Below are 72,089 nucleotides of genomic sequence, written 5' to 3'. Positions count from 1 at the left end.
CCTGCTCTGTTGTCTGAAAATTCTTTCCAGTCAGTTAACTGGGGCAATTATAGAAAATACTTCAGTTGTTTTCCTTTTCTCAGGAATCACTCACATGTTCTACATATGGACCAGTGGTTGAATATCATTGCTTCATACATATTATCCAGTCATCTAGTTGTTTAAAGGTAATTACGGTCCCTGTGATCCATTATTGCTGGAAGTAGAAGTACTTGCAAGAGTTTTGAAGTCTATTTTTATCTCTAGTGTTTGTATGTTTAAAGTTCAGTGACCATGGCAAGCTCCTTAGTCTATTTCAGTTTTCACTGGTTTGGAAGAGGATCATCAAAATTTTTCTAAAAGTATAATTTTTTTAAATATTTATTTATTGATGAGAGACACACAGAGAATGAGAGAGAGAGAGGCAGAGAACATAGGCAGAGGAAGAAGCCGACTCCATGCAGAAAGCCCAATGTGGGACTCGATCCCGGGTCTCCAGGATCACACCCTGGGCCAAAGGTAGGCACTAAACCACTGAGCCATCTGGGCGTTCCTAAAAGTACTATTTTAAATATGTATTAACATTTTGCTGATGGCCTGGTGACCAATTATTTTGCTGTTTTCAAGCCTAAAAATATTTGGTAACTACTTGTAAGATTGCTATGTCAAGTACACTGAACTGAAGTTATATATAATGTGCAAGTGTGTGTCACATGACTGTAACAATTCATAATGAAAGATACCAGAAATTGCTGGATTTTGAAATTGTTTCCATTGCACTGATTTGTAGAAGTATATTCTGTCCGCATGAGAGATGCTGGAGATATAGAAAACTTTTAAGAGATTTAGTTTAGTTTTCTCTTTTGCTATATAAACTTTAAAAGATGTTTTATCTTGGGGCACCTGGGTGGCTCAGTCTGTTAAGTGTCCAATTCTTGGTTTCAACTCAGGTCATGATCTCATGGTGGTGAGATGAGCCCCAAATGGGGCTCTGCACTCAGCATGGTGTCGGCTTCAGATTCTTTCTCCCTCTCCTCTTGCCCCTCCCTGCTCCGCACTCTTTCTTTCAAAAAAAAGGGGGAGGGGTGTGTTTTATCTTCATTTCCCAGTTCAGGGATAAGGTATAAGTTCCAGAAGCCTGGACTCATCTCAGGGGTGGAAGGTCAGTGGCCCTCAAGCTGTAGATCACTAGGGTAGGATTAGAAGAGGGGGTGGGAATGATGAAGAGGAAGAAGGAAGGTTCACATTCATGGGTATGGGATGGAGACCAGAGAAGCCAGCCACAGTTAGAAGGTCTAGAGTAGAGAGTAGGAGGCCAGAGGTGGCAGCTGTGTATATCCTCAGACCTGAGAATGGATGGAACACCTCAGTGACTCTCCAAGAGGAGGCACTTAGATACTTTGTCCAGAGGGACAGACCATTTTCATTCTGTTGTGATCAGCAGCGTGCATTTGCTAGGAGAGCATGGTAATCATATAACAGAAAATAATCCGTATTCATAAACTATCTCCCTAGAGGTATAAGACATTATTTAGATTAGTTTAGAATAAGAAAATTATCCTCTTCCTTCCCCTTACTGACCAAACGTAGAACAAGTTTTAGCATCTTCTAGTATTACTGCATCATGTGTTTATTGCAACAAAAATGTGAAAGTGCCACGAGGCAAGGTATAAGAGGCTCATTCATTCTTAAAATGATTCCATGTTCTCTTCTCCCTGCTGAGGCTGCCAGCCATCTGCCAGTTGTGATGTACTTTATGATATGGACAGAGGAAGCTAGACAAAGATCACCAATTAATTTCCTTCCCAACAAATGACAAAATCTATCATGACGCAGAATTGCTTAAACCAGTGACCACTGGGTCTTGGCTTGTACCACAAGGGCTAGTCTCTCCTCTCTGACAACTGCCTAAAACTTGGAATGAACTCAGCACTTCTAACCCTTTGGCCACAGCTGTCTATGTGAGATCTATAAAGAGCGGGTTCCACGGTGGAATGTGAGGTTGGGAATAGACTGAAGAGCTTCTAATACAAGTCTCCCAACTTACAGATGAGCTAGCCAAGACTCATAGAGGCTATATGACTTGCACTGAACCAGCATAAGTCAAAGATATATTACTGACATATTTATCCAGTTATACTCAGTGATACCTTTCTTACTTGCCTTATCCCGACTATACGGTTTAAGGATTAGTGTGTTTTTACCCAAATGATGAAACCCATTTGCAAATACATGTTTTGGTTTCTTTATAACCAGATTAAATTAAAATTTTAATTTAATGAAAAATCAAATATGAAAAAATTCAAGGAAAAGAGCAGATAATAATTACATTGACAAACACTTGAGTATTGCTAATGTACAAGGCTCTGAGCTAAGTTCTAGGGCTGCCAGCTATGGACTACTCTTAGCTCCTGACTTCTTAGGAGAACATTCTCCATTCCTTGCATGTGGGGCCCTATGTCTCAAAGCCAGTAACAGTGCCTCAAATCCTCCTCACACTTAAGAATCTCTTTACCCTTTCCTTCTATCACATCTCTCTGACTGCAGCCATCTCTGCTCTTAAGGGATCTCTTGTGGTGAGGTTGAGACCATCTACAAAACCTCTATATTTTAAGTTCTGTGACTTTATTTACACCTGCTGAGTCCCTATTGCCCTGTAAGGTAACACATCACAGAGTCCTGGGATTGGAGGTTTTTCTGCCTACCGCAGATATGAAGTATCACTGGATTCAGAGGAAAATGAGACCACAAGGGCTGGAAGGGTAGGAGGCATTCAGAAATGTAAAATATGAGTTGGGTTTTAAGAGATGTATAAGAGGTGATCTTTGTGTTGGGGAGAAAGAAATAAAGCCCATGGGGGGGAGGGGGGCTATTCCAGTAAGTAACTAGAATTGCAGGAGTAAGGACACATGGGAAAGCACAAGACATTTATTTGTGGTAAGTGATAATGACTAGAATGATGGATTCGTGGAAGCGACGGGGAGATATGTAAGTGTACAGGCTAAGGTCAGCTGGTGGAGAACCATAAATGTCATACAGAGGAATTTGGGTTCCATGCTACAAGCAACAGGAAGTCATCGTGTTTTGTTTTGTTTCGTCCTTGTGTTTTTATTTTTTATTTATTTTTAAAGATTTTATTTATTTATTCATGAGAGACACAGAAAGAGAGGCAGAGACATAGGCAGAGGGAAAAGCAGGCTCCATGCAGGGAGCCTGATGTGGGACTCGATCCCGGGACTCCAGGATCACGCCCTGGGCCAAAGACAGACGCTAAACCGCTGAGCCACCCAGGCGTCCTTGTGTTTTTAGTAAAGGAATGAAAAAAAAAAGTGATCTTCTGGGAAAATGATCTTCCGAGTGTACAGGAAAGATAAAAGTGAGCAGAGCAAGAAGGTGGCCAGGTAAATTAGGGAACTGTAGTAATCATCCAGCCGTGCAATTATAAGGGCAAATAGAAAGGAGGGGAAATCGGCAAAAGATCCCAGAAAGGGAGAGACAAATCCTGTGGGATTGGCTAAATGTTACATCTGAAGGAGGGAACTGTGACCTTGGACAAGGGTGTGGGATGGATCTATTAGAAAGAGGAAACCTGAGTCAGCTTAAGCATTAAATGTGATTCCAGCCTGGGGAGAAAAGTTCTGTCCTAATAGGGAATGGTTGGGATCTGCATCCTGCTCAGCCTTCTTGTCCCACCATCTTTCTACTCAGGGTAAGAAATGGACTCCCCCCAAAGCAGATACCCTGCTGGAGTCTCCCTGACTTCAAAAGCCACATCTCCAAGCACACAAGAACAGACACACTTTTTCTCTCCTGAAAATTTCCTTTTAATATTTGGAGTTATTTTCCAAACAGTGGTTTAATTAGTGTTTTTAATTTTTGCACTTAATGAAAAATTTACAGCTCCATGGTTGCTTCTGAGGATTCTGTGTGCTGGTGATGGTGTTTTCTCTTTTTATCTCTCCCTGTTTTTTTTTTGTTTTTTTTTTAATGCAAGATTTTTATAGTCTCAAAATTTTCTGAACTTTAATCTTTGGGGGCATCTCTGCATCTCAGAATTGAGGTATATAATAATAATAATTCTCCAACTGTACAAGGCGATGGATTAAGAGATCACTCTTGAAGGCACTTCTTAATAAACATTCTTTGGCAGGCCTGAGATTTACAGGGGGCCATCATCAAAGCTGCCATGTAAATGGGGACATATTGACAACTTTTCCCCTTAAAGGCAGAGCAAAAAGGATTTATATGCTCCAACCACAGCTCCCTTGGGACCTCAACAAGGGACTTATTTTGTTTCTCTTTTAATAGCTCCTCTTGGGTACTTTATGGACCAGTTCTCTCATCTCAAGTGTCTGATCCCAAGACATAAATTAATTTTAGATGCACCTTTTATCCATCTTGTCTGCTAAGGCAATATTCACTATTTGTTTTGGTTGCCATGGAGATAATTGACTTCCTGCCGTGGCAGGAGTCTTGTTTGCGGGTATTAAAGGGGTTTGGGTCCAGGGATTCTTTAATTTTCACACAGTAAGGAAAGCCATTTCATCAATGGAGCATTTGTATACATCTCCCACTTATAATTGGAATGATTTTTTTTTATCACCTTGCTAAATTTCTCTTTTTATTTTCCATCACTTCCTTTTTTAAGGTTTAACCTCACTCTCCAAGGTGCTGACTAAAACCACAGCAAAGGGCAAACAGTCCATTTATTACTGTTTCGTAGGATGGCTGGACACAGCCTCCCAGTAGAATATTATCTGAAAAAACAGCTGAAGAATCTGAGAAAATGGTGGATTATAGAACCCTATTCAGGTGGAGGAAGAGGCTACATTTTATCAGGGCAAGAAACACTTTGAATACCAATTCATAAAATCAATCTCCCAGTGACCAACTCCGGCTGCTAAAGATTGGGTCCCTCTGGAGTTTATGCACCAGTTCCGATATTTACAAAGGCAATTGTTGGATTTTGCTATAAACTGTTAGAACAGACAAACTGAAAGCCCTTTTCAAGTATAATGAGAAAAATTAGGAACAAAATAGCAGTTTAAAAAACACTCTCTTTAAGGTATATAAGTAATAAAATGATAAAATACAATACTTTATATACATTCCCTCATACCTTCTACATTTTGATTACTGTGACAGATTATAAAAATTTCCATAACAAATTATATAAAGATCTTTCAAGACATTTTAAAACATAACCAGCAGAAACATGTTGTATTTATTATACTCAACAAATTTGATTTTTGAGAATCGTATGAATTATAATATATCTACACATATATTTGCAACACCAAAAAATCCCATAGCAACTATCCATAGGGCTAATACTTTTGCTAAAATAATTTTTTGTGTAGTTCAAAAGAAAAAAAATTAAATCAATGATCAGAATGAGAATGCTTAAGAGCAATAATAGTGAACAAAACTCTAAGAATCTACTTCAGTTCTTTTAAGTGCACAGCACAAAATCAATTTGCAATGACCCTGAGAATCAGGCTTCCTCACCACATGACAACAAAAGAAATGGGGGATGAAAACAAATTAAAGTAGGTTCTTAAAAGTCTTTTTTGCCTTCCAAAGATTTCAGGGTATCTTTGAGCTATGAAACTTTTAAAGGCAGCTCTTTGAATGTTTATCAATATCGTTATATATTCCTACAGTGATGGCTTTTAGGCTGACCCTGAAGTTCATGATTCACTTTCTGATTTCTCTTTCATTCTCTTTATTTGTTTTTTCCACAAACGTTTTCTGACGGTCTATCATGAACATAGCACGGGACAAAGCAATGGAGGGAAGGAAAGAAAAATAATTGATCTAATCAGACATGCACCAGGCAAGTATAACACACAGTGGATATTGTATGTATGTGTCCAGAAAAGAAAAAGAAATGCCAAGGGAATCCAAAATGAAGGAGATAATTCCACTAAACACTTCCCATACATTAGCTCATTTAACATGGCCAATACCAAAAAATAGTATTAGTATTGGCCAGTGTTGGGCCAGTACTAGGGCCTAGTAATACTTGTGGTTCAGGAATGAGGAAGTTGTACTGTAAAGAGGAGTTGTTGAAGGAAGCCTGGGTGGCTCAGTGGCTGAGTGCCTTTGGCTCAGGGTGTAATCCCAGAGTCCTGAGGTCGAGTCCCACATTGGGCCCCAAGCATGGAGCCTACTTCTCCTCCCTCTGCCTATGTCTCTGCCTCTCTCGCTCTGCGTCTCTCATGAATAAATAAATAAAATCTTTAAAAAATAAAATAAAAAGGAGTTGGTGATGTAGAATAGAGAATGGATTTGATCCCAGATCTCTTTGATCCCTACTCAAGCACTAAACTACTGACTTCTAGTACTTCCTTGTTCAACTATCATAGTTGGCTTCGATGATGATATTTAAGCTGGAGCAGGAAGGATTTTTAACATGCGTATGAAGGGAAAAGGCACTCCAAAGAAATGTGGAGTCCAGTGTGTGTGATATAAATAATAGCTAAGTCTTTTCACAGCACTCACTTGGCATCTGGCACTATTCTAAGTGCTTCCTGCATATTAACTTTTTTATCTTCACAAAGACATCCTCATTCTCCAGTGAGAAGAGGTACTATCATCATTCCCACTGTAAAAGGGAAAAAACACAGAGATCAAGTAACTTGCCCAAAGTCAAAGCAGCTTGTCAATGGCAAGAATTGCCCAAAGTTTCAGGCAATCTAACGCCTGTACTTGCCTGTCTCCCTTGACACTGCATATGAAATGCAGAGGGCTAGGGCAGGACCAGGTAACTGGCACCTGACACTGCAGGCTGGAAAAGTAGCTTGCAGCTTGTGGCCAGGCTGAGAAGGGCCCTCAATTTCCTTCTCTAGGCTTTAGGGAACGACTTCTCTTTGCTTTGCTTTTCCTTCTCTCTCTCTTTTTTTATTTTATTTTATTTTATTTATTTTATTTTATTTTATTTTTTGAGCTGGGATGAGCTAAGCTCAGCTTTGGTGTTTTAGAAAGATAACTCTGGAGCAAAGCAGAGCGTGGATTGGAGGGGATAAAAATTGGAGGTATTTTTCTTTCAGTAAAAACATATTTACAAGTAACCCTCCACACACTTACATATAACACACAAAACTTACACATACACACTACAAATAAGCATCCAAACACCACATACTCTAAAAAAAAAAAAAAAAAAAAAAAAAAAGGGATCCCTGGATGGCGCAGCGGTTTGGTGCCTGCCTTTGGCCCAGGGCGCGATCCTGGAGACCCGGGATCGAATCCCACGTCGGGCTCCCTGCATGGAGCCTGCTTCTCCCTCTGCCTGTTCTCTGCCTCTCTCTCTCTCTCTCTGTATGACTATCATAAATAAATAAAAATTAAAAAAAAACAAACACCACATACTCTAAACACACATGAAAACATAAACCACACACATACACATAACACCTACACACATATACACATCCTTAAAAATCTTTAAAAAAATAAAACACATATGCCACACATACACATTCACACATATATCATGCACCTCATTCTCCACACACATGTATACTACATACACATACACTCAAACTTGCCACACGTGTATATGTATCCCTGCATATACACCACATATAGGTACCACACACACATTCACAACACATACATTGACACACACTCCCATAAATCCTCACATTTATCCCCTGGCCTCAATCCTAAGGTAATTGAGCTCCATAAGACAAGGCTCACTAAGATTTCTTTACATTCTTTATTTTCTATCTCTTTGAACAGACGGGACATTGTCGGGAATCCTGAGCCTGCAGCAAAGGAATAGTGCAAATCTCCCTTACATTCCATTTCTAATGACCTGACATTAGAAACATTTCTCATTCTCCAGATTAATTTGGATCTTTTTGAAGCTCAGTAAGTGTGCCAGGAGGGCTATCTCAGAAGGCCTAAAAAGGGGCCTTGGGCAGCATTGTCTTTGGCGACTACAGATGATGTCCTGATCACTTATGTCTTAAATTAAGAAAAACCAATAAATTTTGGTTTCCAGCTTCATCTGGTTTCCTATTTAGAAATTGCCTATGTTAAGCCTGGACAACATCAGTGTACACATCAGGACAGTGACTGCAGCCTGCCAGGGAATCCCACAGAGCTATGTGTGGACTTAATTATACAATTGCCTTTTTGCCTAATTTTCTACAATTTTTTTTTGTATTAGAAACACACAAGTATAACAGACATCATTTATACGAATAATATATCCATATTTAAAGAAAATAAAAGCATTTATTCTTCAGTCAGGATATCGGCCACCTAGATGGTAAATTACATTCGCACTGAGGTTCATACTTGTAAATATTTTTTAAGCCTTCAGGATATTCTGGAAAGGAAAACAACATTTATGAACACATATGATTTGAGTTTCACTTAGGGACCATGAAAAATACATCCTTTAGAATGCACGTAGGGCGTTTACAGGAAATGTGGTCCATGAGATACGGACCTTCTGTTTGGTCCGAGTGGAGGATCACATTTTTATATTTTAAGGTCAAATTACATCAGTTTCTTTCCAGTGGAAAAGGAAAGAAAGAAGGAAAGAAGAAAGAAAAGAAAGAAAGAAAGAAAGAAAGAAAGAAAGAAAGAAAGAAAGAAAGAAAGAAAGAAGAAAAGAAAGAAGGAAGAAAGAAAGAAAAGAAAGAAGAAAGAAAGAAAGAAAGAAAGAAAGAAAGAAAGAAAGAAAAGAAAAGAGAAAAGAAAAAAAAGAAGAAAAGAAAAGAAAAAAGAAAAGAAAAGAAAAGAAAAGAAAAGAAAAGAAAAGAAAAGAAAAGAAAAGAAAAGAAAAGAAAAGAAAAGAAGGGGGGGGAGTATCATACCAGAATGTTAATATCTTTAAAACCTCTGAGACTCAATATTGTGATCTCTCAGGATAATTTACTGGGGTGAGACTGATGAGCTGTAGCAGCTGTAAATACTCAGTGTTGTGCTTAGGAAAGAAAAAATTTCCAAGATAAACCATTAGCAGGGAAAATTTAATCTAGCATCCTCTATTTTGAGAACGTATGTTTAGGGTGGAAGAAAAAAAAAACTCTCCTATGTAAAAACATAGAGTTTTCATCCTTTAAGTGTGGATAATTCAAATAGTTGTGAAAATTTAGGATCTTGACCAACATGGGACGATTTAAAATCATTTCATTGAAAGGAACAACCAAAGCGATTTCCTTTAGTTTCTTCCCTCTCCTTCCTCCCCTGTTATTGTGCAGTATTGTTATGTCTACAGAACTATCTGCAAAATATATTCTATGCATTGACTGAGCCCCCACTCTGCTGGTGCAGAATGAGACATAAAACTGCAGGAAATCCCATATTTGCCCTCAGTGTGCCTGAAGTCCAGCAGGAGCAAGAAGATACTATGGGACTACCTAAAAACAAAAGCAGTTATGAGGAGGAGTGGGGTGGTGCAAACTGCTATAGGAACACAGAACTGGAGTTGAGAATCATCAGGCTGCAAGCTCCAGAAGACATATGCATAATTCCAACGATGGGAGATGAAATTCCCATTTCAGGGACATAAAGTTGAAGTCCGTTGAGGGACATTTTGGCTGCAGTGGCAGATGTTTGAAACCCTGTGCTAGAAATAGGGAGAGTTAATGACTACAGGTGGTTATTGTACCAAAATGACAAACAACAATAACAAAAAATCCATAAAAACCTGAGTGGCTCCTGCTAGATGTGCTGGCATATTTTCAAATACTAAAAAAGGTTGCTCATAAATTATCTTTCAAGTTGATTTCCTTTTTCTCTGTATGCTAGTGAAATGCTTTAATGAACATATACCCACCTCAGTGGAATTGGGAGTTAGTACTGTTTGAGAAAAACAGGGGAGCTTGTAGCTCAAGGACATACTAACTGTTCCTGCCCAAGCAATACAGCCAAGGATTCACAAATCCACTGTGGGTTTGGGACAACCTTAGCGATCATCAAAGGTTTTGGGGTGGTTTTGGTTTCATTTGTTTGTTTGTGTTTTGGTCACTGGGATGTTGTCCAAGTGGGATTTTATGGAAGACTCTGTATCAGAGTTCTCAAGCCTCTTTCTGAGCATTTGCACATATACTTTCTTCTCTTTGGCACCTGCAACCCAAATTTCCTGCACAGAATCACATCCATATCTGTAATATGGAAGAGTCAAATTGGATCAGAGGCATAACCTCACTGCCTGAACCTATGAGGAAGGGCTCCACTGTTAATATTTCTGCTGAAATCTGAGCAACCTAGAGCCTGTAGGCTAAGTAAATACATCATTGAATTTGCCAGCCTACAGGGAAAATAGCAATCTCTGTCATTTGCTGACCACCTACCATGTTCCAGAACTTTATATACATTTTTTTCTCTAAATAATAATCCTGTAGGGTTAACAATTTTTATTCTTTTTCATAGGCTTCAAAAGACTAGATAATTTGCCCAAGGCCATATGTACAAGTGATAAGACTTTCTGCTCCCAGACCACTGCTCTTCTCTGTTCAAGGGTTAGAAATAAAACTCACAAGTGAATTACAAGTTATATTTTAAGCAACATAAAAATATGGTGATCAGTTAGGTATAACTATATGGAACCAGCTCTGGGAGAAACTAAACAAAACCCTTGGGCAGCCCCGACCATGCTCTTCTAGGTGAGGAGAGATTGAAGAAGGGGTTCAGCCTGGGACACCATAACCTTATCAAAATAATAGAAGAGCCTGCCCCCAGGGACCAGTATCATGGAGCATTGCTCACTCTCCCATGAGACTGTAGGGTCACAGGCATGAAAAACAATCACTCATCTACTCACACATAGTGCCTAAGTGTACTGGATGAAAATCTGAACATAAGCAGATTACAAACCCATGACTTTTCCCTATGCACAGTTCATCAAAAACCAAAGATTTCAGATAAAACAAGAACATTTACAATTGCTGTGCTATCCTTTAGGAAATGTTACTTATTCAAAAATTACTGAAATCTCAAAGACTTGAAATGCACCAACACCAAGGTATGGGGATGAATGGAAAAGAAAGATGAAAAGATCTGTCTTACTCTCCTACTACTTGTAACTTCAAATGACCCACATCTTAGATTAGGCAGATTTCCCAGCAACTCCTATGCAATACCTTTTCTTTCTTTCTTTTTTTCTAATCTTGCAAAAATAATCTCATTTATTGAACCTGATGCTTTGCTGACAAAATACATACAAATCAAACCCAAAAATCATCCATGAAGACAGGCAACACTCTTTCATTCCTTCTTTTTTGTTTTTCCCTTGCAGTGGTCTTTGTAGAGTGGTTGTGTTCAGAGTAAGATAGGTGTTGAAGTTTACTTGGAATGGAGTGAGGTGAGGAGGCAATTATTTGTTTCAATTACTCATTTCATAACTATCTGAGTGTCAGCTTTGTACACTCTGGGCAAACTGTGAAGCAAAATCATCAGCACTCACTCCCCTTGTAGAACTCATATTCTAGTAAGAGGAAAGATGACAAAAAAGGGTAAATTGATAATATATATTGAGTATTTAACAGTAAATGCTGAGGAGAAAAATTAGAGAAAAGAAATGTCTGGTGGTGCCATTTTAAATGAAGTGATTATTTAATGTGGGAGCACGTGGGATCCATGTAAAGACTTCAAATGTGTGGAAATATCCTCACCCTGGTAGAGTAGACTTAGTTGATTGGTGTTTTAATTTCTTGGGGCTGCTATAATAAAGCGCCACAAACCAGGTGCCTTTAAAAACATAAATGCATTGGCTCACACCTCCGGAGGCTAGGAAATCTGAAATCAAGGTGTCTACAGGGTTGATTCCCTCTAACGGCTATGAGAAAGAGCCTGTTCTGTGCCTCTCACCTTGCTTCTGGTAGCCTCAGGATTTCTTTGGCTTGTTGGTAGCATTCTCCCTGTGTCTTCATGCCATCTTACCTCTGTGCATGTCTGTCTCTATGTCCAAATTTCCCCCTTTCTAGAATGGCACCAGTCATATTGGATTAGGACCCACTTAAGCAGCCTCATCTTAAATTGATCATTATAAAACTCCTATTTCCCAATAAGATCACATTTATAGGTACTGGGGTTTAGAACTTCAAAACCTTTTTCAGTGGGGGATATGATTCGTAACCTATAACCCATAAGAAATGCTCTTAAAAAATTAAAATTAAAAGTCCTGACAACACCACTTGGAGAGAGGAATCTTTAAAGGGGTTGATCAATTTCATCAGGGAATGCTGATGATGCCTACTTCTATATTTAATAAAGGCTAATTTCAGCTCTTCAAACATTTCTAATGAATTATTTAATGTAAGCTGGCAAAAATATACCTATCGAACATAGATGTTGTCTTCGTTGTTATTGGATTTGGCTATAGCATAAGAAAGGAATTAGTGATCTCTCAGGGACCAGAGCAGCAGGAAATTGGACAGGCAAAGGTCTCCTCAGCACCCCCACAGCAACTCTGCACACATTGGGCTTAATCCCTGTGCTGGTAGCAGCCCGACGTTGCCTCCAGGGTTCCTTAATAAGCATATTCTCTTTTCACAAAGGGTAGAAAATATTATCAAGCTAAATTTTTCCCTCTGCCAACAAGTTAGGGATAATGTGCACCATGTGGATCAAGCTGATCACATAAATTAAGGCTTTAAAGCACAATATCTGAGCGTTTCCCAACTGAACATTGCTTTTCCGTATAAATTAAAAATGTCTAAGGGGGGGGTTATTAGAAGGAGACTATCAAAGCTTTTTATGAACATGCTTTCTCTTTTGATCTATATAATTTTCAAAAAGTGTTAGACATATCATGATTTCTAGCACAACTGGAATTTTAAATCTAAGAATCAGAAGGAAAAAATGCAAATAGAAAAGACATGATTTTGAAGCCATGTCTATTTTGCCGCAATTAGTCATTAAGCAGAGGAAATGAATTTCAGTGAAAAGCTTGGGTTATCTAACACTTTATCAACCAGAAAGCACCAGAAAAAAAGCCTTTTTACACCCCCTCCCCCAACACAAATCTTCAATCTATTAACCACAGGACTACGAGAAGGTTGTTATTTGCTTTCTTACTGGTTTGGGGAGAAGAGAGAAAATTACATCTTTGCATCAGTGAGCTTTTTCAAACAATGGTGATTTACATGTCAATCTCTCGATTATTAAATATTATCTATGTGATTTTCAACCGCATCCAATAGAAAAAATAATTTTAATGGCAGATGATATTTTAAAAATACTAACTACTTTGAATTTATATAAGGGCTTGGAGAAGATCAAAGTCCTTTCAAGGTATATATACTTGTGGATCACTGAGCCAGAACAGATCTGAAGTGGTCATTTATTTCTGAGCCCTCTCTTCAAGCATGTCAATATTAAAATATCAAATATTGGGAGACTTTGCAGGTTCTACTCTTAAAGAACTCAATCCATGTGAGACAAAGTTAATAGTGCCCCCTGGGTTTGGGAGATTGCCAAATAGTAAATATAGCGTTCATGATGTGTCCAGTTTAGTGACCATGAGAGATATTAGAATAATTTAAGCACCTCTCCTTGTCTGAATGGGAACTAAGGAGAGGTATGGTTCTTTTCTTTTGAAGGGTTAGTCCATCAGGTTACTGAACCACAGAATATTCAAGAGATATGAAGGGAAGTATATTGGCTTGCTAGAACTGCCATACCAAAATACCGCAGGCTGAGTGGCTTAAATAAGAAAAATTTATTTTCTTATGGTTCTGGAGGCTGGAAGTCCAAGATCAAGGTGCCAGCAGGGTTGGTTTCCTCTGAGGGCTGTAAGAGAACAATCTGTTCCAAGCATCTCCCCTTGGCTTTCAGATGGCCACCTTCCCACCGTGTCCTCACATGGTCTTTGTGCACTCACCCCCCACTGTCTCTCTCTCTGTGTGTGTCCTAATCTCTTTGTTTTACAAGGACACCAGCTGGATTGAACAGGGCGCACTCTAACACCCTCATTTTATCTTAACTACCTCTTTAAAGGCTCTTTCTCCAAATATAGTCACAATCTGAGGTACTGGGAGTTAAGATTTCGCCATATGAATTATGATGGCGCAGGGAGTAATTCTGCTGTAACAGCAAGCAAGGTGGGAATCATTCGTTAGTCCCAGGGATCATGACTCCCCTGTTTATTAAGTTTTCAGATTCTTCCTGCTTGAAGGATGACTATAAATGGCATCTTATTCAACTGTCCAAGCTACAACACTATGATCTGCCTGAATGAAGGAGGAATTAGCAAAACACAGACTACAAAGGCCATGTTACCTTCTTCAGTACCTGAAAGTTGCCAGCATCCCTCTTCTGCTCTTGAAATAAAGATGGGATGACTATATATATCAACAGTGGGGGTTATGGGAGTCAAAACTTTAGAAATCTCAAACTAGAATATGGGATCTACCGTTGGATTTCAAAGCCCTGACTAGCACAGTGTTTGGTACAGTTAGGAGCAACCTGAGTAGCGTATCTTTAAGCAGACTGGCCACCATCACACTCCTCCTTGTTTATATCTCTCACCAGACAGTGACTGCCTATAAGAACAGAGATTTAGCAAATGCATTAGATTTTCCCAGCTCCTGGCATGGTCATAGATACATAGCAATCACCTAGTTAGAACCTAGGTAGAACCTGCCGAATGAGTGAACATTCCCCCTCCTTTAGGGCTGCTCTAGAGCTAGCACAGGTGTAGGTGAGGCAAGTTGTGTGCTTCCCAAATTACTGCCTTTGGCTTTTCTGGAGTAATTTGATTCAGACTTTCTGCCCATTCTAGCTGGAAGAAAGGCAGTTTGATTTTGTGAGAAATCACAGATATTTCACTTTTTCTCCCATTGCTCCTCACAGTCTAGTTGCCACACTCTTAGCTAGATAAAGAAGACAACTCTAAACACGATTGACTCTCTATTGAGTTAATTTGCTTGTTTTGAGTAATCTGAATCCCAGTCACAGGAAGGCCCTCACTAGAGGGCAGCTGGCGGTAAGGGTACGTGTGTTTTTTATATTTTACATGGTACAGGTAATTTTTATTTCTTCTAATTAAACATCTGACATTATCCATTCTGATAAATTTCTCAGGAAAAGTGACCCAAAGTACCCTCCTAATTGGTGGGTGATCCATGTGCTCACTTACACTGTGAGACCTTGATGAAATTGTGTCCATGTGCGTTTTTACTGTGGTCTATGCAAATGTAAAGTCTGTGCACATGCAAGGACCCATTTCCTAGTGGAAGGATGCCTCTACTTTCCTTGTTTGCCTAGATTCCCAGGAAAGAAGCATGGAACAGGTGTTAGAGACATCTCCCAACTACAAGAAGGATCCCAGTATCAGCACTGATCCTTGACTTTCTCTCTTCTCCAGCTTCCCGGAAATGAAGGTCATTGCCCTTTGCTAGGAGCCCAAGGGCCCCTGACCTGCAGGGTAGCAGGGAAGAGAAGGCGGAGCAAGCAGCAAAATGAAAAGATTGGATGCTGTTTCCAAAAGTTTCACTCTCGTTCCCAGATTATAGATTGTCTAAAAGAAAAATTTAGCTCAATCAAAACATTCGTTCAGCTCTATGAAGCTGCAGATGTTATAAACTGTCTCTTTCCTAAAGAGCACCAAACCTTGAATTTTTCCTGCTAGAGAGGAGCTGATCTTCACGGGTACCTGTGCATCACTAGACATTAAGAAGGAAGGTAAATGCTGTCCTCTCCTCATAAAACACATTTTTTGCCTTTCCCTCTCCTCTTCCATTGAACTCACTATGTTTACAAGTATAAGCTATGACTCTGGAGATGGAAAATCTGATACCGTCAGCACAAAGCACAAGTTAAACAAAATGAAAAGGGAAAAAAAACCTACACCCATCTGGACTTCCATATGCTCTGTAGCCAAGAGGCTAATATAATTCCTTGAATGTTGGTTATAAAGCAATGTGATATGGGTAACTGCTATGCACTGAGCTTATTTAGACAAGTGTTCTTTCTACTCAATAAACCTTTGAAAGGATTAAAGTACAATCACTCCCAATTATCTGCCCATAAGTTCTCCCCTTCCTACGAGTTCTGACCATACCCTACAACTCGTCCCTGTTTTTATCCCAGTCTGATTCCCTGACCACTGGGCCAAGTGGCAGAGTATAACAAGGACACATGACATTCAGGGAGTGTTGAGAGGTTTGATGTGATAGGGGTGCTGGGTGCGTGGCTAGGTAGGGCCCTGCTGAGAGAGAGCTGCCTAGAGATAGGGGCCAGGCTGTGAAAGGCCTTCCATGCTACAGTCAGGATTTTCTCTCTGAGCATCAGGAAACAGTTGAGTAACTTGCTGATTTTTGTTTAAAGAAATAATTCTGGTGACAGTGTGGACAACGTAAGTGAGAAAAGAAAAAAAGATGAGGGGATGGCTAATACGGTGAGATCATCACTGTCCAGCAGAAAAATGCTAACGGCCAAACGAAGGCCACCTCAAGGAGGGGTGAAGAGGAAGGACCGGGTTCACTTTTGCACTTTTGTGGTCAGATTTAAACACCAGGAAAGCTTCCTCCCTGCACTTCAAAAAATCAATTCAAAAGGAAACTCTCTGAGGAATCCTCAGGATTTTTGCCGTGCTTTTTTTAAAAAAATATTTTATTTATTTATTCATGAAAGACACAGAGAGAGAGGCAGAGACATAGGCAGAGGGAGAAGCAGGCTCCATGCAGGGAGCCCGATGTGGGACTTGATTCCAGGACCCCAGGATCACAACTTGACCCTAGAGCAAACACTCAACCGTTGAGCCACCCAGGTGTCCCTTTGCTGTCCTAATATATAAAAAGCTATATTAAGGAGACTTTTAGTGTGTTTGTTGCAGATTATTGTAAGAAGGGAGGAGGGGTCTTAAAATTATACACATTACTTCTTTCTTTTTCTAATGGGAGCAACCCTCATGATACTCTAATTTCTCAGTTTCACATCTAAGTTGCCTCCATATTATTTTGAGTGGTCATAGTTTTCCATATCCGAGTGTTTTCTTTTGCACTGAATATAAAAATGTCCTTGATTTTTGTTCCTTTTAATTTTTTTCCTAATGATGCTTCAGATTTCCACCTCTGAAAGCTCCAGTAACAGCCTTGACCACTGGCCCTTTAGTACACTTCATAAAGAAATTAAAACTGAATGGATTTCAACAATCTAGTTTAAATGTTTCTAAGTCCTCTTTTATAGACATTTTTTAAAGCTGGGGACCACACAATGGTCTTCGTGCCAATTACTTTTAAAAAAAGAAAAGGAAGGGGAGATTTTGCAAGATATTTTTTCTCAAAACTTAGCCTCTGTGCTCCAGTGGAGTCAAAACTATTGTTACATGAAAGAACCAAAAAGACCCATGATGCAGCATGTGGTATTAGTAAATGAATACTATCATAATATAATTTGCAAAGATTGCGCTATGCTACCGAAAACTCTCCATTGTTCTACGTTAGGAATAATTGTGTGTTCCAAAGATTTTCACATGTTAGAAGGGATGGGCCAGCTCAGGTGAACATGGTTTTGTGGGTCAGCAGGTTCAAGGTCGCGCTTCTCAAGCCATTTCAGAAGAGCCCCAGGGTGTGATGTGAATTAGATAACCACTGCCCTCAGCAGAGCCAGGCCCGCTGATGCTTAGGGACCCACAGCCCAGGACACCAGAGAGTCTGAATCTCAGACGTTAGAGGTAAGTGGATAGAGTGGATTGTGAAGCATGTTTTAAAAGAATTAACAGTTCCAAATAGCTGGAGGGAAGTCACCTAACATTCTCCCTGAGGCTTCTTGGGAAGGCTGGACACGAATTCGCTTCATCAGAGAGGCAGATGTTTTTGATTTCGAGTTGTTTCTTCTTTGTTATGAAAATGAACACGGGTTAAAAGAGAACTGCATTTTGGGGGGCCACGTTTTGGAGCACGCATCCTACTTGTGTGGGAGAGACAGCATCAGGAGCCCTCACCTGTTCTCACGATGGGTATGCAGAGAGACAAGCTCTCAGGAAGTAAACAAGCTTGTCAGTTCACTAAGAAAGCAGCAGACCAGCTGTCACTCTATTACACAACACTTAGTTTTTAATTTTATCCCGAAGACATGAAAACAGGCATCCATACCACCTCTCATTTTTCTTAAGTAACACAATGGAACTGAGATTCTCCAAGTCACAGAGAAAAAAAATGTAATCAGAGTAACTGAAATAGGGAGCAAAAAATAATAATAATAATAATAAGGGAAAAGTATGCCACAGCCGGCTCACTCAGAGCCAGGTTTTCAATGGGCCTTCTTAATTGTGTCTGCAGTCTTTAACGGCAGCCTCCATTCTCACCAGTATAAGCCCACATTTCAAAAGCAAATTGGATACCTGCATGAACAAGCAGGCAGTTAGGCAGCTAATTACTGTTTGCAATTCAATTACCTAATTACTGTGGGCAAGTGTAGGGTGTTTGTGCAAGCAAACAGTCCCACCCACAAATATTGCAGATTTGATTAAGAAGGCTTAGGTGCAAAGATCCATGTTCACGGCTAGTGTATAATAGGCTCAATAATTTTCCCCCTGGGCCCAGGAAGGTCCTGGTTAAACACTCTTCTAGAAATGGAGTGGGGAAAGGCCTGCCTAAGCAGACCTCAGAGGCGTCTCCCCAAGTCAGGCCGAGGCTAAGCCGGAACCTTGCTACTCAAAATATGGTCTGCAAATCAGCAGCTTTGGCATCTTCTGGGGAGCTTGTCTTAAAGGCAGAATCTTGAGCCCCATCTCAGACATACTGAATTAGAATCTACGTCATAACAAGATGCCCAGGTGGTTCATATGACCCTTCATATTTAAGAAGACCTCTCTAGATGGCTGCTCAAGACACAAGACCATCCTTGGCTCCAAGTTCCACAGAGCTAGGTCTGTATGAGGGTTGTCCTTGAAAGTTAAAATGATAGTAAGGCAGGTAGAAAGGAGACGACCAATGATTATTCAGCCACAATGAGCAAGCTTGATGCTTCAAGAGAAATTCTAAAAAGGCAATCCTTCAGAAATAAATTCTAAAAATGCCAATGCCAAAGGTACTCAGCATCTGCCCTAGGAGAGAGCAAAGATGATGTGGCTGGTCACCTCCCCAAAGACTCCACAGGTAAAGGCTTCCACACACCATCCCACGGATGTTCTCTACTCATCTGGGATCCATTTGACTGGTGATATTTGTCTTCATCTACATGAAGGAACTAAATTTGGCAGCAAAATCATTCTGTGAATGTCCTCAACCAGGACTTGGGAGTCCAATTAATCAGCAAGATCTGTTTCCACTGAAGAATAATATAAGAGTGTGGATATTGTGTGTTCTCTGCCAATCTCTACAGAGACAGACCACACTGATGCATTTACCCAAACATTACTGACAGAATGGCTGTGCAGCCTCAGGGAGAGGTATTTTCTACTCCCAAATAGACTGCTTCAACCACCTCATCAATCTCGCTCACTTTGCATGGTGCTGGAACCTGAGAGCAGTGCCATTTTAAGCAAAATTGTGTAGTTTGTCTTCATGATATAGAGGAAAGGCACTGTGCGGGAATCAGGGACCTGACCCCACCGCTAACCAGCTGTATGACCTTGGGCAAGACACTTATGGCTCAGTCTCCTCATCCGTAAAATGAGGGGATTGAATTGGCTGCTTTCCTAATTCCCTTCCAGTCCCTACAATAATTTGTCAACATCCCGTCCACACTGAGGCTCACAGCTTCTAAGTCCATCTCTAGCTGGTGAGATACCCCCATATAGCATACTACACCTTCTGATTCCAGGTAATTCCCCAGTGTGGGACTCCTCTGCTATCTCCTACCTATACTTTCCTACTATGACTCTCATCCAGTTCAAAGCTTCTTCAGCTATTTAATTGGCAACCTTCCAAAAAGCTGTACTCTAAAGCATTAGCCACTGATCTAGATGTACTAACTCTCTCATGGAGTATTTGGTTTTGAATGGAGAACTCTTGCTTAGCATAGAGAATACAATTCTTAATGGTGAGATTTTAAACATGTTTCCCTAATAAGAAAACTATGGAATTTCTATAAACAGCCAAAGCACTGACAAGAGATTATCTCACTTGTCCAAGGAGATGCTCCCAGGGTTAGAACTAATATTTCTTGAATCTCAACACTATAATAATTAGTATTGTAATTATTATAAAGGCAACTACATTTTGAGGTAAGTGGTGGTGACCAATCAGCATGATTATTAACTTTGTCTCCCAAAGGTCAAGAGCAGACTAGATCTTAGGGAATGGATGTCATTTCAAGACTTCTTCTATAAAGGAAAAGAGAAAGCATCTTTCATAATAATACTCTATCGTTGTTGTCCAACTAAAGTTAGTGGGCTTTTAAAATCAATCATTCAACAACCCAAAGGGAAAAGGCATATTGCTGAGAGCACAGAGATTGTTACAGGAAATGAAGGACCATGAAATGGAAGAGGATGCATATAAAATGTCAGGAGCTCTGACATTGTCACTTCTTGGGGTCAACAATTTTACATCTTCAGCTGGGATTACACTAGGTTTCTCATTGTCTTGAAATATTTCTTTTTAAATATGATAGGTGAGAATAACGAATCAAACCTAAAATTAATCTTATTAGAAATAAGTGAAAGATCTGATGTGTGGATCCATATGAACAACTATATGAGAACAGGATGGAATGAAGACATTGCTTAGCAGCTATATGATTTAAAAAAAAATAAAATCACTGATCAGTGAAGTCTCATATGACCTTAAAAGGGTTCCTTTGAGTTCAAACAGCATTAATATGTGTTCTTTTAAAATAGATTAAGGAAAATTATAGTCCTGTTCTGCTTTGTTAGATCACGTCCAGGGTGCTGCATTCCTGTTTTGATACCACATTTAAGAAGCATGTGGACTGCGGGGTGAAAAGACTCTGAACTTTGTCATAAGAGGAATGATAGAAGGACACTAAATGTTTAGTCTGAGTAGGAGAAAAACGCTCCACATCACCTGATGGATATACTCGAAGGGCTGTTGTCTTCATGAGGGTTTGGCACTATCCTTTGAAGTGCCAGTGAGTGGAGCCAGGGCCAGTGGAAGGAGATTCAGTAAAGAGAGACCCCAGGTATTCAGGGGCATTCCAAGGCAGAATGAGTGACCTCAAAAGGTCACTTGTCAGAGTAGTTCAAGCCCTTCTGTTTGTTCTTCTTTGGAAAGGATCCAAGCATCCAATGAATGGATGAACAAGGTGACTCTTTTACTATTCCTTTGCAACCAAGAACCTATGAAATGGAGAGAGAAACTGGACCAAAAGAAAAAGCAGAGATGAGCAAATGCCAGGTGTTTATTACTACTTTAAATGAAACCATCCCTTAGAGAATAACAATAAATCATTCATTTTCACATGAAGATATTTTTAGTCTATTTTGCTAACATACATAGAAAGCACTTCTTCAGAATTAAGACACTCTTGATGTCACTGATATAACAAGGCTATCACCTATTGGTAAGCTTAGTTTTGCTGATGAGATACAAATATCTTGTGTTTATAACTTGAAGATTCTTTTTTTTTTCTGTACCTAATATATGAATTCTCTCCATGTGCCTTATTTCAGGCTGTCATATCTCATTACCAAATTTTATTTTTTCCTGACCAGTTGAAAGCGCATCATGTTAATGGCAACTCCTATTACTAAACTTCATGAGAAAGCATGATGCCTTCTCTTTGTTTTCATTTTCAGTTTCTTCATGACTACCAGGGTAACTATAATTTATTAAGATGTGATTGTCTTCAGTAGTATGACCATCTGGGTTATTAATACAAAAGAAAAACAAAATCTGTTCCTTTTATCTTATGTCTACCACTGCCTCCCCTCAATCCAGTAATCATCTTATTCTGACTTGCCCAAGAGGCATGAACTGTTTCCTGATTTTAAGAATCTCCATTTTGAGAGTGTTTGAAGTTTACCTTTTCTCTATAGACACAAGAGAAATCACCAAAACTCTGACAATACACATCATAATCTAATGTGCAGATGTCCACAAATATTAATAAGCAAAGGTATTGAAATTATCAGAGAAAAACATTCTGTGGTTTATATCACTGTAGTCTGCTTTGAAATTATTGCTATATTACCCTAATAAAAGCCTAGAGACCCAGAAAATAAAGGCACCTTAATCTATAAAGCAGTGATCAGCTTTTATAATTAGAACAATAAGCTACTGATTCTTTTTCTACTGTTTGGGGAAAGACGAAAGGGAAGGAGTGATATTTGGACAGCTAAGGGGTAAAATGAGGCCCCTGCATGCTACAAGTAAGGATAAAAGACTGTAAGAATGTTGAAGAAAGTACTTAAGGGGGATGTAAAGACACCAGAGACCATTTTAATCTGCTTTTTAAAAGTTTTGCCTGGGTTGTGAACCTAATTGCCAAAGAAAATGGTTATGCCAGCTCACATCTGAGAGGGAAATAGAAATAGCCAACCTCAACTAAGAAGAGTGTTGGGCCATCCTGGACCAATAAGAATCTCTTCCCCCATAAAGACCCTGGGAGAACCACACTATCCCTCAGCAATCTCCAGAACCTCCCAAGAAATGTTTATTGATTACACAACTACCCATAGGGAGTGCAGTCCATTAACTGACTTGGAATTTCAAACTCATGTCTTCCTCTTGATCAACACTAGTTTGAACAAATATGTGGCACAAGCCTGCCTGGGGAATGAATAGGAAAAGCCTGCCACGAAACAACTACATGCCAAAGTTCATTCTCCTAAGTTTCAGAAGCCACTGGCCTTCACTGGACTTCCTCCCTCCAGTCATGGGTGTCAGAGGAACAAACCCTCAGTCTGGGTCAGCCTGTCCTAACAGCCTAGTGTCAGAGAGTTACCGAAATCTCAAGATACAAAGAAAGCATTATTGAAAATAACCAGCATTGCTCTATGGGTAGTGAAGTGTTGTCATTTTTATATTTCGTATTTCATTTGTTTCACAAGACGTACCTATGAGGTAACACCAGTAGATATCACATTCACCAATTAGCAAATGAAGAAATCAAGGCAAGAAAAAATTGAGACCTTTCATATTTGTCAGTGTCACTCTGCTCTGACCAGCTATTAAAGATATTTTAAGGTCATGAAGATGAATAATTGAGATTGGAACCCAGGTGACCAAATTTGTAATTTAAAGGTATTTGCTCTCTTCCCAATGCTGCTCAATGTTCTTCAAAAAGAAAAGCTATTAATTCCACACTAGTTCCAGGAACTATTCTAGTTCTAATGAATCCATCAATTCCACACACACACAAAAAAAAAACCCCACAAAATTAAAAAGTTAGACATATAAATCAATAATTACATGATTTGTACTGTGGATTATAATAGAAGTTTATAAAATATGCTGCGGGGAACTCAGTAGAAAGAATTCTTAATTTTGTCTGAGGATGTCAAAGGTACTAATGTTTGAGCTAGTTCTTAAAACCTAAGTAAGAGTTCTCAAGGTAGAAGACAGGCAAGAAAAATCCCTACAGAAAAATCAAGGCAAATTAAAGCACAGAAATATTCAGGCAAATGATATTCTAAAGAAATGATCAATGGTTTAGAAACACTAAGTTGAGGCTAGGTTGGGAAGGGCCCTTTATGCTAAGTTAATGAATTGAGGCTTAGCTCTGTGGGCAAAGGGGAGCTACGGAAGGATTCTCTTTTAAAAAAAAAAAAAAAAGAGTAAAGAATGTTATCAATAACTTATTAAGTGCAGAGTGCCAAGTTAAAGACATCATTCTACTGGCATGCTGATTAGAATTGAGATCAGCAAGGCTCCTTTTGCTTATTCTAACCCATTTTCTCCCAAGATGACATCACCATTCACCTCCCCTTCTACTCTATCCAGGAGGCATCAAATGTAATTGAACATCCATAGCAAGTTCTATGTTTGCAGTGAATGGAGTCATTCATTCTGGCTACAAGATCTTCTTTATAATTGCATGAAGCTTTCATTGTGGGCCATATTATGAGAGTATACTCAGTGCTGGCACAAGAAGAACTGCCTGGTAGAGCCAGTTGCAAATGTCATGGCCAGCTTTTACGCACAAAGTGAATGGAAACTTAAAAAAAAAAAAATGCAACACCCATTATCATGATTCATCCTCTTCCCATCAGCATCAGGATCCTCTGGTTACATTGTCTGGCTTTCAGGGAAGAGATCTAGGACAAGGTTGAAGGGAAGGGGTTGTCACTACAGACTCAGAGGCTCTCCTCTGAGGCTCCAGCTGTAGACAGCCATGCTCCATGCTGACAGTTGAGCTAAGGTCTTCCCAAATGATGGCTGAAAAAGCCATTATAAAACGGTATGAACCCTGGAGCCTACTGCTCCCAGCAAGAGTAGAAGCAGGGAACAGTAGGAGCTGACTATAAGTTTCTTTTTCTCTGGTAGTAAAGCAAAGAGAAAAAAAAGTCTCCCTCAAACATGAGGGAGAGGAAATGGGAGATCTTTATTCTGAACCACTAAATTTCCTGGAGGCTGAAAATTCCAAAAGGTAAGTTCACATAAAACACTGGCATTTCACCTGGAATGTTCAAGAGCCTCAGGCGCACAGATTTTATAAATATAGCCATCTCATCTGTGGATAGGAGAGATTATGTGACCTGAAACCTTTGGACTAAACTTTGGGGCACTGAGTACCTATACCTGTGAGGACCCAATGAAAATAGTGATTTATTATAGTGATTTGACCTTACAAAGTTGAAGTTGCTGGGAAATAGTTTCTTCTGCAAGGCTATTGTTTTTGCATCTAATACAGGAGCTTGATGTCTGCAGGCCATGAAGCTCTGAAGGAAGAAGGACGTGACGTGGGGAGAGAGACGACAAGCTAGAACCCATGTAGAGTCACTCATAGTCTCCTACAGGAGAAAATGGATCCTTCCTCACAGGGATAAACATACTTGGCCTAGAAGTCAGGAAAGCTGAGAGTGTCCAAGGGAAGAAGGTAGAGAAGCTGTGGGCCTGGCTGCTGCCCCACATTAGTATGTATGAGTTACAAAAGCACCAGGTGACCCCGGCCTGACTTTCTGAACACAGGAACAGTATGGCTACTGTTGTTACAGTTGTGACCCTCAAAGCTTGTGCAAAAAATGTCTCTTATGGCCCACCTTAACCAAAAGCATATAAGGAAGAGAATTCTAGGGAATGCAGCCCAGCCTAGTCAAGTTAACATGTTGCAAAGCCACCAAGTGCCTTTAGAACTAACCTCATGACTCTAAGTGGAAGGCAGATGACATATAGGTTTGTGTTAGTTTCTTAGAGCTGCAGTAACAAAGTGTCACAAACTGGGTAGCTTAAAACACAGAAATTTGTTCTCTTCTAATACTAGAGGCTAGAAATCCAAAATCAAAGTACTGTCAGGGCCACACTTCCTCCAAAGGCCCTTCAGAGCCTAGGTAAGAATCCTCCGTGGCCTATTCTGGTTTCTGGTGGATGCTACTAATCCTCAGTGTCCCTTGGTTTGTGGCAGCATGACTCCAATGTCTACCCTTGTCTTTGCATGGACTTCTCCCTTCTGCTTCTGTGCGCCTTTTCCTCTTCTCATATGGGCACCAGTCGTACTGGATTTAGGGCCCATCCTAATTCAGTATGACCTCACTGTAATGTAACTATGTCTGCAAAGACCTTTGTTTCTAAATAAAGTCACTTTCTCAGGTTCTGAGTGAATATGAATTTTGTAGGAAACACTATTAGAACCAGTACAAGTGTCATGAGGAAAATCTAGATCAGGAAATGAATGGAAATTTTAGAACAGAGAATTTAACCAACAAGTATGGCACTTATAAAAGGAACAGCCTCATTCCAAAGAATTATGTGTTCAGGAATTTAGTTAGGGCCTAAATTTCTTGACACTGGGATACAGGTATATCTGGAAGACTTACTTCCTCATGGAACATACCATACTGTTATTCAAAAGAGAAAATCTTGGTTCAAGGAGATTCCATAATATACCTAAGGCTATGCAATCATGAAGCAGTGGGGCTGGAATTTGAACTCAGGGCTGTCAGCTTTCTTAAGGAGTCTTTTATTGCCCATTTTATGTAATATAAATAATACTTGCTGAAGTGAATATTAACAAACTTCTATAGGCCATCTCTTAACTGTCCCTAAAGGCTTATAGTAAAATATTATGTCTTCTTTGAAGACTCCCCTAACTCACCTGAACAAAATGAGCTCTTTTTTTGACTTTCTGCCTTTGGATTACAATTTCGCAACTGCAGTCACTCCATTGCATTATAGTTATCTATTTGCACATCTGTTTCCTGTCTCATGGGAGGTACCGTATCTTATCATTGCAGTATTCCTGTACCCAGCCTAGTGTCTGGCACATAATGGGAACTCAAATCTTAATTGATTAAAGTTCTTCAGAGAAGAAACATCACTTTCTAAAAATTTCTAAAAATGTTGTGTCTATATCCTCCCCCAATATACTATTTTCAGACTTTAGAGACTCTGAATTTCTCTGTTATGCCAAATGAAATACTTCTCCTTCAATGCAGAAGTAATTCTACTTCAATTTTTATTTCTTTTTCCTTTTCTGAAAAGGTATAAAATAACCAGTCTTGAAGTCTTTAGAAAAAGAAGCAGGTAATTTTTTTGTGTTCATTTTTATTTTCCTGGTTAATAATCTCAACTCCATAACCTAATTTTATGGTATTTTTTGAAACCCTGTTAACTATCCTTATGAACATACATAAATTTTTTCATTTCATTTTTGTTTTTAGGTCATTTCATAATCTAAAAAAATTCGCATTAACGCCAACCGTGCTTCCTGTTCTATTTCTTCTCATGCATCTTCTTCGTTTCCTGCAACTTCACTCATATTTCTAGGAACAATCATCTGCTTTCATCAGATTCGCTCAATAGCTTCCCAGGGAAATGGATCACCATGAAAACTACACCAAAGAGGGAAAAAAGGCAAGGCAAGATTTACTCAGGGCCACCACCTGATTCCCCAGGGCCTTTCAGCAACTAAATTGTATCATTATTAATCTAGTAGACTTCTATTTTCTTAGTCCCGTGTTATCTACAGTAGAGGCTACAGAGTCAGAAAAGGTCAATTTATTTTAGCTCATGGCCGGGTCTCAGTTCCTTAAATGTTTCAATCCAGACCCAGTGATGTCCTACATTCTGGCAACTCAAAGTGAGGTCCACAGAATAGCAACAGCAGTAGCAGCACCCAGAAGCCTGTTGGAAATGCTGAATCTCTGGCCCCTCCTCAGACCTACTGTATCTGAATCTACATTTTGACAAGTTTTCCAGCTGATGTATATGTACATTAATTTTGAGACACACATCCCTAGATATTTGGAGGCAATTTTGAGTTAGAGGAAATGACCATAGATTGGCATTGAAAAGCCTAGGCTGGATTCCTGGTTCCCCTATATTCCTATCCATGTGAACTTTGGAAAATTGCTTGGCATTTCTATTTTTATTTTCCTGGTTAATAATCTGATCCTCAATTTCCTCAACTCTATATGAAAATTGGAAAGTAAAAAAAAAAAAAAAAAATTGGAAAGTAGTCCAAGAACCACTTACATTGCAATCTTAGGAAGTCCTATTCTGTAACTACTGAGCCAGAATTTCTCAGAGATTTACATTTTTAACTAGCTTCCCAGATGAGTCTTATGCACATTTCTATTGTCAATACACAGAGGAAACAATCTTTTCTCTCTTAATATCAACACTAGTGACATGAAGGTCAGTTCTAGTAACACAGAGGGCTGGTGATTTGAATAATTTTCTTATTAAGTTGCCATCTAACTGCATTTCATCTTCCTTCTTTAGCTTCCACTATGGGTGAAGAAGTGGTAGTCTTCCCTTATACTGAATCATAGCAGGAGGATTGCTTTATGGAAGAACTACAAAGACTGGCAATCATTCCAAAACATTCTGCCAAGACAAAGGAACATGGTGCCTAGTGAGTTATTGTTATTACCAGTGACTGCTCATTGCTCTTCTGATTTGTCTAAGAATATCAAAAGGTTTCCAGGGAGATGTGGCTTCCCACTTTCTATTTCACAAGATATTTCTACACCTGGCAGTTAAAAAAAAAAAAAAAAAGCTAAAAACCAAATGCTTCCTTCTCACTGCTGTGCAAGCTTTCTAGATCAAAGAAATCCCTTCAACAGTCCTATACAATTAAGTTAGAGAGCAAAATGATGGAAAGCAACATTTGGTGAGCCTCTCCTACGTGCCAGGCACTGTTCTAGTTGTCCTATGGCTGCACATTCAGAGAATCCCCCTGCCATCTTGGGAACGGTGGATTTCTTTGCTGCATTTTACAGGTGATGATGAGAATAAGCACTGTACACATTACATATTGTTTTAATGTACAGGTTTTATTCTGAGCTTTAGTTAGCTCATTAAAGACTCAAAAAAAAAAAAGCAAAAAAAAAAAAAAAACCACATAAAAACGAAAGAGCTAACATTCTGAGAGTACTTAGCTTATAACTTACTCACCATCTAATCCTATTCATTATTCTCAATTTACAGTATCATACAACTTAATTCACAAAATATTCCTTAGAGCTTGCTCAGATCTCTGGGCCCCTGGTACCCAGAAGGAGAGGGGATTACACAAGTACTAAATGATGGCAATGTCCAAGAAGACTGCCACACATCCTGCTTTAGAATGGGGTTGATGCTACCTGAGGTAGAATAAGAGACATCTTGTCAGGAAATGGCTCTGGGAATTTCCAAAGAAGGGAGCACTGGTATCTGACTGAGGGGGATAGATAAGACATGGAAGGGATCCTCACGTGTTGACATGGAGTGTTGAGGATTACAGGAGAAAGATCCAATAAGCAAAGGTTGGGAGGCAGGGAAGTTCAGGGTCTGTTCAAGCAAACAAGAGTAGCCCATTTAGTTGAAATCCAGCAGATATACCAGGAGAGACCTGGGAAGCAGAGATGATATTATGGAAAGGCTTGAATGTCAAGCCAAAGAATGGCATATATGCAGAAGATTTTTGAAAAAGGGGGAACTTGATGAAAGTTGCATGTTAAAAATCACCCTGGGGGCATCTGGGTGGCATAGTCAGTTAAGGGTCCGACTCTCGGTTTCGGCTCAAGTTGTGATCTCAGGGTCGTGAAACTGAGCTCCACGTCAGGCTCCATGCTCAGATCTAAGAGTCTGCTTGGGATTCTCTCTCCTTCTCCCACTGTCCCTCCCCTTCCCCCCTCAAGATAAAGAAATAAATCTCTAAAAAAAAATAAATAAGAAAAATAAATAAATAAAAATCACTCTGGCAGTATCGTATAAGGTATTTGGAGCAGAAAGAGAATGAGGACAGGGAAGGGAGCTGCAGCCAAACTAAACCCCCTGGATAAGTGAGGAGGATGGAAAATGCTGTGAGAAATCTATGTAGGCACCCTGCTGGGGACTGAACATCAGTAGCAAGGAGGGCAGCACACCGCCAGAGGCAGCACTGAGAGGCCAAGTAGGATCCTTGACATCACCAAAAGCCACATTTGTATCCAGCTTGGTTTATTACTTAACCTCTCTGAGTCTACAACCTTATTTGTAACAAGGAAAAAGTAACTTTGCAGGGATGTTGTAAGGAATACCTGAGTGAACATATAAGATGTCTCATTGAGAGTGTCCTTATACTGTGGCTTCCCTTTCTCCCTGTGTCCTCTACTCAGAATACTAAGCATGGACCAGCAGCAGTGACATCATTCAGAATCATGTTAGAAATGTAGACCCTCAATCTGCATCCTAGCCTACTGAATCAGGATCCAAATTTTGACATGATTCCCCAAAGATTTCAATGCGCATTAAAGTTTGAGAGAATTACTCTATGTAGTCCTGCTAAATGCTCCCCATCCAGGTCCCCCAACTTCTCTTTGACTCCTTAGCCTTGACTCCCATTCTTTCTTCCACTTCCCATGCTCCAAGAAGAAATGAAAGAAAGAGAGGAAAAAAATGAAAGGGAAGAAATACAGTAGAGCCTAGAAGAATGTCCTATGACTACAACATAACAACACTAATTTTTTTCCTTTTGTTAGAACTGTCACTAAAAGACATTTTAAAAATAGTTCTAAACAGCGAGTTTCAAAAATGTTTGAAGAAAAATGACTTTCAAAGACAAATTCAGTTGGCACATTTTCTGCTATGTTTGTGAGAAGTGGGGCTGTCTCATTATTTTATTGGCACACCTATAGTCAAGCTTTTAGAATGACTGATAAAAGGAAAAGGCAGTGCTCTACTGACAGTAGTAATCCAATTTTATGAGGCAACAAGCAAGACCTGTGGCTGAGAGAGGAATCTTTGATTTTGTGGATTAGGGATCAAACTCAGTCCTGAATGTCTATGCGCTTGGCCACCATTCAAACCAAAGCTTTTAGGCTCTTGACATTGTAAAGCAACAACATGGTAAAGGATCAAAGGATGGAGAATTCTCCACAAGTAAGAGCTAGGTTAACCTCTGCCAACACAGGTTTCCTCTACACAACATCCACAGGCATGGGGAAGCTCGTAAGTTGGTGAGCCAATGGCTCAAGGTAGCAAAAGCAGACATTCTGATTCTAAGCAGACAGGACAGTACCATGATCTCTAAGGCCCATGCTTACAAAGGTGCATTCATGATGAGAAAAAATGAGAGTCACAAAACAAACAGCCCTGGATCAACATCTCAGAAATTCATCCAACATGGACTCAGGCTTTTCTGCCAGAACAGTCTTTTTTTTTTTTTTTTTTCTTTTTGCCAGAACAGTCTTAACATACTTTTCGGGATCCCTGGGTGGTGCAGCGGTTTGGCGCCTGCCTTTGGCCCAGGGCACGATCCTGGAGACCCGGGATCGAATCCCACATCGGGCTTCCGGTGCATGGAGCCTGCTTCTCCCTCTGCCTATGTCTCTGCCTCTCTCTCTCTCTCTCTCTCTGACTATCATAAATAAATAAAAATTTAAAAAAAAATTTTTTTTAATTATTAAAAAAACAAACAAACATACTTTTCAAAATCTGCCTGGGAATACTTTCCTGAATCTCCCAACCCTGATAGGAATCTGCAACTGACAGAACATTGCATGATTTTATTTCAGTATATATAAGTGAGGAATATATGGATTTTAAAGTATATGTAGTGATTGGGTCATCTATCACATGTAGTATAATTTCACATTATTACTGAAAGCACCATTGTGATAAGGAACAAAGAACTAGGATGGTGATTATGTTTCTCACTTCCTAGCTGAGTTTGTAAGCAAGTTAAAAGCTACATATTAGGTCCCCATGATGTTGTCAATAATGATAATAATTAATTTCTAATTATTTAGTAATTACTCTCTACCACAGACTGTTTTTACAAAATGTTATTGTTGAGAATTGTAGATAATTCCCATCTTACAGATGTTAAAACTGAGACAGAGAGAGGTTAATATCTTGCCAAAAGATACACAACTGATAAAAGATGAACCTGAGCCTCAGATTTATATCTTTCTGACTCCAAAGTCCTCTATCTACTATTATCTTTCTGACTCTGAAGTCCTCTATCTACTAATTCATATTGCCTCCAATTTGTCACTCCAACTTATTATTCTTTAGTTTCATCATCTATGAAATGAAGACTTTAGCATGTGGTTTCCCATTTCCTTTTCTTCTGTGACAATCTTTTATTCTCTGTGACCTTAGGTTGATCAATTTATGTAATGTAGATTATTGTGATGGTCAGTTTTATGTGTCAGCTAGGCTATGATGTCCAATTGTTTGGTTAAAACTAGATTATACAGTGAAGATATCTTTTAGATGTGATTAATACTAACAATGAGTTGACTTTAAGTAGATTATCCTCAATAATGTGAGTGGGTTTTATTCATGCAGTTGAAGACCTTAAAAGAATAACTGTAGTTCCGTAGACAAAAAGTAATTTTGCCTCAAGACTATGAGATAGAAACCCTGCCTGCGTTTCCAGCCTTCCAACCTACCCTACTAATTTTGTAATCAAAACGGCTGCTTAAAAAACTGTGAGAAATAAATTCATGTTGTTTATAAGCCACCCAGTCTGTGATATTTTGTTGTAACAGCCTAAACAAAGGGACAAAAAAAAAAAAAACAACACTACAAAATAAACAGAAAACAATGAAAACAATGGCAATAGTAAGTCTTTCCATATCAACAATTACTTTAAATATAAAAGGATTAAATTCCTTAAAAGACATAGAGTGGCTGAATGGATTTTTTTAAAAATCTAATTATGTGGTATCTACTACAGCTCATTCTAGATTTAAGGACACACATAGGCTGATAATGAAAGGGTAGAAAACATATTTTATGTGAATGGTAACCAAGGAGAGCAAGAGTGGCCATACTCATATCCAGGGGGAAAAAAGAACTTTTCTATCTTATTTTTGACAATAACTGTCAAAAGAGACAAAGACATAACATTATATAATAATAAAAAGGGTCAGTTCACAAGAACATATAACAGTTATATATATACCCAACATCAGAGGTATATATAGCTAAATACATAAAACAAATACTAACAAAACTGAAGAGAAATAAACAGCAACACAATAATTGTAGGAGATGTCAATACTCCACTTTCAATAATGTATAAAATATCTAATTAGAAGATCAAAAAGCAAACAGAGGACTTGGACAACACGAAAAACTAAATGGACCTCATGGACATATAAAGGATATTTCAACCAACAGCAACAGAATATACATTCTTTAAGCATACATGGAACATTTCCAGGACAGGTCACATTGTAGATCACAACACAAAAAATAAGTCTTAACAAATTTAAGGAGATTGAAATCATACTAAGCATATTTTCCAGCCACAGTGGAATGAAACTAAAAATAAATAACAAAAATAAAAAGTAAAAAATAAATAAATAAAAATTAATAACAGAAAGAAAACTGAAAAATTCACAATATGTGGAAATTAAACAACACACTCTTGCACAACCAATAAGACAAAGAAGAAACCAAAAGGGAAGTTAGAACAAATCCTGAGACAAATGAAAACAAAAATAGAGCATACCAACATGTATGGGATACAGCAAAAGCAGTACTCAAAAATATGTTTGTAGTAACAAAGGCCTACATTAAAAAAGAAAAAAAGATCTCTCAAGTAAGTAGCCTAACTTTACAACTCAAAGAATTTTAAAAATGAAACCAAAGTTAGTAGAAGGAAGGTAATACTTAAGATTAGAGCAGAAATAGAGAACAGAAAAATAATTTAAAAATTCAACAAAACTAAGAGTCGTTCTTTTAAAAAGATCAACAAAATTGACAAACCTTTGAGAAAAAGAGAAAAGATTCAAATAAAAAAGAAATAAAACAAAAGGTATTGATAACTGATGTCACAGAAATAAAAAGGATTATGAGACAACTATAACCAATTATAAATCAACAAATTGCATAACTTTGAAAAAATGGATAAATTCCTAGAAACATACAACTTACCAAGACTGACTCAGGCAGAAATAGAAAATCTAAACATACCCATAACTAGTAAGGAGATTGAATCAGTAATCAAAATCCTCCCAAAAAAGAAAAGCCCAAGACCAGATGACTTCACGGAAAGATTTTACCAAACAGTTAAAGAATTAATGCTAGTTCTTCCCAAACTCTTCCAAAAAATTGAGAACTTATTTTATAAGGCCAAAATTACCCTGATCACAAAGCCAGAAAAAGACACTATTAAGAAAACGACAGGCCAATATCCCTGATGAATAAAAGACTAACAAACCAAATTCAACACACCTAAAAAAATGAAGTCATACACCATGACTAAGTAAGATTTATACCTGGGATGCAAGTATGGTTCAACATACAAAAATCAATTAATGTGATACATCGTATTAAGAAAACAAAGAACAAATCACACAAAACAAAGAATGAAAATTCACGTTACTACATATAGAAAAAACATCTGTTAAAATTTAGCATCCTTTGATCATAAAAACAATGGCAGGAATGTACCTCAACATATATGAAAAGTGCACAGCTAACATCCTACCCAACAGTGAAAAACTGAAAGCTTTTCCTCTGAAATCAGGAATAAGATAAGGATGCCCACTCTCATTGTCTTAATTCAATTTTAAAGTACTGAAAGTTCTAGCCAGAGCAATGAGGCAAGAAAACAAATGTGATGCAAATCAGAAAGAAGTAAAATTATCTCTGTTTGCAGGTGACATGATCCTATAGGTAAAAAGCAAAAACAAACAAACAAAAAACCCTAAAGATTCCACACCTAGAAAGGTAGAACTAATAAATGACTTCAGTAAAGTTGTAGGCTACAAAACTAACAAATAAAAATCAGTTGTCTATTATACAGTAATGGTGAATAATCCAAAAGGAAATTAAGAAGGCTATTTACAATAGCATCAAAGGAAGAAATATTTGGGATTAAACTTAAGAAATCAGGTGAAAGACCTGTGTGCTAAAATCTACAAACATTGCTGAAAGAAATTAAGTAGGATGCGAATCAATGTGAAGATATTCGTATTTTTAGATTGAAAATATTGTTAAAATGTCCATAATTACCCAGAGTGATCTACAGATTCAATGCAATATCTGTCAAAATCCCAAAGGTATTTTTTTTGCAGAAATAAAATAATAAAAGCAATCCTAAAATTTACATGGAACAACAAAGGCCTCCAAATAGCCAATACAATCTTGAGAAAGAATCCCACACTTCCTCATTTCTCATCATATTACAAACCTACAGTAAAATTAATTAAAATAGTATGGCAATAGCATAAAGACAGATATATAGACTGATGGAACAGAATAAAAAGCCCAGAAACAAACCCCTACCTATATGGTTAACTGGTCTTCAGCAAGAGTGCCAAGAAACCACAATAGAGAATGCATAATCTTGTCAACAAATGTGTTGAGGAAAATTTTATATCCACATGCAAAAGAATGAAATTGGACCCTTTTACCATACACAAAAAACAACTAAAAATGGATTAAAGACTTAAATGCAAGTCCTGAAATTGCAACACTCCTAGAAGAAAATGTAAGGAGAAAACTTTGTGACATTGATCTTGCAATGATTTATTAGATATGACACCAAAAGCATAGGCAACATAAGCAAAAATTAAGGAGATAGGACTATATCAAATCAGAAATCTCTGTATACAATGAGGAAAACAACTGACAGAGTTAAAAGGCAACTTACAGAATGGGAGAAAATATTTGCAAAGTGTATAAATATCATAAGGGTTTAATATCAAAAATATTCAAAGAACTTCCACAACTCAATAGTAGAAAACAAATAAACTAACTTAAAAATGGGCAAAAGATGGAAATGGACATTTCTCCAAAGAAGACCTACAGATGGCCAACAGTTACATGAAAAGAAGTTCAACATCACTAATCATAAAAGAAATGCAAATCAAACCCACAATGAGCTATCGCCTTATACCTATTAGAATAGCCATATAAAAATAAATAAACAAAACACAAAATAACAAGTGTTGATGAGGATGTGGAGAGATTAGAACCCTAACTTTGTTAGCAGGAGTAATGGCACAGCCACTATGGAGAATGGTTTGGAGTTTCTTTAAAAAATTAAAAATAGAACTGCTACATGATCCAGTGATCCCACTTCTAAGTATTTATCAAAAAAATTGAAATCAGGATCTCCAAGAGATATAAGCGCTCCCATGCTTATTACAACACTGTTTGCCATAGCCAAGAGGTGGAAGCAACCTCAGTGTCTATCAACTGATGAATGAATGATGTGATTTATACATACAATGGAATATTATTCAGGCTCTAAAAAGCAAGGAAATATTGTTATATGCTACAACATGGATGAGCTTGACATTATGTGAATTAAAATAAGCAAGTTCCAAAAGGATAAATACTGCATGATTCCATTTGTAGGGGGTATGTAAATAGTCAAACTCTCAAAGCAGAAAGTAGAATGGTGACTGCCAGGGGCAGGAGGAGAGGGAAATGGGGAGTCGCTATTGAATGGGTATAAAGTTTATCATGTAAATGAAAAAATTCTAGTGACCTTTGTGCTTATAGTTACCAATATTGTAATGTACATTTACAAATTCATAAGATCAGTCTCATGCTTTTTACCACAATTTTTTTTGAAAGTAGATAATGTTCAATTGAAAGAGAAATCAGATTAGTGGAAAGAATTACAAGAAGCATAGCTTTTGCTTCTGGACTTATGGATGTCCAGAGTCAAAACCATTTTTTTGTTTTGCTTTTCAAAATATATTCCACAATTTTTCATGGTAACTTCCTCCATTATCCCTAGGAAATTTGTCTTTAAAGTGCTCTTAACTCTATCATGAGCTACAACATTTGTTTCTTGTCCTAAGTCTAAATGTTTGATTTGGTACTTGGCCATGCCCTGAGGATTCGTCGTGTATCTTTTCTTCCCTGTACTATAAAATTTGTTAAATGGCTCTGAGACTTTATCATGCTATAAACTACTAAAATTCCTTCGTATTGACCAGCAGATTGATGATCCTTAAACTTCATTATAAAATAACCAATTCAGTCAGAGAGGTAGTTATCTCCTCAGGTTTTATTCTCTTGGTTATACTTTTCACTTTGCTACCTAGCCCTTGCCTTTCAAAAGACCTGAAATTCAGTTTAATTTACCTGTGCTTTCCACACATATTACTTATATTCACATTTAAGTTAATTAATATTTTATAAAATTGAAATTCACTTTCCTGGTCATACTAGCTACATTTCAAGAACTCAATAGCCACATGTGGCTGGTGGCTACTGAATTGAGCCATACAGATATAGATCATTTTGATGATCGCAGAAAGTGCCATTGGATAGTACCCTACTAGAGCTTCCCCTCACCCTCCAAAGCCCCACCCCCTAGTTGGCGTATCAACAGAACACTGAGCTTCTAAATAAATTTCACTTGTCTCATCTGAAGAGTGAGAATAACCCTTTTCTGACTTAAGAAAGAGGACTGACCTAGATCATCTTTGAGATTCCTTCCTAGTATGATCCTCATTTCTGTGAATCCACTAAGACTTGACACTTGGTCAGGAAGATAACTCCATTATAATCTTTCTCTGGAAAAAATCAAATTTGAATTACATCATCTCAACTCACAGCCTCTTTGCCAAGAATATAACCTACTTAAGTGTAGGAACTGCATTCCAACTTCACAAATTCCTTATTGGGTCCAACATGGCAGGTGGTACTTAAACTGTATTTTTTACACCCCAAGAGGCCTTGAAAACACTATGATAAGAGAGGCAGCCTCTCTATTGAAGGGTCACAGCATCCCTGTAAGAAGACATCTGGGAAGCAGAAAATTCACTTAAAAATGCAAACTACATAGTCCTGTAAGTAATTAATTAGGGAACATAAGTTGTATTTGAACTAAAACGGAACCTTTGATTATACTTAATGTCTGGTGGATGATTAATGTATAAAGTGTTTGCTGTTTACTAAACAAGGGATTTGTCTTTTCTTTACCATCTGAAAAATCTTGTTTGAAACACTTAGTTTCAGAGATGTGATCATTTCTTTGGCACTTACTGGACTGTTAAATTGAATTCATGCTGTCCTTCCACGTTTCCCAACCTACTCAGGAAGTATGAAAATGGGAACTGATGAGCAAAGCCTGGACATGTTTCCACATCCACTGTGTTAATGTTTATTAATGCAAGTCAGCCTGCACACAGATCTACCACCTGGACCAAGATAAATGGTGAACAGCATACCTTGCTGCTTGGGCAACTTCCCTTCCACATCTAAAACAGAAGATATTTTCTAACTTGGGATATTGTTCACTTTCATTGCAAACCTTATTGAGATCATTATTTTACATCATAAACCTTTTTATATCAGAAACCCAGATATGTTTAATGATAATTCTCAACACAAGATATAATAAAAAGGTTATCAGACCCCCCCCCCCCCGCCCTTCCCCACTTCAAGTAGCCATCTTTGTTCTAGGTTTTCCTGAGCAGGGAAAATAAATTGAGGGATGGTTAGGTTATTTTTCTCTAAGCTTCCTGGTCCTCTCTTGTGCCAATTCAACTTCATTTTGTTATTCTTGGCTTTTTGCCTCATGAGAAACCAGAAGTTTATAAGCAGATATAGGAACCAGTGGTTTTTATCCTGGAACTCATCAACCCCCAGAAGATAAAAGCAAAATTGCATGAATACATGCATTTTTTTTTTCCTTAGGAGAAGGTTAATAGCTTTCATGAGATTTTGAAATGAATCCATGATCCAGAGGAGATTAAAAAGTCCCAATTTCAATGGACTTGGAATGTAATCAAGTCACCAGTGACATATTGCTTCTGCCATGAGAAAGGGCCAGTGATAGGGCACAACACAGTGTCCACAGATTTATAAAGAGAAGAATTTGAATGCTTAAGTCAGGAACCCCTGTCTCATCCCCAACTTTTAATAGTTGAGATATGTTTGGTAAACGTGGATGAAGGACCTAAGCACTGATGATGTCAGAAAGCTAATTATAATAACACCCACCCACCACTATTTATTGCACACTCACATACATAGCAATTGATCCACATTCTTCCATTTGATAACAGTTCTTCAGGTGGGATGACTTACCCCATTATGAGATGAGAAAACTGAGGCTCAAATTGGCTAAATAATGTGTTCAAGATAACAATGTTAACACACTGCAGTACAAAAATTAGAGCCCAGGTCACTCTGACAGCTTATACATTGATATGCCCAGCTAGTGATGTCCTTCTAGACCATAGGCAAATCTCCAGTCATCCCAACTAAAACTAGAAAGGTGACGCATCTCATGATTCTTCAGGCAGGGCAAAATAAGGCTAATTTTAGAAGTGTAATGAGAAAGGATTAAGATACTCCCTGTTAGACTGTCAACACAAGTGCCTCTCATTAGCAGTAATAAAAATCCAGCTTGTATGGTCGACAAAGGAAGCAGCCTTGGCGTTCTATTGTGAGTCTCAGCTGGGTTGCCCCTTTAAGAAGCTTAGCCCACATAGTCACATTCATAGATCCTCTAAATCAAAACCTTTTCAAAAAACACCCAGGAGTGGTCCCTAACTACCAAGGAGTAAGACATAGCCTCTCAGGAAAGAACACTGAAGAGGTTTGTCTGAATGCCAGTGAGGTTCAGCTATTCAAGAGAAAACCATCTAGAGAAGTGATTTTACACATTTTGTGAATTTTTTTCCATGCCAGCAAACTTTTATTGACACTGTTCTGTGCAGGAATTGTGCAAAATACTGCAGAAGAGGCAAAGATGTATAGGATGTCCACCATAGGTTCACAGTTCATTGAGAGAGACAGATACACACCCCCTACCCATAATCTGGCAGACAGTAATATGTTGCAAAGTCAGTTTTCAACTAAAATGCAGGGGGAGAGTAGGACAGCGAAAGAGTACACAGGGATAGTCTGAAAAGGGCTTGTGGAAAATGTGGGCTCTTTGGATTGATATCATTCCAATTTTAGTATATGTGCTGCCAAAACGAGCACCTTTGGATTGATAAAGGCAAGTAAGACATTGATAGGACTAACATCTCAAAAACACAGAAGAAGATGTGTATATCTGGAAAAACAATAATGACCCAAGGAGGCCAGAGAGTGGAGAGGGTGTGAAAAGTCAAGAGAACACAGAGCAGTCACCCTGGGAAGATGGCTGGAAGCTAAGCGAGCATTGCTGCCATTGGCAGGCCCATCCTGCAGACCTGTGCTACTCAGACTGTGGTCAAAGGAAAAACAGCCTCAGGAACACCTGGAAACTTGTTAGACAAACAAAAGCCCAGACCTCGCCCTAGGCCAACAGGATCACAATCTGCATCTTTACCTGGTCGCTATGTGATTCATAAGTGTGTTATGTTTTGGGAAAGCCCACCGAAGACAATAGGGAGCCACTGAAGATTTCTAGGGGAGAGGAGTAATCTGACCTTAGCTGTGATTGGGAAATGCACTTTTGTAAAGCAGCATGAGGGGCACACAAAAGGGCCATTCAATAAACAGTTTTCAATGACCACATTTTTTTTTAAAGATTTTATTTATTTATTCATGAGAGACACAAAGAGAGAGGCAGAGACAGAGGCAGAGAGAGAAGTAGGCTCCATGCTGGGAGCCCAATGTGGGACTCGAACCCAGGACTCCAGGATCACAGCCTGAGCCAAAGGCAGACGCTCAACTGCTGAGCCACCCAGCATCCCAGTGACCACACTCTTTGCAAAAAGATGAACAGGTGTCTTCTAGAATGATGATTATTAAATGATATTTCTGTAGTCAGAGCTTCATGATTTTGAAGTAACTCAGATATTAATTCTTTAATGTAACTTATTCATTAGATGGGAAGATGAGGAAGGTAAACCTGGTTGTCGCTTGAAAAAAAAAAGATTTCTTTTTCACTTTAATTCTTTATCTGGAATCTATGTAATCATGCTGCTGCTTGATTTTAGATGGTTCAAATTTTTTAATGCTACTTGAAATCTGATAGCCAAGGATCCTGTAATATGAGATAAAATTAATCAGGCAGGCTCAGAGCCCTAATTCCAGAATAGTCTATGGCAACTCTTATACTCTCCTCCATCCCCCAAACACCCATTTTGAGATAGCCAGGATCATTTTCTTCATTTCCTGCCCAGACAGCTGTGGAGTGTTGCAATTCTTTGTTAGACAGCTGCAGCATTTCTCCTTAGAAAAGGATATATCTTGTCAAGGATGTGGTTATTCTCAAATTTTTAGCTTATTTTTTAAACAGTGATGTACTCACCAGATGTAGAAATAGCTTAGCTTTAGAAAGCTTAGAGCAAGGCCATAGCTACCATGAGCATCCCTGCTTGGAGGTCAGCTCTACAAATGCCTTCCCTGGGTTGCTTGTAATCTCCACTGCTTCAGCAAAGAGTCCAACCCACTCCTGTTGGAAAATCCTCTGGCCTCCCGAAAATAACTCCTTACTAGCTGAGTAAACCTTAACCATCTCCTACAAGCAGATAAGAAAATGCCACACATCCAGAAGGTGAGTAGCCAATTTTAATCCTCAATTATCTCCTCCCTCCACATCCACAAAACAGCCCTGCTATCTTCTGATCTTTACTATGAAACTGTGGAGAGGAAAGAGCTAAAAGAAGATAAAATCTCTCTTTCTCCTGTGTGAGTGTGTGTGTGTGTGTGAGTGTGTGTGTGTGTGCCCGCGCATGCGCCCATAGTCAATCATGTAGGAGGGAGCCGGGCAACCACATAAAAATTGAAAATTACCTCAGATGACAGTAAAGGAGACAGGACTTGGAAGACTGCAGAGAGCAGAGATGATTAGAGTGAGTAGGCATGTCGGGTGAGGGCTAAAAGGTTAGAGTACTTAGATTATTTGGGAAATGTTGGACATTAGGTCAAGGGAGGTTTGTTACTATGCCACGTCCTATAATTTAGACATCACAAATCACAAATAGCACAGATATGAGGGAAGCTTTTCTCCTCTTAAATGACTTCTACTTTCACGATAACCTCGTATTTGGTACTATTTTAATTTAAGTCACCTTAGAGTTGGAAAAATGTGTCCAGAGGCAATTAAGAGTCCCTCTACTTAATTCTGTGAAATTGGTATTTAATAGCTTTTGTGGTGTTTCCCCAAATAAAAATTCCATTTGCCCCATGTCTACTTCGAGATCTCTAATAATTATTAAACTTTGTCTGACAAGGAACGCCACAAGTTAAATTTACTTCCTAACTTTGTAAAAATCAGTCACAAACTCTATCCCTTGAGGTGGAGACGAGACCGTCTTTGTTCATTGGCACAGCCTGGAAGTGCACAGAAACCAGGCAGCAAAGTTCAACTGGTCTGATGGAGTCAATAAGCCTCCAAGGGTACCTACTACAGATCAGGGGTTTTGCTAGGCAGAGGCTATAAGAAAACAAATAAGGCATGAAACCTGTCTCACACAACTTACATATTTTGAGAAAGAAAATCAAGGGAAGGGTATTTGTAATATATGTTTATCAGTATAACAGCTTTGGGGCAGCTTTTCCTGACCTATAGGAGGGGAAAAAATCCCTCCAAAAGTTAACTGTTCTTTGAAATCCATTCCGCTGGAGGTTTTTGGTAGTGTAGATGCTCAGGCAGGGTTAACCAGCTCTGACAGCTTGACTAAAGAGGTTAGAGTCATGGTCATGTAGAAGACGAGTTATCCCAGTATCACATGCCAAATTCAGAAAGGGTTAAAATCTATAGTCAGGGTGACCCCTGCAGCACTGGAGAAAGTTCTCATGTAGCAAGTATGTGCTAGGCAGTCTGTGGCTGGGTTAGTGGGAAAAGCTAGTTAGGGGTACATCACCACCAAGCAGCTTAGAATGAGCAAGACTCCAGAGCTTGGACTGCCTGGGTCTAGATCCTAGTTCTCCTGTTAACTAGATATTTGACCTTAGCCCATCCTCCCTGTGCTAGTTTCCTCATCTGGGAAATGGGGATGATAAAAAACACTACCTACTTCATAGGGTTGTTATGAAGAATGAGTGAGTTGATGTTATGAAGAGTAAATGAGTTAAGATAGCTCTCGGCCCTTAGAAAGTACTTTGAAGGGGTTATGTTAAATAAAAGTCAATATCATGACCCCCATTTAATGCCTATCAAGATAGAGTAGCTGAACCATAATTTGTTCCAGATAGCATCTGCTTTTTCTGTGGATGAGATGACCTTTCTACGAGGGAAATGGACCATCTGTTCCAAGCAGCCTCCCTCTCTATCAAAAGAGTTCTACTCATATTATATTCAAATAAAATGGCTCTATGGTCCCCTTTCCCCCAGTTATGGCATAATGAATGGGATACATTTTTCCCAAGAGACTCTTGCTATGGTGGGTCTCATCATCTCCCCTCTTCTTCAAAATTCAACCAGGAGTAAGCGGCAGTCCCATACTAAGGCTATAGAGATCTCAAGGTCTGATCACAAATTAGCATGAAACTCTCATCATATCCTTTAAAAAAAAAAAAAACTTTATTTATTTAAATTCAATTAGTTAACGTATAGTGTATCATTAGTTTCAGATGTAGACTTCAGTGATTCATCTGTTGCATATAACACCCAGTGCTCTTTATATCGCATGCCCTCCTTAATGTCCATCACCCAGTTACCCCATCCTCCCACCCCTCCCCCTCCAGTAACCCTCAGTTTGTTTCCTATAGCTAAGAGTCTCTTATGCTAAGAAGATTTCATATTACTTTATTTTTCCCTCCCTTCCCTGTGATCCTCTGTTTTGTTTCTTAAATTCCACATATGAGTTAAACCATATAATAATTGTCTTTCTCGGATTGTCTAGACATATCGTTTTATACGTTCTCTTAAATTCAATATTGAATTTAATGACATTGATTGCCTTTGTCGTATTTCCAATCATAAAACTAGTATTTTATAAATCTTTTGCTTTCCCTATATTGTTCTCCACAAATGGTAGCAAACAGCCTTCCTTCTCTAGGCGATTTATTAAAAAATAAAAATAAAAATTACACTTAGGCATACACATTACCCCTGGACTGACAGACTTCGACAAAACTAATTTCCCCATCCTCTTATCAGAGGTCTGTACCGAAGCAGCAGCCACAGGGAAACTATTTATAAGCTGCACAGGGCAAGTAAATGCCAGGAAGCAAAATTGGCTGCCTTTAAGATTTTACGCAGACATTCCAAGTCCCAGAGCTATTTCTTTTTCAAAATTTTAATAATTAGTCACGTTCTTAAACTGAAAGAAGCTTCCTAGGAGGACAATAGGATTGTGTTACACTCCTCTGTCGGGGAGCTTAATAAATGTCCCACAGAGAGGGTCAGGAGCCACAGCCCCTCCCAGTCTCACAGCAGATGAACACTCCACTGATAGGCGCTAGAGTCTCTGACCTGCAAGTTAACACTCCCCGTTCTTCCAGAGGGCCATTCTCCCGAGTGCAGGCTGACAATCATGTCAAACGGGGCTAGGACCTGACCACCAGCCTCATTTTCAATTGTGAGTAAAATCAGGATTTGAAGCCAGGTCTCTGAAGATCAGGTGCAGTGACATGAACTTGGTCCCCTAATAAATCACAGCTGAAGTTAGTGTTCAGGAGAGCAAATGCTATATGATGCTGCTGGCAAGATGAATTCTATTACAGTCTCACTTGTCCCCTTTTGCCTTGGCTTAAAACTTCCAAAGAAGTTGAATCAGACTTTCCCAAACTCCGTGTTTATCCTTTGTTTAAAAGCAATTTGTTTGTTCTTTAGGGAAATCATGGTACAGATGGCCTCAGGGGAAAATTATTTACTTAATATTTATCCTGAGGGCTGTTGGGCTTTCACAGGAGCAGGGTTAGAGCAAAAATCATATGTGGATCTAGGAATTCTGAGTGAAGAACAAAAATTACATAGCGAGCCATTTTTGAAAGAGCAAAAAATTACATATCAAGTCATTTTTGAAGTATTCTTAACATTTTATATTTTCTATCTAGAAACACTGAAAATAAATAATAATACCTGAAAATTATGATGTACCCTCTGAATTCAGCTTCAGTGGAGCAGGTGATACTTAAGAAAGCATCACCAGTAAATATCAAAACATCACAGAAATATTGATGTTTTACCTCTAAGCTCTTCTTAGCAATTTTTAAGTGGGCCAAATGGTATAAACTCAGCATTTAAACCTACAAAGTACAAATATTTTTTTTTCTGATTCTTAACGCAAAGATGTGTACTCACAAAGAAAAATCAATTTGTCAACCTTGCGTGTACATGACATTTTCCATTTCCCCACTTGCTGAAGAGAAACACAGACAATGTGTGCTGCTGAATGAAGCGACATTTAAAGAATTGTGATTTTTTTTTCAGTTACTACCTTAGTCACATTTTAAAATTTTAAATATTGTATGAATAAACCTTCCCTACATATTTGAAATCAAACCAGTAAAATTCCTTGTGAGGAAGCAAAATTTTCACCTACTCAACTCACCCTTTTATGTCTGTTGTCAAAATGATGCATTTAATGGCATCGAAAGGCTGAACAAGTAGAAAATGCAGGCTCTTTGGGCAATATTTTATACATTTATCCAAGTTCTCACTTGCCCTAAATTGACATCTTTTAACCCTAGACTCACGCCTTCAGGATCTAGCCTGTCCTTGGTTTCATGGCCACATTATTCTATTTGCTGAATTAGAAGTAATTAACAGTTTCACATCATAAAAGAATCAGGTTTACCCTCAAGAAGATAATTGGTCATTGATGGTTGTCTGCCATATTTAGAATAGTCTCTTAGTCATCTTCCGTAAATTAAAAAGGGGGTTTTGTGGAAATATACTACCTGCCCTACTATTTTGCAAGCAGATAACTTTTTAGTAGCTTTCAGGTAAACTCACTGCTCAGTTCCCCTGATGCAGGATGACAGAAAATACCCCAACCTATTCCAGCTTCAAGTGCCTTGTAGTCTGGGAAATGAATTTTGTTCTACACTAGGCCCATTGAACATCCATGCCTGACTCTGTTACTTCATTTGTTGCTTGAAAAAAGCCCCACAGGATTGGTCATCTTACTGTCTTTTTATCATTGAAGAAACTGAGACTCAGAAGGTTCATAGGAGTTAAGCTCACTTAGCTATCAGGAATTGGAATCTAAACTGTCTACATCAAGAAACCTGGGTTCCAGTAACTGAGCCATCTTGTTTCTCTTTTCTAGCCTTAAGTGAAATACATGGTCAAGATCTGAAGGCTGGATTCAAATTTCACCTCTGCTCCTTCCCAGCTGTGGCACTTTGGAAGAAGTACTTAACCACTGAATGAAATGCAGCTAGAGAGGCACATGCCCCATAGGAAGTTCACAAAGATTAGAAGGTGTGTGGAAAGCACCGCTCTGCCCAGTGCTTCCCATGCAGCCAAGTGTTCACTATGAGAGGGGCTGTCAGAGCTTGGGAAGTACCAACTTCAGATATTCCAAATCACTGTGTTCAAGGCATCTGCAGAGGTAAAATGCAAAAGCCCTAACCATGTCTTTAGTCATCCAGGACTTTAACAATCATAATTAATGAAAATGTCTTTTATTTAAAGCTCACCCCTGCCAGGCATTGTGATGGGCACTTTATACACACTATATCTATTGATTCTCACAACCACACAATGAGCTAGAAATTAAACTTGTTTTATAGTTGATGAGCCCAGAATTAAGAATGGTTATATAGTCAGCCAGCTAGTTATGTAGAGGAGTGGATACGTAAATCCAGGCAGATACCAGAACCTAAGTTTTTACTACAGTGGTGGGGACTACTCTTTGATTATCTCTGTAGTGGGTCATGTAGTGACTTGTCTAAATTCAACTATTTTGTTAGCCCCCTCTTTCTCTGTACATTAAAAGGATGGAATGCAAATATTTTAACTCACCTCTTAGGTAATTTGAGGATTGAGACCTCCCTGCCCTCTAAGAAAGGGAAACCAGCTTATCAGTTCCTAACAATTTGAGTGCTAAGGGTGCTGAGGCCAAGAATAGGCCATATGCTCTGTAAGAAAAGGAAAATGGGGTTTTAAGACAGTTGAAGTCCCTCTAAGGGAGGAGGTAGGAGTCCCTCAGAGTGAAAGTCAGCCAGAAGGAAGTGACTTGGAAGAGGAGGTGAATACAAAAAGGGTCATGGGGACAGGAACCTCATCTCTAAAAGTCAGCTTCCCAAAGGACAGCTCTAAAGGGCCTGGGTGAAAGACAATCAACCAAAGTGGTAAACAACTGTGACTCTGAAGCCAGTTTGCCTTGGATCAAGCCCCAATTCTACTACTTCCTAGTTTTATGACCTTTCAAAAGTGTCTTAACATCTATGCTTCTCAACTCCTACCTCAGATATCTCTTCTGTAAAATGGGAATAATGTTAGTATCTACCTTACTGGGCTCTGAGACTTAAATGATTTGATACCTGTTAAGCCATCAGAACAGTATCTGGCCCAGAGGATGTACTTAGTTGTTATTTATACAGTATTTGAGAGCTCTTGAGTTGGGTCGAGCTATGTTATCATACACCCGAAGTGGAAGTCTGTGCACGCCTGCACCCACATCTGTGCTTGCACCAGCAGATCCTCCTGTTAGGGCTCAGAAATAATTCATTCTGGAAGGATCCAACAATTTACATGTGATTTCCTAGTGGGAACAGGTCTTGACTTTGCTACAAAACCCTTTTCTGCCATTTCCAAACGCCACATGAGTACTGGTAAATCCAGCATCACAAAGTCTGTTAAAAGCGGAAACCAAATGATTAACAATTAAAACCCCAGGTCCCCTTTCTTCTATCCCCACTTCTATTTTGCTCAGTTCCCACATGCGTAAAATAAAAACATGACCCACCTCACAGGATCATTGAGTATTAAATGAGATTAACAAATAAAAATCACCCAGCACAGTGCCTGACGCGTAGTAAGTCATAAAAAGAATTATTTCCTTCTTTCTTTCCTTAAGCTAAATACAGCACTTATTAAACACTGTTAAGGGACTAATGATTTAAGGTAAAAGACCCCATGAGAAGCAAGGAATTGGTTCTATCCTTAAGACACTGCTGCCTATACCATATCTACTGATTTATTCCTTCCTCAAATGCTTGTTTTTCATAATGTATGAAAGAATGCCTTCAACGTAGGAATAAAATGAGGATAATAATAGTAATGATCATCAATAATATCTAATTTTAGATATATGAGAAAATTGGCTTCTGTTTCTTTAATGGATATGTCTATATTTTTCTCTTTTGGTCCCTAGAAAACTAAATCATCATTTATTCCTACGTGTTAGGAAGAGATGTGCTCTGCCATAGTCATTAAATTCATTTAAGCTCACACAACAGAAGGAGACATTCTGGAGGGCCTTTTTCATCATTAAATGAGCACCTATGTGGTGTTACCAGAAGTGAAAGAAATAAAGGCACTTTGAGGAATAAAAGAGAAAAGGCACTGGCATAAAAATTAATCAGATGAAGCATGTTATTAGAGAGAGACCCACAATCTGTTTATTATATCCCATGTGTAGCAACATGACAGAGATACTGAGGGAAGCCACTAGAGAGGACCTGCCATTTCAAGACCAAAGTGCTAGAAACAAAGGCTTACTTGAAGTACTGTTTGTGATGCTACACCTAACCCTCAGCAAGACAGCTAATTTCTCACACCAATCAGTCTGTTGCTAGAAATGCTGAGGAGGGAAAAAATCCCCGCTGCACACTTTCCTGTCTTTCCTGAGATTCTAAATCTTTGTACAGAAGTAATTTGCAAGCACAGGCATCTCTGGGATTCGATAAATTTTCCCTCCCACCTCCCTTTGTTCCTTCAATCCTAGAGGGATGCTCCAAGCAGACAGGAAATGTGACCCAGAAGTGTGGTAGCACATTTGTGTCTTGTTTCAGGAAGATGAGTGTTTCTCAGTCTCGTGCTGTTGAACTCACACATTCCATCTCTGAGGGAAGTTTTGAACAGTCCTGGCCCTTTGTTCTCAAGACCACTTTAGGAAACAGCCCTCAGAGACACAAAGACAATAAACTGCTTGGTGGAATGCTCTGTGCTCTGAATATATATCTTCAAGGATCAGGATATGCTACTGATATTTTCTTATCATGGCTTTTTAGGCATGATTCCTTGTTACCAACCAGGACTATCAGCCCTGGTCTAGGTCACACTTCTATCTCAATGATCACATGCTGGTTCACAGAGTGAGTACAGTATTTGCACATAGCCTTCAAATTAGTTCTAATTTTTCCCTGGAGTATAATGTGTCATTGAAAGTATTCTTAAATAAATGGGAAATATGTGGATACTCTACCCAAATATCTATATGTAGCTGGACTTTACCTAAATGAACCCAGACATAGAAAATATATCTATGTTAGACAATAATGACAGTCATTCATTTGCTTTCTTATTGGGATTGAATTTAAGGCTAGTGAAATAAACATAAAATAAAATTGAATTAAAAAAATCAAGCTAGGCAAGTCAGGGGTGGGTCTTGGGTTCAAACTGACACCTGAAAGCACAAACAAGCTCGGAGATGCCATTAGTCAAGAGAAAACGTGGGCGATCCCTGGGTGGCTCAGAGGTTTAGTGCCTGCCCCTTCCGCCCAGGGCCTGATCCTGGAGACCTGGGATCGAGTCCCACATCAGGCTCCCTGCATGGAGCCTGCTTCTCCCTCTGCCTGTGTCTCTGCCTCTTTCTCTCTCTCTCTCTCTCTCTGTGTGTGTGTGTCTCATAAATAAATAAATAAAATCTTTTTTTTTTAATAAATAAAATCTTTAAAAAAAAAAAAGAAAATGTGGACGTGTCCTCACTTCAACCCTAAGCAGATGCAGCCCTGTGGACCCAGTTTGTTGAGCAGTGGGGAGGGTCTGAATTTCAGACCTCACCTGTGACCTCAGCCAGGTGCTGTATGCTTCACAAACAGCACAGCCACGGAAAGCCCTTCATGTGCTCAGGGCACATTCCATAGCAGAATGAATGAGGAAATCAGTGGTGGGCTGTTGCTTCATAATAGGGACTGTCCTACAGGCAAATCTTTAAAAATGTGGTCTCGGGATCCCTGGGTGGCGCAGCGGTTTGGCGCCTGCCTTTGGCTCAGGGCGCGATCCTGGAGACCCGGGATCGAATCCCACGTCGGGCTCCCGGGGCATGGAGCCTGCTTCTCCCTCTGCCTGTGTCTCTGCCTCTCTCTCTCTCTCTCTGTGACTATCATAAATAAATAAAAATTAAATAAAAAAAATAATAAAAATGTGGTCTCTGTCTTATCCTTGTGGTTATTCAAGAGGAAGTGAAAGGTTTTCCCATCCATGGCATAAAATCAAGCAAAAAATAATCACCATATCTCCTGCCAATCTTGTCTCCTTGACTGGGAGAGATTTTAAATGCAGAAGGAATGCTCACTTGGCTCGTTGCATCAGCAGCAAACTAGCCTCTACTTTGCTGTTGGATTAATAATGCTTTAGAATACCTGTCGCTGATACGAAAAGCTCTAGCACACCAAATACCCTGATACATGAGCAGTTTGTGTAGGAATGACTATAGTTTATAATCAAATGTAACATATGGGTGGTAATATCTGTTATACTTTAGGAATGGCTTTAGTTGATAACCAAATTTAATATATGAATGGTTATATTCTTTAAATATATAGGATAAAATTTATATTTTCAAAATGAAAATTCCAATATAACAAACAAAAAAGTCATAATCAGGGAAAAAAAAATTAGGACCCACCCAAGTAATTTCTTCTGAATCATCTCCCTATCTGCTCCATTTCTCTTTTTCCCCACTCTCCAATAGTCTGTCGTTGCCAGCAAGTAAACATAAATGCTGAAGCAAGAACAAAAGGAAAACAGAAACATATATTTATGTAAACTTGTATTGATTCAACTAGGAAGAAACCCCACAGCTTTCAAGGTCTGAGTCACAAATCATTATGATCAGAAATGCTGAAGTGCTACGAATACACAAGTACTTTGGCTTGTTATCATGGTTTAGGCCTGTTGCAGAGCCAGAGAGAAGTGGAAAACATTAAATATAGTTTTAAAACTCCAATTATCAGGTGATATTTTGGGGGAGGGGGACATGGTGGCCACGAGTCCGAGTTTGTCTATTCAGCGCCACACATACTCACTGACAGATTCACATTTGGGAAAATCAGAGGGAGGTCGCATCACCTTTCCAAACATGAGAAAACTCTGTTCTTCCCAAGATGACCCGAAATGTTCTAATTATTGGTTATTCCCTCTGGTTGGTGATGCAGCCAACAAGCACGTAGAGTTCAGTGAACCCACAAGCGCACAGCTGTTATCTTTGACTTGTGGCCAAAACAAAAATTGGAACAGAATTTACCCAGACAAGTGTAAAGGCTTCTGTTTAAAGCAGCTATTTTCTGAGCCAGATAAACAGCTTTGAAATGGAGAAGAAATGAATCCTTTTCTAGAATATCTGAATCAAAGTGAGGTCAACGTCTTAAAGACAAGATGTTAACATAGATTACCCACACAGACTGCAGAAGTCTTCCGAAGAAGGAGGCAGCCTCCAGGCTGCCTGGAGTTCTGTTTCATCAACTTGTTTTTGTGTTCGGAAACAACTTTCTGCATTCGGGAAGGGTGGCTATGTTGATTTAGTCCATGATATAGAACATCAGAGGACAGCAAATTGCTCTTCTGGAAGCTTCCACGAGCCAGCAGTTGCATAGGCCGGTGGCCTGTTCGGCCAGGAGCCTCAGAAGCTCTTATTTGGCAGTATGAGGGCAGAAAGAAACAGAGTCGTTTCACTCTGGGGTTGAGTCAGTGATCCTGTCCTTTGGATTTCCACTTAAGAAATGATATTAACAAATATCTTGCTTTTTATAGGAAGCAATGGGGCTGGTAAGAAATAGCTGGTAGGAGAAGCAGGGAAAAATCACCCTCCCTGCTCCTTACACAAACACCGTGTGCCTGTGCTAATCTGGCAATCCATCTTACAATCACCGAACAGTACAGAGCAAGGAAGCAATTCACACTGCAGTAGTGCTCCTCAGAGCTCTTCATAGCTTGATGCCTATTGCGGGCTGCTTATATGGTACCAGCAGGTGAGTGCAAGATAGCAGATCCAGAGCCTACGGAAGGAGTGTCCCAGGGTAGAAGGGGAGATGACTTTTTTTTTTTTTCCAGTAAGGTGAATATGCGTATCAGTGTACCTGCCTAGAGAGCTGGGTCCTAGTGAGCCGTCAGCAGCAGCAATCTGTCTGTACTTCCATCTCAAGTGGTGTTTCAGTGATAACAAGGCTTATGCAGCAAGGGTTTGAAAAGCTTGCTTCACTTGACGCCGGTGGGGTCATAGACCACATCGGCCGTGCAGACAGCCCGAGCCCACTATCAACTTTCATTCACTCCCCAGGTCTCCTGCACCTTGTGCTTGCAGCACCAGTAAAACTGCACCGGTTTTGGAGGCCTTGAAGCACCACGCACCCAGACACGGTAAGAACTACAGGACACTGGCTGCTCTAAAATGCTCTATCGTTAAGGCAGTCAGCTGCATAATTGGTGTCGACTTCATACCCAATGGGCAGGGATAGTTATCAGAAGCCCATTGAACAAATGGATGGGATGTTTCAAACCTATGAGCGTCAAGCTTCTCCAAAAATAACAAGAAGTGACAGCTGAAGTCATGCTTAACAGAATTGGCTTTAAAATGTGAAATGGGTTTTAAAAGCAGCGCTGCCTTCGTACTGGGTGTGAATGAGGCTTAGTAGGAAATAGCATAGGAGGGGGAATCCCTTATCAAAGCCGAGACTCTTGCTTTGTTCTCTGCGGATGACAATTGGATATCTCTAGATAATACTTGAAAGGACGAGGATTGTGTGGGCAGCAGATGGGTGGGTGGCCAAGGCTTGTGTAAAACAATGCTCCATGAGTTTCAGTGCACTTCCTAAGTGGTGCTGGAGGACCCAGCCTTGTCACAATTCCAGAGCTGTTGTTTATCTGGTAATTTGTTTACCTGAAGTAAGCAAGGAAAATTGCACCTGCTACCTTCCTTCCCTCCCCTGGACCGTATGTTTTCTGCTGTTGCTTATCTGATTACTTACTCTTTTTCTACCGGATGCATGCCCTTCTTAGAATTCTCTAACACTGGATCAGCACATTTTTTTTTCCTGTGATTAGTGAAGAGGCTAAAAGTTTGCAGATCATATAGCCTCTGCCACAACTCCTTAACTCTGCCCTCAGAGTAGGAAGCCAGCCACAAACTGTGCGCAATTGAGTGGGGAATCTGAGTTCTAATAAAACTTTATTTACAAAAATAGGTTGGGGGCCAGATGTAGTCCAATGCCATAGCTGCAGATTCCTTCTGTAAGATGTTGTGTCTTAAGCAAAATTAATCCTGGCAAATACCATGAATTTTCTGTTCCTTTCCCACATTTTGATAACCTTCAGTGGTCCATCCTTAGTCATGCTCCCCCCTCCCTTCATGCCTTTCACTGTCAATAGCTTTGGGTAGTCTCCTCCCGTAAGGACTGCTAGGGACCGAATTGTGTCCCTCTAAAATTCATATGTTAATGTCCCAATTAACCTCAGAATGTATATCTGTATTTGGAGATAAGGCCTGTAAAGAGGTGACTACAGAAAAATAAGACCTTTAGGGTGAAGCCCTAATCATCTATGACTCCTGTCTTTATAAGAAGAGCAAGAGACACCAAGGATGCACATACAGAAAAGGCCAAATGAAGAGGCAGCAAGAGGGAGGCCCTCTACAGGCCCAGGAGAGGAGGCTTCAGGAGAAACCAAGCCTGCCATCTCCTTGATCTTGAACTTCCAGCCTCCAGAACTGTGAGGAAATAAATTTCTTTTTTCTTTTTAAAGATTTCATTTACTTCTTTGAGAGAAAGAGAGTGTGAGCAAGAGTGGGAGAGAGGGAGCATGAGCTGGGGGAGGGGCAGAGGCTCAGGCTCTCCACTGAGCAGGGAGCCCAATGCAGGGCTTGATCCTAGGACTCCAGGGTCATGACATGAGTGGAAGGCAGATGTTTAACTGACTGAGCCACCCAGGGGCCCCAGAAAATAAATTTCTGTTCTTTAAGCCACTCAGACTGTGGTATCCTGTTATGGTGGCCCTACCAAGCTCTTACAGTGACTCTGGGCCAAACATGCAACTTGCTTTGACCAATGGGGCAACAGCAATTATGACACAAGCAGCAACTTAAAAAGTATCTCTCGCTGCTCTTGAGCCCCCTGGTGAACAAATCTGGACTCATCTGCTGGATAGTAAGAAACACAGGAGCAGTCAGCTCATCACTGCACCTGTCGAGGTGAACCCCAGCATTGGCTGCCTAATTGACTGGCAGCTGACCACAATTGCACAAGGGCCCTAATGAGTTCAGCAGAACGACCAAAGAGCTGAGACAGTCCAAGTTGTTGAGTCAAGAAAATTGTTATTTTAAGCCACTGAGTTTGGGGTAGTTTGTTATTTACAACAGATATGTGTCCTAACCACTTACATGCCTTCTCCACCTCAACACTCAGACTAACCTCTTTGTTTCCCCATCTTCTGCTTTGAAGATGTGTTTCATTTTTCCAGCCCTTCTTCCCTCCACACCATCCAGTAATTGAACCAGGCACTTCATTCACCCTGAACACAACTCTCCGCTACGTGGGTGTATTCATTTTCTAACACTGTGATGACAAATTACTGCAAACTTAGTGGCTTACAACAACCCACACTTTGGATGCCTGGGTGGCTCAGTGGCTGAGCATCTGCCTTCAGCTCAGGGCATGATCCTGGGGTCCGGGATCAAGTGCCACATCAGGCTCCTTTCAGAGAGCCTGCTTCTCCCTCTGCCTATGTCTCTGCCTCTCTCTGTGTCTCTCATGGATAAATAAATACAATCCTTAAAATTAAAAAAAAAAAAACACACAGACACGCCTATTAAAAAAGTGTGTAGATCAGAAGTTTGGCACATGTCTCCAGGGCAGATCAAGATGCTAGTAGGGCTGTGTTCCTTTATTAGTGCCTCTAGGGTATAATTTGTTTCCTTGATCATCCACATGGTTAGTAGAATTTAGTTTCTTGTTGCTAAAGGACTGATATCCCTGTTTCCTTGCTGGCTGTCAGCAAAGGGCTATTGCCGACTTTTAGAGGCACCATGTGTCTTGCCTCATGGTTCCCTATCTCCATGTTCAAGGCCAGCAAAGGTGGGCCAAGTCCCTTCCACACTTAGAATCTCTCATTTATCTTCATTTATCACATTTCTCTGACTCCAGTCAGGAAAAGTTTCTTGCCTTTAAGGGTTCATGTGATTAGATTGGGCTCACTCTGATAACCTAGGATAACCTCCCCATCCAAGGTCCATAACCTTTGCAATGTCTGCAAAGTCCATTTTGCCACATACCATTGTCTATTCATGGGTTTCAGGGCTTAGGGTATGGACATCTTGTGAGGAGGAGGCCAGTTATTCTGTCTACTATACTTGGCAATAAAATTAGCTCCTAGTGTCTCTCAGTTACACTGATAATTTTTTTAAAAAAGCTAAATGCCGACTCTCAATGTGGCTACTTCCCACCACAACCACCATGACCCACCCTGGTGCTTCTGAATCATTTGGAATCACCAGTCTTACTTCTGGCAGAGTGGTCTCCGCCTACATCTGTGTACCCCTTTATCTCACAGCTCTTCTCCATACTTAGTTGTAAATTAGGGTTCGTGGGCCATGATTCCCTCAATATGAGATTTTTGTCAGTATCTTGGGCAAATGAGCTCTAACGAGTCATCATTTTTTCAGCCCAACTGCTTTAAGCTTGAGGTGGCTAAGCTTCATATAGGAAAAATTGTGTTACAATCAATGTCACAAGTTCCTACCCCTATCAACTTAGAATTTCTCAAACTAGTGTAGTGTAGTTGATTAAAGCTACCAACACTCATCCTAACTATATCAGTTAGAATGCCTTCAGCTGCAAGTAAAAGAAATCCTGATTTAAACAGGCATACGCAGTATGAAAAATTACTATTTCACATCACAAGGAGCACAGAGATCAGACTTCAAGATTAATTAATTCTGTGGCTCAGAAAAATAATCAAGGTCCCAATTTCATTCTCTCTCTCTCTCTCTCTACCCTGCCTTTCTTGTTGTCATCAAGCTGGTAGCAAGGTGTCTGCAGTTCTTCCTGGCGTCGTTATCCAATTATAACTACATCTGGAGGAACAAGAGAGATTGTCTCTTCCTGTGCCTCTATCTTTGAGGAAACATTTTCCTATAGGTTCCCTGGTAGACTTCCCTCCTTGTTTCATCAGCAGAATTGACCTAATTTTAAAGCAAGGCAAGGAAAGAAAACATGTCACTTCATCAAGCCCTTCCTTGATCACTCTTTTAAAATCACAAGCACTCCCCAATGCTTGTCTTCCAGCACAGCATTGTCTTCTGAATTCACCAAGGCCTTGTTTTCCTCCTTAGCTTTTATTGCCATATGCTTTGCTTTATTTGTACATTTTCTTTACACACACACTATAATGTCAACTGCATTGTATTAGGGATTTGGAACTTTTTTGTTTAACTAAAACAATGCCTGGCACATAATAAGTTTCTCTCAATATTTTTGAGTAAGTGACTAAGTGACACTCCTTGAACCAATGAAGCCCTTGGAGCTACAGGTAAGATCTACTTGCCCGTATGGCTGCAGTTAATGAACAAAACTGAGTTTATGTTAAAAGTAAATGGGGGGCTTGGAAGTGAATGCTAAATAGGCAACCAACATCCTTACTCAACCCTCCTTACCCACCACCACTGTCGCTAATATTGGCCTGGGGTAACTTTGAAAAGACAGAGACTAGGTCATATGGAGTCTTAGAGGGGATTACTGGTCTCAGGTCTTCTTGCTAAGAATCTTGATCCAAGAACCAGGCTTCTAGAAATTTGTCATCACAGATCCATTCATCCAAACATCCTATCATCATTTGGCATCTAAGGGAGGTTACCAATGCTATCAAGTCCAATGGCTTTATTTAATCCTTTGTTCTTCTGAGATTTGTACTATTTTTATATAAGTTACTCTTATAATTCTGAAGAGGTAATTTACCTAAAGTTGACATAGTAATAAGAAGAGGTGTTTCTTTTTTTTTTTTTTTCCTGGAAATAATCAGGATAATCTAAAGCAATTAGTTGAAGCAATAAAAGGAACTAAGGAAAGCCATTAGTCTGATGTTTGGCTATTCAAACTACCCCACCTGGGGAAACCTGAGTAGAGCTTGAAGAAAGACAGCAGGTGGCCATATTCCTCTGATTAACATCAGACTTCTCTAGCATAATTCATAATATTCCTCCTCATGTTCTGCCCTCAGAGTTCTTGGGAGCTTCAAGGTGGGGGACCATCAGATCTCTCAGGCCTCTTTCTGGAGGCCCTGCCTTCAGAGAGGAGTCAATAGGTTCATCATAGAGAGGTACAGATCAGGCACCCAGTTTATACCAGTCCCCAAAACCTCTTCCCGCTCTCCTTCCAAAGAACCTGTCTTCTTTATCCTTGGGAAGATGCAAGGAGACCATTTGGCCTATCCATTCCAAATCCTGAGAGGGGGACAGTCTTGTCACAACCACTATGACCCAACATAACCCAGAGTCTTCCATTTGAACCCATTCTGCCTATATAATGCTGGCTTTCCTCAGATTTCAAGAGTCTCTTCCCCATTTAGCCATTGTCATCATTGTCCCTTTCAGATTCTGCTTTTCAGGGACTGCTTCTGTCCCCTTTTTCCCAGGCAACCACAGAAAACTTCTGCCCAAGCTCCTTCCCTGAATCCCAAGCTCTCTTTTGGAATTCCCTATGGTCTCTAGAATCAGCTTCTCTCAATGAAGCCTGACATTTTTTAGGCATTCTCTGAGGACACCTACTTATAATCCAATGTTTTCATTACTTTTTTTTTTTTTTTTTGCTCAAATTATTTCAGCTTTGGTCAATAAGGGTTCCTTCAGGTCAACTCCGGTGTCCTTACAATAGGTGCCCTTCCTATTTTCAGCTTTTCTATAACTTTTCTATAACACAAGATAATCCAGATTAATCTTGTATTTTCCTGCCCCATCTCAGGAATTAATCATTTCTTTATGAAGCCCTGATTGCTTTTCTCAGAGAATGGTATTTTTGAACGAAGACCTGGACATCAGGCATACTTACTGCTACTGCAGTATCATTGCTCCTGGGCCCTCATAACAGACAGAGCTATGAAGTACCTGTGTGCATATTAATCCATACATACATATTTGTATTTTTGATATCCCAAGGGATATCACTTATTCATTTAGTTAAAAATAGAGAGAGAAACTTAGTATGTGCCAGGCAATGTTTTAGGTAAATAAAATTTCCAAACCCCTAACACAATGTAACTGACATGACAGTTTGATATATATATATTATACATATGATAATATATATCAAATAATAATTATATATATATATATAATAGCTCTAATTCCAGCCCAACATTACAGGTTTTATTTTAGCCTTCCCCCTTTTCTTATCTGTAACGTCTTTCCCCAATAGCGAACAACTTGGGTTATTATCTGCCTTATTATTTATTATATAAGTAAGTTTATGATCTCATTTGTTCAACTGTAGGAGATGTAAAGTACTTTAGAATTTCTAACCCATTCCCCTGTGAGAAACACATTTATTAACTAGATTACAGCATTTGTATACAGTTATTTTTTGTATTTAGTTTTATAGTATTTGGTCAAAACATCGTCTTCCAAAGTTACTTAGCTTTATTCTTTGCTACCAGTAGGATTCTTGACTCTGAAGTCTTTTTCAAGCAACCAGCAGTCCTCCTCATAGTCCTGTGACCCATTTTATCCTATGCAAATGTATGTAGAGCTTTGGGTTTTAACATCATGATACCTTTTTTCTAAAAGGCAGACACATTTAAACACACTTTTAAGGTCCCACTTTTAGGCTAAGATCCTTAGCCTAAGTAAGTGTCAAATATATATTGTGCCAAATTTTTAAATGTCTTCTTTACAAGATAAAACCTCTTAATTAGAGAAGGAGAATGGGCTTGACTTCTGTGTATATTGTATTTATGCTTTATTATTTTTCTATACAATAGTTTGGATGTCTGAGATGATCATTATAAATTTCTTTTTATTATTCTAAATTTGTATTATCCCCTTAAGTGGTATATTGGATTGCTATAGTTCACAACCTCCAGCCATAAAATACAAAGCAATAAAATCTTCTAATTAATGCATACATATGCAAAGTTTGTAATTAAATGCAAAGCTATAATTGGACCCAGTGCCCCATCTAACATGAAATAGCAATAGCAATGAACTAGAGGGAAAAAAAGAAGAGCCAAAATACTCAGCATTGAAGTTGAATGGTTATTTACAGTAACTTAAAGAAAAAACATTATTCCAGATTTTAGGGAGAAGAAATATCCATAAAACCAATAAGGAGAAAATCTGTCTCAATTTATCATTACACAGGAGGATAAGGTCTACTATATTTATGACACACTAAGGTGGGGGAAGACTATAGTAAATTTATGGATGTAGTAGCTAAAGAAATAAGCTCATCTATTGACTATAATCTGCCCACATAGACCCCTACACACAGGAAAAAAAAAACCACACACACCCCCTTCCTTTATGCGAGCCTTAAATTCCCACTTCCTTTTTTCTTTTTTAACCATTTCCATATAAATATAGTCTCTTGCAGTAAATGGAGTTGTTTTGTCTCTGACTACAAGTATTTCCAAAGATGATGTCAAATGACCCACAAGTGCACTTTTCACAAATAACTTGTTTCCAATTCTAAAAATTAATAGTAATAATTTATGAATTCTGAATTTTACACAAAATGGGGGGTCCACATTATTGTATTTTATTTTATTATTTTTTAAAGATTTTAATTATTTATTTATCCATGAGAGACACAGAGAAAGAGGCAAAAACATAGGCAGAGGGAGAAGCAGGCTTCCCATAGGGAGCCTGATGTGGGATGCGATGCCAGGACCCCGGGATCACGACCTGAGCCAAAGGCAAACATTCAACCACTGAGCCACCCAGGTGACCCTATATTTTATTAATTTTAGGATCTAACTAACCAAAATTGCTTCTCCCCTAGTCTTCTGATTGAACACTAACTAGCAAACCGCCACTAACATCTACATAGTCACCCAAGCCAGAGCCTAGAAATCACCCATTACTTCTCACTTTCCCTCTGCCCTGGGGCACCTTAATCAATCAATAAATCCTATTTGTTCTATCTCCAAAATGTAGCATGAGTTCGTCTTTACTGACACAACCCTTATCCAGCCTACTATCATTAATTAGCTGGACCACTGCAGTTGCCCCTTGCTCTTTTCCCCAATATTCATTTTTCCTACCTTGAATCCATCCATCCTTTGTACTGAGGCCAAGTGACTGATATTTCACAAATATAAGCTGATCATATTATTCCTTTTTTTTTTTTAAGAATGTTAAATGCCTCCTCTTTCCTTGTGGATGAGAGACTATGTAAGATGAGTCACCAGACACACTTCACCTCACTCTCTGAACTCAAACCCACAACCATCCTTCAGTTTCTGGAAGGCTTCCTTCTGCTCAGGTGCTTTGCCCATCCCTCCCACTTTGCTGCATCTGGTTAGCTCCTACTGATCATTTATATCTCAACTCTACTGTCACCTCCTCTAAGAAATCATCCCTAACTTCCACATAGTAAGGCAGGTTATCTCTCGCATATTCTCAAAGCACAATGGACTTTTTCTTCATAGCATTCATTATAGATGAAATTCTGCATTTATTTGGAAAAATTGTTTAATGTTTGTCCTTCTAGCGACTCTAAAGAATTATTTCTATTTGGGTTCTCTATAGCATTCTTAGCACCAAGGAGAGTAAGTACCTGGCACTTAGTAGGTGATCAATAAATATTTATTGACCAAATACTGAGTAGAAAAAGAATAGCCTAATTATATGGAATTTTCACTTTTGTCTTCTTTATCAACCATCAACAGCAGGTGGAATAAAAATCCTGTCAGTGCACGTGAATCTCCTATTGCGATCCCCGAAGTTCTGCTGAGCTCAAGACAGATGGAAACCCTGCAGCATCCTCACAGAATGGCTCTCAGATATGACCTGCATACAAAGCAGAGAGCAGAACACTCCAGGCAGAGAGCCAGCAGCCTGTTGACATCCATAAAATACAAGGCTAGCTCTGGCTTTGACCCTCTCAGGTCCAGTAAAACATGGTAAAGATGCAGAGAAGGAATGGGCTAATCTCCTGGAATTATTCCAGAAAATTTGAATATATGACCAATATTTGAATACATGACCATTTGTCAGCCACTCAGTATTACCAGATAATTTGCTGTAATCTTTTCAATCTCAAAAAGCAGGAGACTACACGTTTCAACAGTGATTTTTCTTCTTTCTGCCATTTCCACATGACATATTTAGTGAGATAAAAATGAGGATAATGCTTTCTGATCCTCTCTTTTCTAGTTCCTATGAAAATATCATATCCTGACCATGTGGACTATGGATGGCAGGAGAATGACCCCCTTGGAGAGGAGACACACCACCTCCAGGAAGGATCCAATAGGCCAAACACCGCACACAGGGTGTGTAGTAAATGCTTGCCCAGTTTGGAATGGAGTCAATATGCAGGGATTTGTTCCCAGGGAGCTGACTGAGCATCACAAGAGATTTCCCGGTGGTAGAAGTTCTGTGTATCAGGTGGTTCCTGAGGCGTGGACTATGAAAGATGCCAGAAGCAGAATTCAAGGTTGAAACAAAGCATAATAGGAACTAAGCAAATGGGATCAAGGTCCATAGCCAAGCAAATGGTTTGTGAATGGCGGGAAGGGGAGAATGAGAAACAGAGTTTAGAATGTCAGCAAGGCAGACTCTCCCCCTCCTTGTCACTTGTCCTTGAATCTTACTGAGGTTCTGTAAGATTTCAGGCTCTTAATGGGCCATTTTCTGTTCTTTGATCCTCCAGTGAAACTACTGGGAAAACCCCCAACATTAGATCATTGCAGCCACCTACCTTTCCATTTATATAGCTAGCCTGGTGATCATGTACCTCAAGAGAGAATTCTCCTAACTATGCAAGATGGTACAATTACTAGTTAATGACCTCCCTCTCATCTGAGCTCCCAGTATACACAGTCATCTTTCTCAAGATCCCACTCAAAAATGTTCATATCTAAGTAGACTCTTTTAAACCATCTCTGCTCCCATCAGGCCCCATTCTCACCCCGACTCTCAGCTAACTGCACCTTCTATTTTATGGAGAAAATAAAAGCCATAGAGCAAGAAATACCTCAAACTCTTGCCCCTACAACTTGACCTGAAAAGGTGCCTAGATCTTTACTTTCTTTTTTCTACTTTAGAAGAGGCAGCTCTTCTACTGCTTAAAGCTAAGCCCCCCACATGCAGGCAGGATCACACTCTTTCCAAGTCCTCAGAGAATTTGCTCCATCAAAGGTTTTCCCTTCCTTTTCTCTATCTTCAACTTCTTTCTTACTACATACTCTTAGCAAATAAGTCTCTCCCTATTTAAAAGAATTAAGTTATCCCTTTAACTTTTTATTCCCCACTTTCCCAGGTGACTTAAAAGGCTCTTTTATGCAGGCACACCTTGAAGATATTGCAGGTTCAGTCCTAGACAGCCGCAATAAAGCAAATATCGCAATAAAGTGAATCAAATGATTTTTTGGTTTCGTAGGCATACAAAAGTTATGCTTACACTATAGGTGTGCAATAGCAGTATGTCTTAAAATAACATACATACCTTAATTTAAAAATACTTTATTGCTAAAAAGTGCTAACCATCATCTGAGCTTTCAGCAATTGCAATGCTTTTGCTGGGGAAGGGTCTTGCCTTGATGTTGATAACTGCTGAATGGTCAGAGGGGTGGTTGCTGAAGGGTAGTGTGACTATAGCAATTTTTACAAATGAGACAAGTGAGTTTAGCACACCAGTTGACTCTTCCTTTCACAAATGATTTCTCTGTAGTGCACAATGCTGTTTGATAGCATTTTATCCACAAAAGAACTCCCTTCAAAATTGGAGTTAATCCTCTCAAACCCTGCCACTGATTTATCAACCAAATTTGTGTAATACTCTAAACCCTCTGCTGGTATTCCAACAATCTTCACAGCATCTTCACCAGGAGTACATTCCATCTTTACTCTTCCACGAGAGGAAACTTCTCATCTATTAAAGTCTTATCATGAGATTGCAGCAATTCGGTCACATCTTCAGACTCACCTTCTAATTCTAGTTTTCTTGCTATTTGTACCACATCTGCCGTTCCTTCTTCCACTGAAGTCTTAACCCCCTCAAAGTCATCCATGAGGGTTGCAATCAACTTCTTCCACATTCCTGTGAATATTTTGACCTCCTCCCATGAATCATGAATGTTCCTAATGGCACCTAGGGTGGTGAATCCTTTCCAGGTTTTCAATTTACTTTGCCCAGACCCATCAGAGGAATCTATGGCAGCTATAGCTTTATGAAAAATATTTCTTAAATAAAGATTCTAAAGTCTAACTTACTTCTTGGTTTATGGGCTGCAGAATGAATGTTGTATTAACTGGTATGAAAACAACATAAATTTTATGTGCATCTCCATCAGATTTCTTGGGTGATCTGTGCATTGTCAAGAGGCAGTAATATTTTGAAAGCCATCTTTTTTTTTTCTGAAAGTAGGTCTCAACAGCATGTTTAAAATATTCAGTAGAACAAGTTGTAAACAGATGTGCTATCATCCAGGCTTTGTTGTTCCATTTATAGAGCACAGACAGAGTGGATTTAGCATAATTCTTAAAGGCCCTAAGATTTTTGGAATGGTCAATGAATAATAGCTTCAATTTAAATCACCAGCTGCATTGGTCCCCTAACATGAGTCAGCCTGTCCCTTGAACCTTTGAAGCCAGGCATTGACTTCTCCTTTCTAGCTATGAAAGTTCTAGATGGCATCTTCTTACAATAGAAGGGTGTTTTGTCTACATTGAAAATCCGTTGTTTAGTGTAGCCACCTTCATTAATTATCTTAGCCAGATCTTCTGGATAACTTGCTGCAGCTTTTATTTTAACATTTGCTGCTTCACCTTGGACTTTTATGTTATGGAGATTGATTCTTTCCTTAAACCTCATAAACCAACACCTGCTATCTTCAAATTTTCTCTTACAGCTTCCTCACCTATTTCTGCCTTCCTAGAATTGAAGAGATTTGAGGCCCAGCTCTGGATTAGCCTTTGGCTCAAGGGGATATTGTGGTTGGTTTGATCTTCTATCCAGATCACTCAAACATTCTCCATATCAGCAAAAAGGCTGTTTCACCTACCATTTGTGTGTTCACTGGAGTAGTCCTTTCAATTTCCTTCATGAACTTTTTTTTTTTTTTCCAGTCACAACTTACCTGTTTGGTGCAAAAGGCCTAGGTTTGGCCTGTTCTGGATTTCAACATGCCTACCTCACTAAGTTTAATAATATCTAGCCTTTGATTTAAAGTGAGAGACATGAATTTTCCTTTCACTTGAACACTTAGAGGCCATTTCAATTATTTGGATTATTGTAGGGTTATTATTTGGGTTATTATTTGGCCTAATTTCAATATTGTTGTGTCTCAGGGAGTAGAAAAGTCTGAGGAGAAGGAGAAAGATGGCAGAGTGACTGGTGGATGGAGTAGTCAGGGCACACATGACATTTATCGATTAAGTTTACCATCTTATATGGGTGCGGTTTGTGGTGCCCCAAAACAATTACAATAGTAATATCAAAGATCACTGATCACAGATCACTATAGCAAATGTAATAATAATGAAAAACCTTGAAATATTGTGAAAAAAGTGTGACACAGAGACATAAAGTGAACAAATGCTGTTGAAAAAATGGTGCCCATATACTTGCTTAGTACAGGGTCACCATAGCCTACAATTTCTAAAAAATGCAGTATTGGCAAAGTATGGCAAAAATAAATTGAGGTATGCCTGTATTCAAAGCTTTCTACTTTGTCATCTCCTGTTCACTTGGCACAACTGAACCAGCTCTCACCAGATCAACAACAACCTGCTTGTGATCAAACCCAATGGACACTTTTCTCTCTTTATTTAACTCACTGCAATTGAAAGAGTTAGCCACTTTCTCTTCTCTTGGCTTCCGTGAAACCAATCTCTCCTAGTCTTATTCCCTTGTGGTCTCCTTTGCTGACATCTGTCCTTCTGCCCCCTTTCTCTTCTCACGGTACACCTATTACTTACAAAATCTCACCCACACCAGCTAGCACAGACCATTTATACACATAGAACTTTCGAATAGCAACCTTGATCTCCTTTAGTTCCAGGCCACTCTGCACAAGAATCTAGTAAACATTTCTATTTGGATTTCCCAGAACTATCTCAAACTCATCCCATCCCAAATTGAATGAATGTGCTTCCTCACAAAAATGCTTACTTTGATAAACCTGTCCCTGACCATTCCTTGGGTCACCCCTAGTCACCCAAGGCAGGAGCCTGAGAATCCACCTAGTTAACTGGCTATCCTTTGCCCTTCGCACCCAATTGGTCCCCAAATACTATTGATTCTGCCTCTTAAATACTTAACGGCTCTACTCTTGTCTGTCTCCACTTGTATCGCTACGGTCAGGTTCTCATCATTACTCCCCTGAAAAGTAGCACTGGACTCCTATCTCATTGTCTCTCCTTCCTAAATATATCCTCCAGAGCTCTTCTCTGCTTTTATTCCTTAAAATTTATACTGTAAAGAAAACAGTAAAACTTCCTAGTATGCCATACAAGTGATTTACAATCTCAAGAACACAGTTGCGTCTTCTAATATATTATTTGGATATTAATAATACCTACTTCATAAGATTTTTGTGAGGCATACATGAGTTAATAGATATAAAATGCTTAGAAGAGTGTCTCATACAAAGAGAATGCTCAGAAAAATTAGATAATATTCTAGCAAGAACTTAATAATGTTCAATAAATAAATGATAACTGAGATGATCTGCAGAGGATTTCATGATTTGTATCCTAGTGCTATGCAGGCACACAGAAAGCTAAGTATGGGCGCAATTGGCTTCAGATTCAAGGCTAATAGGGAAAAACTGCTAACATGATGCCAGGTTAAGGCCCTCGCTGGTTCAAAACTTTATTTCTGGTTTTTGCAACCCATATAAGGATCAAAAGACAATTTGAGATTAAAAAGCATATTATAACATCTCTTCTTTATTTTCTTTATTTCTTATTTTTATTTCTATTGGAAATTATTTGTCTCCATTTTTTTTTCTTTTTCACCTATTTGAAATCTTTGGGCCTAGACACATACATGTTAAGAACTACACTGCATACAGTGGAAACTCAAGTTCTAACTGATGTTCTCTGGACACATGATGATAACACACTCAAATGATGACTGTGAAGACACTAATTAACAGAATCCCCCTCTCCCACCCACCTCTATTTCATAAAGCTGCCAAAAGAAGCATATAATCCTTATAACATTAAGGAAGATTTTACTTAAAAATACAGTTGTTGTGCAGGGTCACAGGTGGCAGATCCCATCTCTGTCAAAGGTACTGAAATTTATGCTGCAAAAGGACATCTCTGTGCTCATTCACATTAACCTCCAAGACATGCCTGAACTTCCATTAATGATCTGTCATTGTTATTTATCTAAACTAGGCCTACAAGCTGTTTATGTTATTAGTCTCCTTCACCATTTGTGAGTAGTGAGCTTCTCAAGCTCCAAACTTCTCTCTTTCAAATTGAAAGGGGTCATTCTGGTGTACTTGGGTTTGAGGAGAAACCTAAAGGGGCTGAATGGGGAAACTTCCTTTGTAGTATGAGATCTGACAACAAAAGACTTATTATTTACCCAGATCTTTCACTGGGGCAAGATACAGCCACAACTTTTAACACAAGGACCACAAACCACTGATGATAACAGGAAACATATTTTATTTTAGTAATTATGGCCAGAAAAGTATTATTATAAAAAGAAGATTGAGATATTAGATTTTAGACATGTTTAATCTTCTGACTCTTGACTCTTCTAGGATTCAGGAGGAATCGTATCATATAATTAAACTCTCTACATAAACATACAAAGCAAATATGAAGTGTTTAGTATAGTGACTGGCACAGAGTAAATGTAATAAATGGTCATCATTGATGTTGTTATTTTCATTATTCTGATCATCATCTCCCTTAGTCCACTGGGGATATGACCAGAAAGCAGAGCCAACCACATGTATATCTTCTATTCAGGTAATAGATGTGGGTAGAGATAGAGATAGAAGGATAGATGGATATAGATGAAAGACTTCTGCATTTATCACATCACATTCACTAAGGAGCCCTGTCTGTCAGGAAAGGTAATAGAATTATCCTAATGCTATATATAAGGAAACTGACACCAAAAGAAGCAGATCACAGCCGTCAATGAAAGACTTGAGCCTGTCATTCTGCCTTTCAGACTCTTACCTCCTCACCCTTTCTCTTTGGAATTGAAGGAAGGGTGCAGAGGAGGTTGCAGGACAGTGACAGAATAGAAGTCAGGGAATGAGAGATAGTGTAGGAAGCTGTTTTTCTGGCTGTCTGAATTCCTCAGCCTATGCAAAGTGTATTGCTGTCAAACACTTTATATTGTTTATGGGTGTGGCTTAGGAAATTTACCTCTTTGCTTTGTCATCATCTCACAATTAATCATAAGTAGGCATTAGTCTACATTCATGATTTGTTGTTTATTTCACCAGCATGAAAAGTCAGAAGAAAGCACTATATCCTGCAAAGGCTCAAATTTCTCTTTGAATTTATATTACTTGTTCTAAAGGAGAAGAGAGATTCTGACAAGCATGGGTTGGTTTCCCATTATGTTCCCTAGTTTCTTGGCTCAATAAGCTAGACCTTCAACAGTGCCAAGCATACGCTGGCTGCCCTGGATCACCCAAGGTATGCTGGAGGCCTTAGGAGACCATATGTTAGGCATCTGACATATGTTAAAAAAAAGAGCTGGTCATATTTCTGAAGCAGATTTCCATAATGTAGCTTCACCGTGCAGGAATTAGCCCTGTAGCTCATCATGTTTAATTCATGCTTAATTACATTTGAATCCGTGAACTTTTCCATGAAGTTTTCACAATTGCACTTCCATTGTAGTAGTCATTCTTGCTAAATTTTCTGTGTTTTAAACACAAGTGTCAGTGCCTTGTGAAATTTCACAATTATGCTATTCACTGTCATTTTTCATTCAGCCATGAATCAACATAATTTGATGATGGCTGTACAATTACGAGAATACTGTTGCGTAGACATCACCCATGTGGACCTAGTGCTAAGCATTATTGTAATAAAGTCAGGGAAAAGTCATGAAATTCCTAGCCAGCCTGAACTTAACAGAACATGAAGTCATTTAACTTAATTGAAAGTGCTCGCACTGAGTTCTTCTACTTCAGCAACAGAAGTTCCATACAAATTAGAGCTGCTGAGGGAAGGACTGCCTCCGCAGTTGCCTTTCACAGAGCCGACAAAACTACCAGATTTACAGTGGCATTTCATATTCACTCATCCTTCCTCTCTAAGTACCATTTGATTATCTCCTACTGCCATGTTTAAATCAAATCCTATGAAGCTCCATATCAGAAAGTCATAGAATCATAGCTGAAAGGAACTTTGCAGATTACCTAATCTCTCACAGTCATTTTGGAGATGAGAAGCTCAAACCCAGACTTTCCTAATATCACAGCTTTACAGAGACAGACTGGAACTGGAACTCAGGTTTCCTGATGCTCAAGCTAGGAAATCATTTTCAGCATACACTACAGCACATCTCAGTAACTGTAGCTGAGTGGTACAAAGTAAAGCCTGAAGCTTTGCCCCAACCTGAGAAATGGAACACTGAAGGCTCAAGTCTTGTCTCCTTCCCCACCCAGATAGACCATCCCCACTAGTCTGGCTTTATGTTGTTTTTTTTGTTTGTTTGTTTGTTTGTTTTTTTGTATTTAAACCATTGAGTTGTGGAGAAACTTGTTAAAATAGAAATAATGCATTATATACCACAGAGGCTATCCCTTGAAATGGCCCAAGGAATCCTTTGCATGAATTCCAAGTCAGCAATCAGGGCCTGAACAAATGGCACAAGAGACAGATAATGTTTGACAGAGGTAACTGATGCGATAGCATGAGGGAGGAGACATTGGATACGGTGGGGGACCATGGTGGGTACCTGGAATCTGAAGGTCTAGATAGGAAACAAGCTTCAGAGAGGCAGCAGTTTCTAATAGGTTGGGAAATGGAGGGAAAGAGGCTTTAATAAAAGAGCAGTGGAGTGGGTGACTGATAACCCACATACCAGAACCCAGGAATAGTGACCAAGACTGGTATTTTCTTTTCCAAAGGAAAATTCTATATCCATGCAGCATTTTTCTTTTTCATCTCTTTCTTATTCAGAAAAAGGAAGCACATTTCTGCATCTTTCTTAAGCACTCCTGCCCAAGATTTTTCTCTGGGCATGTATTATCTGCAGGTGGTCAATCCTTTAGCCAGAAAGTCCATGATTTTAGAAAATCTTTTTCTGAGTTCAGGCAGCAGAGAGAAAGCTCCCAAATAAACCATCTTCCTCCCATCCATTTGCTACAAGCTTCTTTGAGAAGGCTGTGATCAGTTTCGAAGTCCATAAAATACAGGAAAAGAGTGGTAGCGATTGCCTAGGAACACCTCGGCCTGCCTCCTCCCTTCTCCATCTCCGTATCTTACACATGCTGGGTGGAGCAAGGTGGTGACACTTAGGGACTCTGGGCTCAGTATCCAGCCCCACTTTAAACTGGTTAAAAATATAAGGGGTAGGCACTTCCCACTGAGAGGCAACCCTTTTTTGGGATAAGATATTATATTTATAGGTCACTTTCTGGTGTGTCTAAATCAAATCACCAGTGAGGCTAGTGTCCTAGGTGATTCAAGTAGAGAGAAGGAACACAGGCCTTATTCTCAGGAGCTTATGACTCAGTAAAGGAGAGAGAGCATCTGTGTAATAGCCAACACTAATATTAAGATCTGTCAATGAGAGGAAAGGGGAGAGGAAGGAAGTGAACAAGAGACTTGAGTGGGAAAGAAAGATGTAAATGGATAAAATAGAAGGGATAGGACAGATATCTTTAAGTAAATGATAACAACAATTAACTAAGCACTGTGTTCCCAGCACAGTGTGTGCTTTATACACGCTATCTTTTTTGGTGGTATTTGTGACCTTTTTTGCAACTCCAGGGAGAAACTGCAATAATCAGTGGATTAGTATCTATCTTCAAAGACTTTCTTCTAGGAAAAATAACTGAGCAAAGATTTATCATTAAAGGATGACAAAGCCAAGCCAGTGCCTGTGGTGTGATAAGAGTGAGTCAATCACAGAAACTCTGTCTTAGAGCTTCTTACTCTAAGAACATCATCTGCCATCTTGTCAGTTTTGCTTTGAATGTCCCTTCATACCTGGCTCAGCACCCTGGACAGGGCAGGTGCCCTCTGTTCATTTGTCAGTCGGCTTGGATTATAGCTTCTTGACTGGGGAGTGACCCTGCATTGTTGTCATTAGTGATTGGTCAAATGCTTGCCCTTCAGTTTATGAGCACTTCAAGTCCCCAAAACACTTGGTTTAAACATGGCTAAACGTGGACCTGTGGCCAATACATCCTAAACATATTCAGCCATAAAACTCCTTACTTCTCCACAAGCCCCCAGGTTCCTCCAAGCACAAAGTCACCCTAAAGTGCAAAGAGCACAATGGAACTGAGAGATTAGTGATGGAAAGGTGGTCAGCCAGTGGTAGAGGACAAGAGAACAACAGCACTTGTCATGCCGAAGACATTTTCACCCGGAGCAGGCCCAACCTTTGTCTGCCAGCTTTGAAAGCGCTGGCCACAATACATCCTCGGTTTGCCAAGATAAAAGAGATTCTATTGTGGAACTCTCTCTAGGCTCAGGGAAATAATTATTAACTGTGGCTTCCACAGGCTAGGATTATGCCAGGTGGACAAAACCATGGGCTTTAATCTGCTTGATCTGAAATGTCAAATTGGGCCTAAACACTTCCTAGGGCTCTTAGTGGGGCTAGGGAAGCCAAGCTCTTGATGCCTTAGCCCTTCTGTTCATAACTCAGCCTTTTCTTTTACGTTTCCATGTTAATTACAATTCTTTGCAAGGGAGAGAATAATTGTTCTGGCTATTATGTACTATCAACAGGCCATTTTCAAGCTTTTACCCAAAATTCAGTGATTAGGCCTCAGTCGGCATGGCTTCTGGATACTCTCACTTAGCCCTTCACACTTGCTAAGTAGACAATAGTCAGTCCTGTGGTTCTGAGATTGGAAAAATAGAAGGCCTCCTTCCACCTTTAATCTCTGCCTACAGAACTCGGAGGGGGGAAGACCAAAGATGAGTCCTCCCCCTGGGACCAAAGCAGAGTATAACTCACTTCCATGAAAGAGACAGAGAACAGGTTTGAAGCAACACTGGCCACATTAGGAAGCTGGGCACACCAGGCTGGCAACATGGACTCTCAGGGATGAGGTGGGTTGGTTTGCACAAGCAATAAAATGAGACCAGAGCCAGAGGAGCACAAGGGCATCGGCCTCTCCAGATGGAGACTCTCGGTGGTGCTATATGCTGCTGAGCATGCCGGCTTGACGGTGGCTCATCACTGCCATTCATTTGCCATCGGGAGCACGGCCGTCATGCATGGAAGGTTACTAAGCCAACAAAAAACACAAATTCATTACCTTAGTCTGTCACTTAGCTCCAGTTACTTTTTTGAAATCGTAAAGATCATTTTCCAAGAGTAAAGAAGATCTGTGTAACTAAGCTCTCGAGGAATAGCAAACATTGTGTAATAAAGAGTCTAACTCCATTTTTGATGTTTGCTGCCAGTTTTCAAGGCCCACCACTCCCCTCCTCCCTGCCCCATGGCTGAGCAAGCTAATACAAAAGCCCAGTGCTCCATCTTTTGGCACCAGCAGCAAATTCAAACCATACAAGCCACAGTCTGGGCGTGGGAAACCTTAGTCCAGCCACGCCCCACGACCACCATAAAATCTCGCTTCTTTGCCTTCTCAAGCCATTGTCAGACCAGCTTGGGAGCCTGCCTTGTTCTCTCCCAGAGACCCTTAATGTGTGTACAGTAAACTTCCACACCCTCTTGGTGCATGTGTGAAATTATCACAACCTAATATGAGGTATCCATGATGGTACCTCCATGATTTGACCACAGCACATTGTTTAAAATGCATAAGAGCAAGTGTTTGAAAAACTTGACCTGAGGGGATTTCCAAGATACAGTCAAGCTTACAAAGCAATTTGCAAAACAGCATGAATTGTATGATTCCATTTATATAAAAATAAGTATTGCATATGTTTATATACATAAACACAATTTGTATATGTGTGTGTGTGTGTGTGTGTGTGTGTGTGTGTGTGTATAAAACCTAAGAAAAGAACTGAAATATGTTAACTCTGTTCACTCCTGGGCAAGGGAATAGAGAATAGAAAAAGGTCATCATCTTGTTTCACTCTGCATACTTATGTTAGACTTGAATCATTTATCATAGATGTATTACTTTTGTCTAAGGCACTGCCAATAATTAAAATAAAACAAAATGAAATATTAAGTTTAGAGGTGCCTGGGTGGCTCAGTCGGTTGAGCGTCCCACTCTTGGTTTCAGCTCAGGTCATGATCTCAGGGTGATGAGATTGATCCCTGAGCTGGGCTCCA

General features: G+C 39.4%; 1 long non-coding RNA gene across 1 annotated transcript; it reads left to right on the top strand.

The window, feature by feature from the left end:
* The first annotated feature begins 40,602 nt into the window (after positions 1–40,602).
* On the top strand, positions 40,603–49,112 carry LOC140608411 (uncharacterized). The gene is made up of 2 exons (XR_012010431.1): positions 40,603–40,896; positions 45,563–49,112. It is a non-coding gene; the product is annotated as an uncharacterized lncRNA (long non-coding RNA).
* The last annotated feature ends 22,977 nt before the right edge of the window (positions 49,113–72,089 follow it).

Source organism: Canis lupus, chromosome 17, assembly GCF_048164855.1.
Source record: "Canis lupus baileyi chromosome 17, mCanLup2.hap1, whole genome shotgun sequence".
Taxonomy (NCBI): Eukaryota; Metazoa; Chordata; class Mammalia; order Carnivora; family Canidae; genus Canis; species Canis lupus.
Note: the sequence above shows the minus strand (reverse complement) of the source record. Positions and strands in the feature narration are given on the sequence as shown.